The sequence below is a fragment of the Cupressus sempervirens genome, unplaced genomic scaffold (assembly GCF_028749045.1).
Source record: "Cupressus sempervirens isolate cs-2001-9-10 unplaced genomic scaffold, ASM2874904v1 CseChr00s100001_01, whole genome shotgun sequence".
In the NCBI taxonomy this organism is placed as follows: Eukaryota; Viridiplantae; Streptophyta; class Pinopsida; order Cupressales; family Cupressaceae; genus Cupressus; species Cupressus sempervirens.
This window is the reverse complement of record NW_028322205.1, coordinates 1,395,842-1,467,930: the sequence shown is the minus strand read 5'-3', so window position 1 is coordinate 1,467,930 and position 72,089 is coordinate 1,395,842. Positions and strand designations below refer to the sequence as shown.

The following is a 72,089-nucleotide window of genomic DNA, read 5'->3' as shown; positions in this document are numbered from 1 at the left end:
CGTATGATATGACATTTTGCATGCATCCTGCACTCTCTCTCATTCGGCTAATGATGGATTATGCAGAGTGATCTTAAACCATGATGCTAAAAAACACACAATCAAATCCAAAATGAACTTACACTACAAATGGATTGTGGAAATTTGATATTGGTAAAATTGCATGCATGTCTACCAGGACAATCACAACTTAAAGACATATTTGTCCTGGTAAACATGCATGCAAAATTAACAATGTCAATTTTTCACAATCCATTTTTAGTGCAAGTTCATTTTGGATTTGATTATGTGTGTTTTTTAGAATCATGGTTTTAGATCACTCTGCGTAATCCATCATCAACCAGATGAGAGAGTGTAGGATGCATGTAAAATGTCATATCATAGGTAAGACATGTGAACTATTTTATAGAATGCCTGGAAAAAATTTACACCTAGTTGTTGGTGGAAATTTCCACCAACGCCTAAATTTTTTTCTACCTTTGTTGGTCGAAATTTCCACCTTCATTGGTCAAAATTTCCACCAATGCCTAATTTTTTTTTCTACCTTTGTTGGTCGAAATTTCCACCTTCATTGGTCAAAATTTCCACCAATGCCTAATTTTTTTTTCTACCTTTGTTGGTCGAAATTTCCACCTTCATTGGTCGAAATTTCCACCAATGCTTAAATTTTTTTCTACCTTTGTTGGTCGAAATTTCCAACAATGCACAATTTTTTTTCTACCTTTGTTGGTCAAAATTTTGACCAACCAATGAGTTGGTCAAAATTTCAACCAGAAAAATATTGACCAATGGGTTGGTTGAAGTTGGTCAAAATTTGGGTCAAAAATTTGACCAATAAAGGTAAAAAAATGAACCCAAATGTACTAGTGGCCCAATGGTTAAGGCACTGATCAGTTATAGGATCACTTGTTATACTGCTACATATTTGAGGTTTTGTTGAATCAACATCATTTATGAAACTTTTTCGCTTTCATTTTGAAAGTTATTCAAATTTTCACCTGCACTTAGCTTACCAGTGTCATGAGTGATGTTCTTAGCTATTTCATTCTTGTGATTCCTTGGTTATGTATAGAAGATTTAGGGGTTTTTATCTACATTGTCAGATTTAGGGATATATTTTGCACTGGTACCATATTGATTGAATCTGTGGTCCACCCGCCTAGGTTTTGCAGAGCCTGAAGTAGAAGAAGGGTCAAGCCTTATAGTTGGTTTGGTGTCTAAATTGATATGTTGAACATGGGAGTTAGCTACCTCTAGATGTGTCATATTCTCATCAGGGTAGTTGGAAATTGGTAATGTTTTCAAACACCAACAAAATGGAAACTTTGTTGGGGACTGTATTGAATCTAAGTGATAGAAAAACCTTGAGAATTTAAAAGGAGTTTCAATACGACAGAAGGAGTGTGTGATAAAATTATAGCAGCAATTTAATTGATGTTTTTTCCAATTTTCTTACTCAACTATCATGCACCCCATTGATGCTTTCTTCAGGACAATAGTATCTTTTAAGGTTGAACGTAGATTGTATTGCTAGTAAGTTTCATTTTCAATCAATTCAACCAAATGTTGTTTTCATAGTACTGCTATAAATTTAGAGTTAGAATTATGTAAAGGTGTTTCCTCTCTTCTAAGTGTTTAAAGATTTGCAAAGTGCTACAAATTGAAAATCCAGTTCAGATTTGTCAATGCATGAATCATGTTTTAAAATCTTTCTCACAATTGTGAGTGGCGACTCTCTAAAGGATCTCTATACCAGTGTAGATTGGTTAATATATAAATGTTTTCAAAGAGTTTTCAGATTGGTAATGTAGATCTGAAAGTTAAGTTTTAGACAAGAAGAGAGATATATGAATTTCTAACCAATGAGTTTTAAAGTGTTGATTAATTTGCTGTCATAAGAAATTTGAATTGTTAAAGTGAATCACAACAGTGATTTCATTTTGTTCTCCTCAAGGAGATGGTGGCTCTACAAAGTTTGAATAGTGGTGTGAAGGAATTTCAGTCTTGCACCTATGCCAAAACTGTAGATTGAAGTTCAGCATCAACACTTTAGGTATTTTGGTTTTCACATTTCTTTTTCATGGAAATCAAGTGTTTAAAAAGATTGCCTCTATTTAGTGATTTTAGCACTAGAAGAAAGAGGTAGAAGTTTTATTTTAAAATAGAATTAGATCTTAGATTTGAAATTAGTTTACCAAGATATGAGGATGTGTTGGAATATATGATAGAAATTGAGAAAGCTCTTCGCAATCAGATTGTCAAATTTATAAGAAATGTGGTAAGAAATGTTCCAGGTCTAGAAGATGATTAGATCTATGAAAGGTTTAAATCAACACTTATGGAGTTGCACATGTCTTTAAGATCCAAGGAATCTTCATGGCCTATTGCTTTCTTAGATGTCTTTATGCCTGATTCAGTTGACTGGCCATCACATTTAAGGCTACAAAAGATTTTTCATATTGATAGTCTTTTCAAGAAATTTGAGAATGATTTAAAAAGCCAGTGTGAATGTGTTGAAAGTGGTAGTGAATCTAGTAAATCCATATATAATGAAAATGTTTCTTGTGATTATGAAGACTTGGATTTTAGATCTATTGAATTAGATGATTTAGGTTAGCAGGATGAAGATGGTTATGTGACTAAAAATGAATCGTGTGACAATATGCATGAGAGCGTGGAAAGTTTTAATAGTAGTATGGATAATTCTTCATTTGGTAAAGATGAGAATGAAACGCCTAGAAAAGAGGTATTGTGTGAAAAAGATGTAATATGTTGTAGTATGGATTCTAGTTTTTCAAATTTTCATGTTAATGGTACTGCTTCTATAAGTTTTTCAGATCAACTAGTTTATGATTAGAACCTAGGAGAAGAGACTTGTGATGAAGTCTTGTTGAGTGTTGATGAAATCTCAGAATTGCTAGCTCATGATCTTGAAAGATATGCAAATTTTTCTCTGGATGCTCATGTTGTCCCTTGTGGTATTTTTTCTCAAGGTGAGGTCATTTCCCAAAGGTTTGAAGTTGAATTTGATATAGAATCAGAATATCTGTTGTCAAGTTTTGGAGGTGTATTTGATAATAGATCATGTATCAATACACATGATGAATTTTCTAATAAGGAGAGTACCAATAGGGAGAAGTTTCATTTTTCTTTAGATTCATATCATGCTGATTATATTGAGATTGGTTTCGAATATAACAAAGAAGCAAAGGCTAGAAGTGATAAATCTGATTTTGAGTTTTCACTATATGCTGATGATAAGTTCAAAGTTAATTCTAATGAATTATTTGATAAAGATCACAATCAACATGATTTATATCAGCACTTTCATGATAGTTTTTCAGAATTGGTAACTAATCAGTTGTTTGAGTGTAAAGAGGTTTTAGTGAAAGATAAATCTGATGTAGTGAATGACATGATTGCAAGTAGGAAACAATCAAATTTCACATACTTTTTGCAACCAGAGACACAAGGTGAGTTGTAAGTTTTTTGTACATGCAACTTGGTGAATGATGTAGAATATGAATTCTTTGTGTTTTCGATCAGCATGCATGAATCATTGTTAGATTTTGATTCTCAATTCAGTTTGTGTAATTATGACCATGCTAATGTTTTATCTCATAATGAGCATGAATACAAAGTTAGTGCTGATGTATATATGCACTATGAGAATGATGGTAGTTATTTTGTTTTGCCTCATGAGCTAAGTGAAGGTATTGTTAAAAATGACAAAACAAATGAAAGTGAAATTTGGAGCTTACCTCAACAAAATGCAAATGAAAATCAGGTATTTGACAGGAGTAAGAATTTTGACTAAGTTTTGGTAGCCTCGAGTTGCCCTTGTATAATAGAGGTAGTTGTTGTTTTCTTTTAATAAAGCTATTTGAGAGAAGTTTTAAAGTTTTGGGAATGGTCTACTTCTACTAGAGATCTGAATCCTTGCCATGCCACAAGGGACATGCATCCCTAGATAGAGCCACTGTTGGTACTCAAAATTGAAGGCCCAATTTTGAACACTGTTGAAGAAATTGAGTCCTATAAAAGATTTTAAATGCACATGTACCTGACTGTACCTTTCAGCCCCATGAGGTGTTTAATGTTTCTAACACCTTTCATTTAGTGCATCTATGTGTTCCATGAAGTTAAATTGCCATTTTGAGTCATTCTGTGAAGTCCCACTTTGACCAAATTCCAAATCTGCATTTTCACGTAAGTGTCAAACAACGACAGGAGGATGTGTTTGTCATTGAATATCTCATGCCCAAAAATGTTTCATGACTTGCCACTTTGGGAGTATCTAGTGCCCATACTTGAGCCTATGTTTTAGATTTTGAGTCCTTTTGAGTCTGTTTGATTAGGTTTTGAATCCCTCAAAGTTGGTCATTTAATGTTGTCATGCTAATATAAATTGCACATAATTCTAGGAAGCCCTGTTTGACGACTTATAATTTTGACCCAATTGACCAAAATGTGAAATTTCCTTTTTCTTTGTATTTTAGAGGTTAGAGACTTGCTATGTTTCAAGTTTGAGTTTATGATGAATCCATTTGATCAGTTTTCAAACGCAATTCCAAATGCAATTTTTACCTTTTTACTGGTGTCACCATTTGCAGATTTGTCGGAACCCTTGTTCGTGACATCATAACTTGAAATCAATGATTGGTAAGATCAAATGGATTGTACCACTATGTTTTCTCTAAAAATACTCTAAGTGTTCCAATTTTCAAGTCATGATGAATCCATTTGCACACTTTTCCAGGTTAATTCCATTTGCAAAAAATTGCTTTTCTGCCATTGTTTTAAGTTGTCAAATTCTGAGTAGCCCACTTTGACCGATTGCCATTTGCGCCCAGTTATTCATCATGAGCCCAAATCAAAAACTTAAAATTTCCTCATGATAGAGAACTAATGCCCCAGTTTTTGTCTTCCCAAGTGTCAGTTTACGCAAATTTTGAAGCCGATTCCGAATGCAATTTGTTGTTTATTGACATGTTTTCTGGTAGGCAGTTTTGAAAGGTCAACTTTGACAGTGAATATCTTTTGACCTCAAATTTTTCATGAGATGAGATTTGACATGGTACAAGTATGCAGAGCAGAAAGCTAGTGTGTCAGTTTTTAGAGCTCGATCAGGTATTTTGATTAGTTTTTAAGGCTCATCAACAGACCTCCTGACACAATTTTGATAGGTGATAGAAAGTGATGAAATGAGTTTTTAATGGTCAGTCAGTGATCAAATTTGATTCAAATCAGTTTGAGATGATTAGTGGGTTAGTTAGATGGTTTAGATGTTTGAAAATAATTTTTTTTAAATAGCTGGACCCACTTTGGGGCCTGACTGATTCCATTAAATTAGTGAAGTGTCATGGTGATTGAATTATTATGATTATGCTATTGAAGTTAAAATGTTATGTAACCAGAACTGTGGATAAAAGCAATACTCGAGATGGAAAATGGAAGGGAAGTATACTTATGTTCTTCTTGAGTCTAGGGAAACAGATAATGTGAAACCTAAAATGAAACTTCAACGAAAGTGGTAAGATGAATTAGGAAAATTTGACAAATATGGGAGACTAATGAGAAGAGACAATAGTGATAGTGAATTAGATGATATACCTCCTACTACAAAATTTTAGAGGGATTCTAGTTGGAGTTCTTGAAATTTGTCTAGAGAATGAAGAGCTACTTTTTGAGAATTAAACTGCTAGACTTCTTTAAGGTCAAGATTATAAGTGATGACTTGGGCATTATTAAGCAAGTTTATTGTCTGAAGATGAAGGGTAGGAAACAACTCGAGAACCATATGAGGTCAAAGCCTAGACAACAACAAGAATAATGGATGATTAAGAAAGATTATCTTTCAAAGAAGGCAAACCTTTACACTTTACATTCGGGGAGAATGACCAACCAGTTAAAGTATAAGTTTTAAATTTTCAAACTCCAAGAAATTAAGAATCCAAAAATAGAAGGCTAACAATGAATACAGGCTTGTGGTAGGAGGTCGAGTATGAAAAAAATTTTAATTGTGATCATTCATTTTTTTACACATGGATTAAAACCCCAAGTTTCAAGGATTGTTTTATGCTCCCAACTATGGAATAAAGGGCAGTGTAAAAAAAAGACTCCACACATAAAAAAAGAAGTAGCCACTTGTGGAAAAATGAGAGTTGTAGATCCAAAGCAAAGTTTCCAATCATTAAAAAATGTAGTCAAAGCCATTCACAAAAGAAGTCTGTGCATTGGAATCAAAGCTACACACATGCATGAAGAAGATAAAGGTCAATTCAAAGGAGGAACCTCCCATGGTTGAGTAAGAAAAAACACTCCACACCCAAGAAGAAATTAACAACGAGGAAGAAGTACACAAATTTATAAAAGATGCTTTGAAAATCATAGAGAAATTGATATAGGGAATCAACCCCATGTTGAATGGGCAGAAGGTGAATGCCAAGAGGAAAGAACACATCAAGAATAACTCATGTAGAGGAGCTATGGAAACTTGTAGGTGGAAACAACATGAAGAGTGGTTCCCATGATTAAATAGAAGGCAATCCAGTCTAAAATATTGAGAAAATGAGAAGAAAGCACCTGACAAAAGGAAAAGCCACCAGTTCAAGAGATCTAAACATTCAAAATAGACAGGAAGCTGATTGAAGAGGCTCCCATCCCCATGCTTTGAACATGATGTAGCTGTCGTGGCTAATAGTGAGCCCACGTAGCATGAAATATCTAGTAAGTAGCAAAAGAAAATATGCATGAAGAGGAGCCATAACCACACATGCCATAAAAAGAAAAAAGAAAGGGTGTGGATCAGAGGAGAAGAAAAAATGGGCCTCCTCATCTTTCACACCCATAATAGATAAAAAACCATCAAAGATGCAATAGGAAAGGGAATGCCAGTATATGAAAAAATTCACAGTCAAAGTATGGAGGCCGTCTTGAAGCAGTAAAGCGGCATGTGAATTGAGGAAAGCCCATGCAAAGGTGGTAGCAGAACGAGGATCCTCACAAGTATGAGAAAAGGCATCTCCAGTTCATTAAAGCCACATAGTAAAAATGGAGTTACAGTTAAGTTATGTAATCCCACATTAGCTAGGGAATGGGAGTTTTGAGTATTTAAATACAACTTCTTACAAAGAATACAATGTCTTATGACATGCGCCTTTTGTGAAGGCCATGTTGTGTTGTGTGGGACTCAGAGCCAACCTGGATGTGATAGCTAGAGGTGATGACATCAAAAATTTTAGATGAAGATGCATGTGAGCTAACATGGCACCAAGAATGTAAATGCATCCAAATTTTGCCACATGTCTGCATCATGTGGTGGGCGCAAGCTCGCAAGATGAAGGTGCCAGGAGATAAATATTGTAGAAATGTGGAATGTCGCCACATGGTAGTAGGTCCTAGCTAGTCATGAGGTGGCACCAAAGGAGTAGTTTAAGATGGATTCACCTAATGCTACCACATGTCAGATCCGACAGATGGTGCAAACCCATTTGACGAAGATGCACGCCAGTGAAATAGTGTGAGATTGCGGGAGGTTGACATGAGGTATCCTAGCCAGAATAGATGGTGACATGGTAAATGATGTAGATCAAGTAGCCAATCAGACATCACCATGTGGGACATGGTCAAACTTGAGTTGACCCCAAAATTGAAGGGGATGAGGGAAAAAATAAATGATTTTAAAGTCTCATTTTAAAATTGGTTTGCACATCAAATTTAAAAAAAAATAAAATCAAAAGGGCATTTAATCTAAAGTTCTAACTTTAGATTATTTTAAATTTTTCAAATTTTAATTATTTTGAAGTTGTAGACCTGAGCTTTGTAATAGGGGGCATTTTCAAATTGGCTTTCAGGGGGTTTTTGGTAAGCTAAATATGCAATGTCATATATCGTCGAAATCATGAGAAGATGAAATTTTTGATTATGGAATTGATTTTTGCATAGGAATTCATTTGTTCAAGATATAGCTAGAAATGTAAAATTTGGGCCTTCTTAGTAAAATGAATGAAAATTGGAAATGAAGTTATAGGTTTGGTAAGAACACTTGGTAAAAGACTTGTTGGATCAATTTTGAGGATATTATACCATTTTGCTATAATTTGGCTCCAATTTTCAGTTAGAGAGCAAAAAACGATCAAGGATTTGATTGATCAGTTATAGAGAGAGATAAGAGAGATTCTTTTCACTACAAAGAAAGGGGATTTCAAGTGGACACATGTCAGATGCAGAGCAGATCCAGGAGTTCTTTCTTTCCTATATCATTCTCGTTCTCTCATTGTACAAGTTCCAATTTTTCACTATGAGACCATTGTTGGTTGGAAATCGTTAGTCCTTCTGTAAGACCACTTTGTTGGATCTAGATCTATGATTCCACCTTCATTCTTCAACATTTTCTCTTGTATGAACAATAGTTGTAGAGATTATACAAATAGTTTAGATTTGCTAGGTTTTTCATGTTTTTGATTTCATGTATTTGATTATATTGTTTTAAGGAAATGAATAAAAGTGAGCAAGAATTCCATTAGTTTCATTTTGATTCTCATCTCATGTATCAATAATTTGAAATCTTATGTGGTCTAGGAACAAAGATCTAAGATCCATTTGCATCCCTTTGAAGTTGTATGTCAAATAGGTTTTTCTGTTGGGACAAAGAACCAAGTAAATGCTTGATGTGTTTGACAAGATTGTTGGTTATGTTGAGAAGGATATTTCGTTAGAATGAGGTCTAAATGAACACTGTTGTCTGAATCACAAGGTGACTAGATAGATATGATGTTTGGGTATATGAAATATGTCTTGACATCACAGATATATGGATTGAATCCATAAAATTGCCTAATGGTTAAGGCACTAATTAGTTATAGGATCACTTGTTATATTGCTGCATATTTGAGGTTTTTTTGAATCAACATCATTTATCAAATGTTTTCCCTTTCATGTTGAAAGTTATTCAAAGTTTAACCTGCACTTAGCTTACTAGTGTCATGAGTCATGTTCTTAGCTATTTCATGCTTGTGATTCCTTGGTTAAGTATAGAAGATTTAGGGATTTTTATCTACTTTGTGAGATTTAGGGATATCTTTTGGATTGGTACCATATTGATTGAATCTATGGTCCACCCGCCTAGGTTTTGCAGAGCCTAAAGTAGAAGAAGGGTCAACCCTTATAGTTGGCCCAACGTCTGAATTGATATGTTGAAGATGGAAGTTAGCTGCCCCTAGATGTGTCATATTCTCATTGGGGTAATTGGAAACCAGTATCATTTTCAAACACCCACACAACTCATGATCCTTGAGTTTTCAAGACTCCTAGGCAATCAGACGTCCATCCTAGATTAGAACTGCTCCAATCCCTTTTAGAGAAGCATCAATACACACCATAAAATCACCTGCTAGATTGGTACTACTAGAATCAGTGCACTAGTCAAAGCTCCTCAAGCTTCTAGAATGCTTCCTCACATTTCTTTGTCCAAATAAGTTTCTTCCCCTTTCCCTAGAGAGAGTGATGGGGTATGCAACTCTAGAGAAGTTTTGAACAAATCTATAGTAATATCTAGCCAAACCCAAAAGGTTATGAACATTAGATACAATAGTGGGTGTAGGCCAATCTACCATCCCTTGGATCTTTGCAAGATCCATTAAGATACCATCTCCTAAGATGATGTGTACCTTAGACTAAAATAAGTCACACTTCGCCAAATTGGCATACAAATGATTGCCTCTAAGGTATTGAAGGACTAACCATAGGTGCTCCTCATGTTCTTCCTAAGATATGGAATATATCAATATGTCATCCAAGAAAACAAGTACAAAATGGTCTAGGTAAGAACAAAATACTCCATTCATCAAGCACATGAATACTAATGGAGCATTCATCAAACCAAATGGAACCACTATAAACTCATAGTGTCCATAATGAGTGTGGAAGGTTGTCTTAGGTATATCAACATCTTGAATGTGTAGTTGGTAGTATCTTGACTTTAAATCTATCTTAGGTAAAACTTTTGATCCCTTGATTTGGTTAAACAAGTCATTGATCCTCAGTAAAGGGTACTTATTCTTAATCATTACCTTGTTCAACTGCCTATAGTCAATGCACAAGCATAATGATCCATCCATCTTCTTTAGAAAGAGAACATGTACTCCCCATGGAGAAACACTCAATCTAATACAACCTTTAGAAAAAAGGTCTTCTAGTTGTAGATGCAATTCAATCAACTCTTGAGTGGTCATCCAATAAGGAGCTCTAGATAGGGGCTCTACTCCTGGGATGAGGTCGATGCAAAAGTCAATGTCCCTCGTAGGTGGCATACTTGGGATTTCACTGGGAAAACAATCAATATACTCCTATATGATAGGGTGATCTAGGGTCTTCCTCCTCAAGTTTACTCATAGTAATGGTGAACATCTAGAAACCCTTTTGGATTTTGTACTTTAGCTGCATAGTGAAGATCATATGAAGGGAAATGGGACTCTAGATGCTTATAATCTCAAAGTCCTGACACTAGTCATCCTTACACCAAATAGTCTTTCTCTTCCATTAAATGGTAGCTTTATGTGATCCTAGCCAATCCATGCCCAAAATTATGTCATACAAACCAAGGGGAATGACTTGAAGGTCTACTAAAGTAATGAATCGTCCTAGGTCCAATTGGCATTGTTGCACTAGAGAGTTTGTGGCTATTGTAGCTCCTAAATCTAGTTCCACCTACCAACCTATTCCTTGTTTAACTTCCTCAAGATCACACTTTATAACTATAGAGGGTAGTATGAAGGAATTTTTAGCACTTGAATCAAAATAAAATAGAAATGGGTGTACCTTAGATTTCTCCTATAGTCTCAACTATGGTAACTTGGTGATCTACCTGGCAATGATCTGCCACTGTAAAAACTCTATGTGATCCTTAAACATTACCAATTGTAGGGTCAAACATTGCTAGCCTTAGTCTTGAATACTAAGAAGTACATTGTGGGTAGTTGGTTGTAATATGACCAAACTATCCACATGAGAAACATCCTGTACCTCTACTAGAATCTCTCCCTACTAGATGTGCACTAGACTACTAATGATTGTCTCTGTTTGCAAAGGAGTGGTTACTTTGCCAAGGTTGATTATATTGATTACACCTATTGCATTGAGAGTTCCTAAATTTCCAAGCATTGGAACCACCACCACCACTTTATGTTGGAGGATAAGATCCCTTCTACTTCTATTCTTGCTACTGATAATTGCCTTTGGAGTAATGAGGCTTCCTATTACTGCATATGCCCTAGTTTTGTGAGCCCTTGGACCTTGATGGTGCATGTCCACTAGTAGGTGGACCCACAAAATAACCATGCCTTGAAGCGATGTTCTTCTCAACAAGTATAGCCCGGTGAACCACTTCCTTAAGGGTCTTAGGCTATAATACCTTCACACCCCAATGTAATAATTATTTAGTCCCCATATTAAGTGTTGTACCACAAGTGGAAAATTATCACTAATCCCCACATAGGGAATGAGCTCAAAGAACTTTTTCTCATACTCTACCATAGTTAGATTATACTATCTTAGATTATGAAAATCATCTACTCTTTACTGACTCCAATCTTTAGGTAAAAACCACTCATGGAAGTGCTCCAAAAATAACTCCCATGTGATGTTCTTCATGTCTAGACCCAACTTCTTCTCCTTAATTTTTCACCAAGTTACTACAAAGATCTCCAAGTGGCTAATGACATACCTTGATTTAACATTTGTGTCAAAGTCTTACATCACAAAACTTATATCCAATGCAATCAACCAATTCTTTGCATCGTACCCAATACCATCTCCTATAAAAAACTTAAGCTTTACTCTTAGGAGGTCCTTCATTTGATTGGCTTTGATAGGCTCTAGCCCTTCCCCTATATGAACTCTCCTAGGACTCCTGGATCTTTGTCTCTTATCATTCCTTGAATGATGTGAGTCTCCTCGCTCAACCCTCTCCTAGTTAGGTAGGCACTCTAAAATAATCTTCAATAGTTTCCTAGTACCAAGTTCCTCGAAGTCCACATGTTGCTCTCCATTTTTCTCTTCCTTGTTCTCTTCCTAAACAAGATTCTCATGACTAGTTAGATGTAGGATGATATGTCTGCCTCACCCATGACCTCTACCTCAGCTCAAGCTACAACCTCTCATATTTGATCTAGTTCTAGACACCATCCTCCTATAATAAAAAAGAAAGAACAACAACATGGAAATAAAATCAACAAAGGCATACTACTTTTAAAGCATAATCATAAGAAAACATCTTTTGAAATCCAAATCAAGAGTTAATCAAGTTTATTTTTTTCTATGTTTAAGAATTCAAGAATGAAGTTCAAGTTGTTCAAGTTGTAATAGATAAATATAGTTGTTTAAGTTTTGTTTAAGTTGACTAGTTATCATCTAGTAACATTCGAATATACCCAGAGCTCCCAGTGTAGAAACTCAAGCTCTGATACCAGATGTAACGCCCCACCAGGGAATCCTAAAGAAATTAACCTATTATGTCACTAATTTTGCTAAACTTTTTTTTTAAAGATTAAAAAAAACAAGAGATAACATAGTTAAAGCAATAAATCATATACATACATAATCAATACAATAAAAATTACATCTCTCAGGGGTTCCTTAATGTTGAATCATGCTCATAAGTTTTATTAAGATTAAATCTGATAAGTAAAAAAAGTTCACGTCATAGAATAATCATAAGAACAAAATCACATGAAATACTATACAAGTGCATAAGATGCCACATGACATAACCAAAATGAATAATCATCTTTTGTACAAGTCATAGGGTATAAAATGCTAAAATAATATGCATCATGATAAGATACAACATCTCATAGGATCTCAATAATCAAAGTACAATAAACCAAAATATGACAATAGAACATAATCACAAGATCAAAAGAATAGAACAACTACACAAGGTACACCCAACATCAACATCCATCTATAGGATCTCAATGGTATAAGAAACACTGCCACCCAATGTCATGGAACCTAAATGGCCCACTCCCATCATGCTAAGGAGATAATCTCAAGTCTCAAATAGATAACAAGCCAACGTCATAAAAAGAATCTAGGTCAAGGAATCATGATAGAAATCTTTCTCAAAGGTACCAAGTACAGACATAACATCTAATCCCAGAGGTAACAAAGAATCATAGTAAACCTAATATGCATGTGGGCAAGTGTCATCACATGAGCCAACTCTAAGGGTTACCCTATTAGTCTCTTTGGATTTTGGCCCCCTAGTGAATCTATGCAACATCAATATCCTTTCTTATAGACAAGGCATACTAACAAGGCAAGGTTGTAACCAAGCATCTTCTCTACTCCCATCCTAGCAGGTACTAGCACTTGAGGCATGGGAGAGGTAATACACTAACTCTTGTTAATTCATTTAAACCCCATTAATGAAATGTTATCACTTATTAATACAAGTTACTATGGGTTACCTCGAAAACCTCTTTAGGGCTCTGACCTCCATTGCAAGCCACTTCCTAGCTTACACAAAGATAACCTACCCTAATCTCACAAAAAATTATCTCATAAAATCACAGTAACCACATGATACCTATGGAAGAAACTAGAAAGCACAAATAGGTAAATGATCAACCCTCAAAGGTTATATAACAAAAATCACAACAAGAGTACATAACAGAACTGGTTCTTACCAAAAAAACCCATGAATGCATCAAAATAGTTGGGAATGAAACAATTGTGACTAAACAACATTACTTAACAAAATAATAATTCAATCTCTTCCCAAGCATCTAGTAGACATACCTAACTAGTCAAAATGCTATGTTTTCCCAAATCCATCACAAGAATAAAGTATGACATTTTGACATGCATTTACAATAGGTTTAGTTATTTAGTCATTTTAATTTTCCATAATAATTCTCTAAAGTTTGATTTGAATAACAATTGGGGTTTTAGTTTGCCAAAGTTCTTAGTTGATAAATTTTCAAATCTTAGTTTGATCAAACCAAATTCCATTTTTAGTTTAAGCATTCATATTTTCCTAATAACTATGTATTATCCTCTCAGTTCAATGATCAAATATCTAAAATAGAAAATATCCCTTTTTAAAATAAAAAATCAACTATACAAAATAAATTATTTTAATACTATTTAATATTCAATTATAATTATATTAAATAATAATTACATTTAATTAATTAAAGTAATTAGCATTAATAATAATTAAAATATAAATATGATTAAATTTTAAATTAAATAATACTAAAGTAAACTAAATTATTATTATAAGCTATAATTAACTAATTAAAAATAATAATAAACTACAATTAACTAACTGAAAGTAATAATAAACTAAATTTAATTTAATATTTTGATAATAAATAATAATTAAAAAATATACCCCTTGTGGGGGTGGGGCATGCATTCATGGTCCATAGGGCTCATGCAACCCCTTTCCCAAAAGGGAGGTGGCTGCCCAAGCAGCTGTGCACTGCTTGTAAGTAGTCACAGGCCATCTTATCAGTCATGACTTACAATAGTCGCACATTGCTTAGCAGACACATCAGCTAGAGGTAAGGGAGGAGTAGGGGATCATGGCTCGAGTCCCCAAGATAATATTTTTTTCTAATATATTTTTTATAAGATATATATTTAATAAATTTTTATTCATATCAAATATTGAGATTTGTGTAGATACATGCCCAGAAGACAACTTTTTAGCAACCCTCTTATTCATTTTTTAAATAGATAAAATGAGACTTAAAAAACTTGTAATTTCAATCTAAGTTAATTTTCAATTAAACCCTAGCTTCACGAATTCATTTTCTCCCCAAATTTTCTTCTATAAATAATTAATTAAGAATCAAATTTCATTCATACAAATATGAAAGAAATAACCAGAATGAAAAAAATGATTCAAACACCCAATAAAAGATGAAGCAAGTAGTTCTTTTCCAATGAAATATTAAATCATAGGTATTCAAACCTTACCTTATGTTGATGCTAAAAAAAAATTTGATAGCCATTGAAATTCCTGTAGCAACAAAATTCTTCAAGCCACAAAGATTCTCTTCTTTTCCAAACCCCAGAGTTGCTCTCCAAAACTTGTGTATGGAGAAATGAGCTCTAATATTTTAATAAAGAGTTTAACTCCTCCTAGGATTTTGGGTTTGTGAACATGCAAAGGCCTCTTCTTTTATTATTTTAATTTATTTAATTCCTTTGTGCACACTTTTTGCCTTTAACTAAAAAATATTTTTTTTTTTGATAGATAACATATTAATTTATTAATATAAGTAAACCACCATGTACATAATCAGACATTATTATCACTCTGCCTCCATGAGTTCATCACAAAAATTGGCACTATGCTAGACCAACACTATACCGCTTAGGAACATTGACCAAATTTTCTTTTCAATAAAAATAAAAAAGGCTTGAACGACATACCCAAGAGACAACCACTACTCCTCTTGGGACTACCGACATTACTATCCAATTTAAAATTATATGCATCTTGAAACAAGACACATAACTAAGTGGAATTGTAAACAAAAAACATCTTAACTAGATAGGCTTAAACACCCAGTGTCCAAACCATTTGGTTGCATCCTTGCAAGTGAATTTGGGAATCCTACCATCTTGCCATTCTCAAGCCCCACCAGAGTTCCTCTTTCTTTTATTTCTCTTAGAGGCCACCCCTAATCCTTCCCCAACACTGTCCATTACCCATGCTCCCCTAGCATAGTCTTCCTCCTTAACCTTTCTCAGTACCTATTGAATGAAAGCTTCCCCTAGTGTATGAATAGATTTTCAAGGAGTGGCCAACATGAAACCCTTGGCATCTCCCCACTTAACCCACACATTCTCCTTCAGAAACACCACAATTTTCTACTGACCTTTTGCAACTTTGGGCATGTGTTCACTTCGTGGTTTTTTCGAAGACCATATTACTAAAGGCTAAATAGTTGATTCACCATTGCCTATAAGCCTCCATGGCTCTTTCCCCATTAAATAGTCCACCCCCAAAATCACCCTATCAATGATATCTACACAAGCCTCCACACCCTTTCTACTACCTCCTTGGACTCTTCAACCATGAGAGAAAGAACCACAAAAAGTGAAGAAATAGCCAAATTTGAATGTTGACACCAATACCCATCCAAGTACTTTGGCCTAGTTAACTAACAGACTCCTTTCATGAATTTTTTTAATCTTAAAAAGGAATACATTCTTAAGAAGGCAAACATAAATCCCTTCCTTATAGCTCTGTGTTTTCTCCTTAGACTCCAAAACAAAGTTTTCTTCCATCTCTCCTTCTACACACCTCTGATCATCACTCCACTTACTCTTCCCTACTAATGCATCCACTTTCTTCCTTTATCCTTAGCTGAAAAATATAGAAACTTAGAATGCATTCATTATTGAGAGAGCTTGTGCTTTCCACTCACACAAATGAAGACCAAAATCCATGCACCCTATACTTCTCCATTATCGAAGGGACATCCTCAAAAAGGGAGAAATCCTCAAATTTAAGTTGTCTAGTCCCAATATTTCTTTCCTACTACCATATGTTCCTAAGGTCTTCATATAGTTCAAACTTCCCTTCCAAAGAGCCTTCCACTCCCACATTAGCTAACGTGTCTTCTATACCATTCATCTCTCTATACATGCAAGTGATACAAAACTCATCAAACTTTCCCAAGTGATCCTTTATCTAACTTATGTACTTATCCAATCTCCAACTATCCATTTTTCCATTTATGATGCCATTAATAACCATATGGGAATCTTCTTCTAGGTGGATCCTAGGCACCCCCATTTTCTATCCTAGAGCAATAATCTCAATTATAGCTTAGTGTTCAACAAAATTATTGGTACCATCCTTGAGCCTTTTTGCTCCAAATGCAACTATTTTACTGTCATGATCCCTAGCTACATATCTACATCCTAAAGCTTTATGATTACCACACAAAAGCTCCATCGAAGTTTACTTTAATCCATCCAACCTCTAGTGGAATCCAAGTACATCCCTCCCATTGAAGCCGAGGATCAACCCTACTTAGTCCATTTATGGGCCATACAACTTATTAAAATTATTTCCATTACATTTTTTATTAAATAAGAAGACATTTTTGAAAACATATTTATTAATTTAGCTAATAACAATAATTAAAGTTCATTATTTAAATAGAACTTCTAAATTTATTATTATTAAATTAAATAAATATAACTATGCCAAATTTGGTCTTTTAATTAAATCTTTAAATTTATTTCTCTAATTTTATAAATTTCTCAATTAATTAAATATAATTAAATTTTTTTTTCTTTATAATTTTTTTGTTTAATTAAATCATTTAATAATCTCTTTGGTTGATTTAGTTATATCTTAAAATAATAACAGACCCACAAACTTAATAAGAAAACTCGTCTAAACAACAAAGTATGAGCCAAACTCAAAGGTCAAAAATCTTGAACTCACGTCACTTTGACAAATTTAGAAAGGTAAGTAACTTAGATAATTGTCCTATATTTTAGGAAAATTGTCTTAGGTTTAGGATTTGCACTTGAGAACTATCTCCCCTCTTTTATCATTGGGATATTGCGAGAGGGTATGCTCATCCTGGAAATTCAAGGAAGTTGGTGTTCAATACCTGCAATATGTATAAAAGTCAAATATGTACATATGCATATGTATCTAAACTAAATAGACAATGGCAGGGAGTGGTACATCATTTAGATCTTGACTAGAAGATGACTACGAGTCCCTCCCTCAACCACATTAGAAATGTCAAGCATAAAGTAAAATATATATGTACACCATACACATGTAAGTATGGAGTAAGTAACTAAAAAAACATATAAATCATCCATATAAATGTTATTATGAGAACAACTGAGATCACTATATGAAGTATACAAAGCATCATCATTCAAAGAATAACCATGAACACATGAAATATTCAAGTATAAAGTAGGTCATCAAATATATAGTCTAAGTATGAAAATAACATCAACCAAATTTGGTAACCAAGTACCACTAAATCACATCACATAACCATGAAAGCTGGCCTAAAAGAATTCAACAATATAATATAAAAGTAAACTAGGGGTAGGTAATACACTTAGAGCTTGACATACTTTGGTTTAGGATAAACAAATTAAGGAAGGCCAACAAGTTCTTTATGTCCTTCCTGACATTCTTCAAGCCTTTGTCTATCATTATGAAAAGGTTTTCACTACCCAAGATTAATCATTAGAGTGAGTATAAGCTTTGAAGGAATGCATCATTATTGCTCCTAACTGCCTTGTAGTTGAGAAATATGCTTTTTGTGAACAATTTATTACTCTTAGTCACCTCAAGGAGGCTAGCTTTTTCATGATGGATGACAAGGCTCTTGTGTGCGATGGTTTCCCTTGTAAATTTTACAAAGCCTTTTGGGATTCCATTGGGCCCGATTTTCACAAAGTTTACCTAGAAGATTTTAACTCTAAATTTTTAGGTAACCTTATCAATAAAGAAAATATAAAATTCATACCTAAAGTTGGTGATCCCAAAGATATCTACAATAGGAGGCCTATCACTTTGTTGAATATCTCCTATAAGACCATAACCAAAGCCCTGGTGCTTAAAATCCAAAATCTCTTACCCATGGTTGGCTGACTAGAAAAGACATACTTTATCAATTGTTACTATATCCTAGACAACATCATTTTTGTTTGGGAAGACATGGAATGGGGTTGTAGGTCTAAGAAATAAGCTCTCTTTCTCAAAATTAATTTTACCAAAGCTTATGATCACATTGAATGGCCCTTTATTCTTGCTATGCTAAAAGCTTTAGGATTTGGACTTGTCTTTCTTCAGCCTATATAGATTATTCTGCTTGCATCACTATTAATGGAAGAAAATATAAGGACTTTGGCCTTTTTAGATCCATTCACCAAGGCTGTCCTTTGGCTCCTACTTTGTACATCCTAGTTGCTGAATGTTTTAGTTACCTTCTGGTCCTCTCCATCTCCTTTGGTCATGTTTGAGGCATTTATCTTCTTGAGTGTCCCACTCAACTTGTCAATGGACACTTCACTGATGACTCCTTACTTACCCTCATTGAGAATAAGGACAATATTTCCAATGTGCTCCAATGCCTGGATATTTTCTATTTGGTTTCTAGGTCAGCCATCTAGTGGCACAACATGCTATGTTATAGATAATCCTTCCTTCCCGCTCCACCTTGGCTAGCTCAATACCATTGGAAATGGATCCAACATGGTGAAATATTTCATTTTTTGGGTATCCCTTTTTCTTTTCAAGCTTTTGCAATGAACGTTTGGAATTTCGTGCTCAATAAAATCTCCAAAAAGTTGAACTATTGGATTACAAAGCCTCTCCCTTTGGCTAGTAAATAATTTTTTTCTGCAAGGTCTTGGCTTCTACCCATGTGTATTATTAATCCTATTTGGCTCCTTCTAAAGCCTCTTATTCCAAATTGGAGAAGCTTCTTAGAGACTTCCTTCGGGCTTTAGATTTTGAATATCATGGCTTTCAAAGAGTCACTTGGGGAATATTGTTGCTTGGCCAAGGAATTTGGTGGCCTTCGCCTTATTTCCACTCACAAACAAGGTATTTCCTTGTCTATAAAGTGATTTATCAAATCTCTTTTTGGGGATGAGGCTTGGAAGATTCTTCTCAAGCATTGCATTTCCTCTAGTTTTCCTGGCAATAGTCCAACATGGAAGGGGATCAAGTTTCAAACCCTTCTCATAACCTCTAAACTTGTGCAAATCCAAGGCTCCTCAATTGTTAAGAGAATTTGGAGAGCATGAGAGGTTGTAAAATCATGGATTTGATGGGTTGGTAATGGTTTTAGAGATGGAATTTCCTTGACTCAAAACTATTTGTGGTAGTCACCCTTATTTTATATTGAGGGTGTGCCACTTGCCAAGATTTTGGATGCCAGTGTCACATTTTTTCAAATGTGGCCTATGAACACAAAAATATATGTTTTATAGAGTCTCCATGAATTTAAGATCATGGGAAGAGATACGGGCTCAATATCACCTGACTCATCTAGATCAACAGACTTTTGACCTTTTGGTCTCTGCTCTGTGTCCTCACTTGCATCACAAGCTAGGAATTCAACCAACAAAACCTTGGTGAAAGGACTAGAAGTGGTATCCATGTACTCCTCTTGTCAATTACAAGCTAAAAATGGGATACCTACAGTTAGTGTCTCATTTTCTTATGGTTAAGTCTCTCAATCGATGTTGGCACCTCTAGCCTACTCAACAAAATTGGAGATATAGGTTTAACACTTTCTCAAAAGCCATTATAGAGCCAAAGATTGGACACTTTTCTTGATGCATTCTCTTCCACGGTTTGCCTCTAGGTTCTTGGCTCAACCATTTGGGTATTCTTAACCCACAATGTCCTTTTTGTGGGCAACCTGAGAATTTCTTGTACATCTTTTAGTTCTATTGCAGAGCTCAATAGTACTAGCTTTGGACCCCTAATTTTTCAAGCCTTTTAGGCCAGAACCATTTTCTTGGCATTTGGTTTTTCTCAAGGACTCTATCAAAATCCCATTTGAATTCTCCCATATTTTGCATGCTTTGAGGTTGGAGAATATTTTCACTCTTTAGAAAGATAGAAATGCTGTGCTTTTTACAAACAATTTTCTAGACATAAATTATGGCTATGTATACTAAGGCTTTCATATGTAATAATGTAATGTTGTAGATTCAAGTAAAAACAAACAAAGTAGCTCTAAAGGTGGCCTACCTATAGGAGCTTCTCAATCATTAAGGGAATGCATTCTTTTAGTTACCTAGGTGTTGTTAGATTCCACTTCGATGGATAAAACTCTACCAGATGGTCTCTTTTGAGCACATAGCTCCTTGGCTCATTGCTCCTATACACTGCATCCCTATGCCTCTCACCGCTCTCCTAGTGGCTTAGATGTTCACCACCACCACTTTTCTTCTCTGTGACATGGCTCAGGATGGTCACTGAGTGCTCCTCCTATTGTTCCTAGTTGGCTTACGCCTATTTTTAACCACAAATAGTCATTCCCCCACCTAGACCTAAAAATTTTGCCACCTAGGGTAGAGGGAGAGGAAAAATAACATATTTTCATTACTGCTGATAACAAGTGGGCTCCTTTAGAGCCACCCCCCAACTCCATAGATGCATGGGGTTTTCATGATCGACAAGATCCTCCTCCCTCGACATACACTACTTTAGCCACTTGAGGGATTCTTATATACTTTTTTATGAATAACTATTAGTGTTTCTAGCTCTTTCATTTGAACTCTCATGGGGTGATCTTTTATCCCTCGACCCCTTTTTACGAATATATAACTTTAACATTTAATTAATTAAGAAAGGACCATTCATAAAATAGTGAGTTAACTATGCATGAAAGGATTAATAATATAAAATAATTATATTTTAGGGATTTTAGAGACATAAACCCTAAAGGGGATTAGGGCTCCATATTAGAGGTTTTCAGATCATTATTACACATAGGTTTTTTTGGAGAGGAAATTTTTTGGATATTGCGCAAAGAAATTTTGGAAGCTTTAAAGGGTTTTGGTTTAGTAAGGGTTTCACCAGCTTGATAGATTGTTAACATTAGTGTGAGGCAGAGTTTGAAACCAGTAATAGTATATTTAATTTGAAAAGATTTATATGCTTTGTGTCTTCCTGGGTGCTTGCATAATGCTTATTCATTTATTGTATTGATTTTTGGATAAATAATTATTTTATAGATTTTGAAAAGGAAAACTTGTTGATCAAGAAAACTTGACTGAGGAAAAAATGAAGAAAAATATAGAAATGTATTATGACAATGTTCTTTTAAAACCCTTTATAATATAGGAAAAATTCAATAATAGAAAATTGGAAGAAAATAACAAATTGAATAGCTAGAGTTTCACCTTTAAATTTTTCATTATAAACATGTGATTATCATGAATTTTCTAACTAAAGATAGATATCCTTCTTATATCTAAAAAAATTTAGTAGCAAAATTTATTGAAAAAAAGGATTAATTGAGAGGAAAGCATGTTGGAACTAAACTTTTACATGCATATGAAAACAAACACACTAAAGATGGAAAACTAAGTATATTATGCTTGCATGATTTGAAAGATCAAAGGCATGTCAAACTATTGATTGCATGTTTATTTTTTATTTTATAAAAATATAGTGTACATGGGGGAAATATGTATTCACGAGACCTTGGTATAGAATGCAATCAGAATAATAGTGAACTAAACTAGACCCAAGGAACAACTACTAAATAATGCATCTACGAACATCTCAGATTTTCCAAACTACAACTATTAAAATTCTCTTAGACCATCATCTTAGTGATAGTTCTAGAATCAGATTATTCTATTAGTGCAGATCTAGGAATTTCTATATGAAATCTATATGCAGTACAAGATATTTCAAGATATGAATATACAAATGCTAAAGATATGTCTATACATGTGACTAAATAATATTAAATAATGCTAAATAATGCTTAAATGATGCTAAAATGATACTAAAAATCTCTATAACAATGATGCTAAATAGATGATCATAATGCTAGCTCTAATATGCCTATAGTAAGGATGCATAAAACTTGGGTCCTTTTGCTCTTGATTTTCCCTTTTGTTTATAGGATTTGAAAAGGAGGGTTGGGGTAAAGATTTGGGATTTACCTTTACGGGGGGTAAGGGTGATATTGAAAATATCTCATAAAACCCCAAGAGGAATAGTCTAATAGACTTGGTTTGTGAGGATAAATAGGGATGTTTAATTCTTTTAAATTTCAAAAAGGGTGGATTTCACTTTTGAGAGGATAATGATTTTAATTGATTTATTAAATGTTGCATTTATTTTCACCTTTTTGTCTTTATATTTTCCCTTTTTCCTTTTTTTTTTTTTTTTAAAATTTTATAAATTTAATTTCCTCATTAAAAGTGATTTTGGTTTCTCTGAGTTTGATTAAGGGTTTAGGTAATTAATTAATTAACCACTCAAACCACTTGACATTGTAATCAATTTGAAAGTTCATTATTTTCCTCATGTCTTTGATTTTGTCTTTAGTTTCTATTATTGGATTGAAAATCATGTTGTTTAGGTCTTTTCCAATTTTAGAGTGTCTACAAATGCCCCTCTTTGAACTAATATGTGAAGCATATTAGTTGAGAGAATGTCTCATTTTTTTTTTTGGCCCTTTTTTAATGATTGAGTGTTTGATTGTTGGTGTTCTACTGATTTGAAGTTGATATGATCTCTGGTTATTGATAATTTGATGTCTGATCCTAATATTGTGATGTTTAAAACCCTTCATTTAGAAAATTTTGTTTGAATGCCCCAGTTAATCTGATTGATGTTGAAATTTTGTTGGGGTAGAACATTTTTGAGAAATTTTGATGCCCTAGCTTGATATAGGTATGTTGCCCCCTCAAAAATAAAATTGGAAAAGTTGATTTGCAAGAGATGGGGAATCCAATTTTAATTTTGAAAAATGTCTATGATAAAGTTCAAAGATGAGTTGGATAGTAGGTATATCATTGAATTTGATGGAACAATACCCAGATCAAGAAAATGGGTCTAAAGGCATTAAATAGGATGAAGGATGTTCAACAAATGTCATAAAAAGCCCCTAATGAGGGTTAAATAGGTAAAATGACCTTTTAATTTTTCCATTTTTACATGCCCCTTTTACCCTCTTCTATTTTGATCTATGATCTAGTGAAGATGGTGGTCCCATTATAAGAGCATAGATTCAAGAGGGGTCGCAGATATAATCGTCCAACTAATTATGGAACTCCAGTAAGACATCAAGAACCTCTTTGATTCTGAATTTTTTTGATTTTGTAGGCATTTTTGAGTTTTTGCATGATTGGAATTGTTAAATGCATGTGTGGAACATTTTAGTACATTTAGAGTATTCTGTAGTGCATGTAATATGTTGTAGCACATATGTGGCATAGAATACTGCATCCAAACTATATAATAGTATTTTTAGAAAAGCCCTAGTTTGAAAAAATAATACATAGTGTAAAACTATAGTGCATATGTGAATAATTAGAGAACTTTAAATTATTTTTGAAAATAAGAAATTGTATTCTTAGATAAAAAGTAAATCACTGTATAATATGATATGTAAAAGATATGAAATTACAATAGGAGACCCCAAATATAAAGGTCTCTAGGAATCTTGTAGAACAAGATAGAAAGTGCTAGGAGATAAGGTTGACAACTAAGCATATGTTCACAAAAGGTGCACTAGTAAATTTGAGCTCAATTTTCAATCAATTTTGGTCAAAATTTCCACCAAGATGTTCGTTGAAGTTTTTCTCATCAAAATTTTGACCAATACATTCATCAAAAATTTTGAATTTTTGGTGGTGCTTATTTGTCAATGTTGGTCAAAATTTTGATCAATCCATTCATCAAATTTTTTCTGGTTGGTCGAGATTTTGACCAATCCATTCGTCGAATGTTTTTTGATTGGTGGAAATTTTGACCAATGCCTAGTAGAAAACTAATAGACATTGGTTGAAATTTCCACCAATGTTTGGTTGAAATTTTTTAGCATTGGTGGAAATTTCCACCAATGGTTGGTGAAATTTTTTTTTAGTTAGTGGAAATTTCAACCAATGCTTGGTAGAAAACTAACAAGCATTGGTCAAAATTTCCACCAATGTTTGGTCATTTAAAAAAAAAATGTTGTATCAAGCAATTGCTTCTTATCCAAGCCATTTAATTTGCAACCCTTTAAATCTCTACAAAGATAAAGTTGGAGCAGAATTTTTTTTCTTTTCAAAGGTGTCTTCTAATTGTAAAGCGTCTATTCCATTATCTGTTCAACAAACAAGACATATCTAGTTCAATAGATAATGGAATGGATGCTTTACAATTAGAGGACACCTTTGAGAAGAAAAATTCTCCTACTCCAACTTTACCTTTGTAGAGATTTAAAAGGTTGCAAATTAAATGGCTTGGATAAGAAAAAATTTCTTGATACAACATGGAACAAATGGACATTTATGCATAGGGCACAATCAACTATGTGAGTGATTCCTACAATTGAAACTTTCCCTTATAAAACCCCATTCTAATAGATCATTAACTTTTTTGTTAACCTTGAAATTCATGCTAGTATTTGCCTTATGTGGTGCCTTGTTTGGCAAACTAGAATCTAGAGTAAGATCCTTATAATGCAAGATTTGGTATATTGTAGATATTTGTTTGGCATTCCTTTGCCAATCACATAAGTGAATTTCTTAAGTAGTCAATGACTTTGGTCTATCAGGGTTATGCAATTTTGTATCACTTGTGTTTAATTATTGGTGCCATTGTTAGTCCTTCAAGTCTTCCACCTCTTTGACAAATTTCTTTTGCACGGACTATAATTTCATGGGAAGTAGTTTGATTTTACTTTCATCCTTCTTGATGGTGCAGATGCTTTTGTAGCCATTCAAATAGTGCATTAGTTATATTGCTACAACCTTTTTAGCTACATGTGATAGGCACCTATTAGGATTAGGATCACATTCCACCATACCTTATCCGCATATCCTCTGATGCAAAGTGCAACTTGATACTTCTTTTCCATCGTGAGTACTTTCTTTGCAACAAAGCATGCCAGTCTTTGACACCGACCTTTGCACTACCTTCATGGGTGCTAAGTTGTTGATGTTACGTCTGCTAATGATCAACATACATTATATCCTTTCTCAACTTGTATGTGTTTGGAATAAATTGATATTCAATTACAACCTATCATCTTCACATGTAGTTCTCAGCATAATGTTACATCATTAGATTCTCTCTAGCCTTTGGGCTAGACCTTTTTTCTCCACTACTTGCCAAATGCACACTCTTCTTTACACAACCTTTCTTTTGGGCAATGTTTGGACCTAAAACTTGTGGTGACTCACTTGCTTACATCTAAAGCAAGTTCCATTTAAGCCTACATGGCTTTGTCTTCTTTACAACTTTGTCAAAGGTCTGTTCGCTTTTCACACTTGACACATGCCATCAATTTCCACACTTTCTTTGTGTGACGAGGTATGTCTTCCTATGCACTATTTTCTCTTCTTTTCCTTACCACAACTACATGGTCTTTGTTGTTTATGAGACAACTACATCTTTAGAGTGAACCAGTAGGCCTTTTTGATGGACCCAATGACTAAAAAGCACATGTCTTGCTAAGAGGAGATGCACAATCCATTTACATACCTTGATAGTTTCTTAGTGTCATCTTCCACATGACCAAATTGTATCCAACTTTTTTGTTACATACTTGATTCTCATAGTCCTCGATATCTTTGAACTCTTAAGTCTCATTTTATCTAAGTGATCTAGTCCATTCACCATTTTTGGGTTTAATATTCCTATGTAGAATAGGAGATCAATCCTCGACTTGTTGCCAAACTTAGCTAGGCAATAGTGAATTCCCTCCCCTATGATGTTGTCATTAACATTATTTGTATTTGTGTCATCTGCCTGTGTCACAACCTCATCATTATTGATACCCTCCATTGCCATGGGACCTCTTCTTCTTGTAGTCTTGATAGCATGGATCTGAGCATGAAAGGCTTCTAATGCATCAAAGAGGTCTGCAATGTGAGGCAATGTCTGGTTCCTTGCATCTCTTCATCTAACTTTGTAAGCTATCTCCTCTGGTTGCTTGCAATGCAACAAGACTTCACACAATATTTGTAAGTGGAACTTTCTTGAGATCCCCTTTACAAATTAAAACACTAATTTATAATAGTAGGTTGCTACAACAATGTGTCTCCTGATCAACTATCCAATGAATGTGAATAGAGCATACACTAAATTTAAAAGGAAGAAAATAAACAAAAAAATGAAGCCAAAAAAAATTCCAAAGAAAAAGAAAAAGAATACAAAAGGGCCGCCAATTTTTGAAACCTAATGTTATGTTACCCAACACTAAGAGATGCCTGCAGAGACTCTACAACTACAATAAAGCTCAAAAATTCTATTCAAATCCCAGATTCTCAAACTACTATCCTTTTATCACCTTCAAAATATGAGGGCTCTACTTCATATATCGTATGCTACTTCTGCTGTCTTAGTTACCTTGTTGTATTCTATTGTATTCTAGTGTATCACCACTAGCCTTTTTCATTTCCACAACAAAAAGAGAGGGAGAAACTTTGAAAACCTACATATGTTTTGATAAAATCTTAGCCAAGGAATAGATTGCTACTAGGAGAGAAAAAGCAATAGGATTTGTGTGCACATTCAGTTTGTTACAAGCTTAAAAAATTGATATTTCAAATATTTCAGCATTGACTTCAATATTTCTAAATCAAAGAAAATTTTAGGAAACTGAAGAATCTTGAACAAGAAAATAAAATTAACTCACCTCTTTGGCTATAGAGAGATGCCCCTTACGACCTGTTTCAGGTCCCTAGAGCCTCATCTGTGCAAATAGATTAGGAATATCAGATGGATATAGATGCATAATGATTTATGTAAACTGATAAATATTTAAAAAATTATGATATTGCTATTAACTATATAGTTTTTGAGTTAAACTCATTGACCATGTTGCAGGAGTTGTGGTTCACAAGAATCCATCTTGCACAAGAATAAATGGAACACTTAACAATCATTGCATCTAAGTGATGCTCGTAGAAGCATTGGGCCTTCCTAACTAAATTCTGATAGCAATATCCCAATTTGACTTACTAATCAATTTATTAATTATTGAAAATAATTTTAGAAAAGAGTACTTTCAGAAAGCTCATATGTAACAATCCATCTCTCATCCATGAGAAGGTGACTATAGATATCTCAAGGCAAGGACCTATAGGTAATTGTACCTTATGTGATAGAAATTTTGAGAGAAAATTGTTTAGGATCTGCTTAATGTCTACTATATGTACTGTAGTTCTGTATTGATTACAGGTAGGTTGCTCTTCCACATTATTTACAAGAGGCATTATTGGACATCTATTCTACTATTTTGTTTTGAAGTCTCGAGAAAAGAGAAAATCGTGGAGATTTTTGTTCAAGGCCTCTTTCATGGGGCATCATGTTTGCGAGAGTCGGCTCAGGAATAATTGTAAACCAATATTTGATTTTTTCTCTAGTTAAATGCATAGTCAGTGTCTTAGAAGAAGTATTTATATAGCTGCAGCATGGCTATGAGATTTTCCTAGAATGGTAGCATTATGTTTACAAAATCAAGAAAAAAAAACATTTTGTTAAATTTAAGGGACATATTTTTTTGCCCGAATATCTTTACTGGTGGTATGCAGTCGCAACATGACTATGAATCATGGAATCATTGATAAATGCATATGTTCTTATGGGTACTATAGATTCTAATTTCTTAGACTATGACCTCTAATCTCTTTCAACCATTGCCACAAGTTAGAGGATTTTTGATGAAGATCAATATTCAAAGTTTATAGGCCCCACAGTCTCTCAGTAACTCATCTGGCCATGGCATTGCCTTTCCCTGTGTAGTTTGTTAACAGATAAGGATCTACAAGACTAGGTAGATTCAGTTCAATCTCAACTTTTTTCTTAAAAACAAGAATATCATTTCAAAAAAATGCTACTAGATCTCAATGCATTAAATTTTTGGGGAGCTATGACCTGTGCCTATGCTTGGATCCTTAAAGAGTTCAAAATAGTCGAAGAAACCATTTCCAATGAATATAAATATTCAAGTTTGTAAGCACAAGGGTCTTTTGATAAACCATGCAGACACTTTATCCTTCACCACATGCTATTGATAGAGTCAAAAACTGACAAATACAACCATTCTCATACTGATCCCACCAATTTTTTGCTAGAAGACTATCATTTCAACCAAAGTTTCCTGTCAAGCTCACCACATCAAAAACTCATCCTTCACAAGGAAATGTGAGCATGACATTGGTACTACAAAATGTTTGTTAAAAGAAAAATATTTGACCTGGATGGATAAGACAAGTTGGTTAATATGGCCAAGATCAGACATCACCAAATCAACTAATAAGACTAAACTAAAACTAAGAATCTTAGGGGAAAAACATAACCTTGTAATCTCTTCTTTTAACATTGAAACCAAGAGGCTTTGCATGCTCCTCCATTTATGTGATAATCTCAGTAGCTAGATACTTGGACATGAAGTGTACCTCCTATTTAACACTCTGCACAATACACATCAAAATCACTCTAGTGTTTGAGCCCTGAAAGACTCAGTAGCTTAAAATATTCAAGAAAGAAAGAACAGTTCTATGTGAGTATGGTACACATTATATTTCTTAATAGATTTTTCTCTCAACAGTGATTTTTAGCATTTACTTCAATAATAAACGCCAAAAGCAAAATGACTAGACCTTAAATAAAAAATTAAATTAACATTTTTCAAAATAGAGAAATTTTAAATACTTAAAAATTAACATGCCTTGTTTTTCTCAAACAGACCAGATAGATTGAGCCCTTTTGATAAGGAAATAAGGCCAAATGCATTCATAAGAGAGGGCTTTGTCCCTTTTGGTTCCTTCTATTCTACAACAAGGTTTTCTTGTGTTTGATAAAGTTAACATCTTGTTACAATTCTGACAAGACATTTATCAACACTCACTATAGTAGTTCTTAAAGTACACTTGCTAGACCCAATCTACTCCATACAAAAAAATAAAAAAATGCAAAGAAGACACAACTTACAGATAATGTACTGGAACAATGAAACTATGATTTCTTATTTACAGATGTATTTTTAAGCCCAAGTAATTCTTCACAATAATTGCCTATTAGTGCACAAGTGACTTTTGCACAAGTATAAAAAATTGCATTCAAGTCCCCTTGCAGTCTAAAAAATGTAGCTATTGTGTTCACGTTCATCAAAGCTTCTAGAGATAGGAAAGCTATAACTACCCCAATGAATTTTTGATTTCCATAAATTTGTAATAAAGAAGTTACAGTCATTATCATTGGAACTAACTAACAAGCTAATTTCCATATACAGGTCTTCCATATGATTTTGGGCATCCTACCTTCACATAATTGATCATTGTGACTTCAAGAAGATGACAATATACGAGTAAGGGACTAGAATGGTTAGAATGTTGTTTCCCATTGACCTTGTTAGTGATCACATTCGGTTATTCCTGCTATCTGACCTCAAGAGTGGAGGGATGAATATGAGGTCCAATTTGTAGGCATTTTGCATAGAGATTAAGTACTCTGTGACGATTGAAGATCAATTTGAGCAAAAAAATATTTTTTAAAACTAATCAATGCATAGTATTTTATCTGGGAAAAATTATATAATTATATAAATGTTTCATATCACGAGTGCAAACAAAGGGGATGGATTTAAACTTCCAAAGTAATAATTTAAAGTGCTCTGGGATTTTGACACTTAACCTTATCTAACTTTGATCTCATATTGGTAAACAAGCAATGTGAAATAAAGAGGATTTGGAGAAATAGTAGAAAAAGTAATATTGTAAGACTACTGCAATATCCAATACAAGTTCTTCTATTTAGCTAGGTATGAAATCATTAATGAAGATGTAGGAGGAAGTGGATGTTGTAAACAAGAAATAGAAAAGAGAAGAGGATGTTAGAATGGAGAAATTTAAAATATACCAATGTAATTTGAACCCACTACTTACATAACATCTGTGTATGCTAACAAAAAATGAAGAGAGATGTGGCTTCAATAGAGAATTTTCATGAGCATGGAGGAAGATCATGGTCAAGCTATAAACACACATGATGCTGGTGAAATGATTTTCACTTGGTTGAGCATGGATGTGCTGAGATGGAAGGGCCTTGTATAATGAAAATTCTAATATGGTTTTTTTCACACATACTTGTTGCTCTACACGTATGAAAGTCCAAAAGCACAAATCTAAAAAAAGAATATGCATTAAAATGAAATGTGCTGAAATCTACCAAACTACTTTCCTTTTATCCCTTTCAAAAGACCAGGGCTCTACTTCATCTATTGTATGCTACTTTTACTATCTTGTGGGGTGGGAGTTGGAAGCTGAAATAAATATGTTCTCAGGAGTTAGTTGAGCTAGCGAGGTGCAATTTGATAGAGAACAATCCAACCATTCCTTAAAAAATTTGAATTGACATTCTTTTGGCCTTTCAAGCTTAGCATGCTATCAAAAAACTTGCACAACATCTTAGTATGGAGTCTTAATAGCTTTTCAGCACCTGAAAGAAGACCTATTTGTTAATGCTCATTTCTTGCATCATTTATTTTGAGTACAAAGCTAGCAAAAATGGACTGGAGATGACATCTCAACTGCAAGATATACATAAAAACCAAAAGGTATTATAGTTAACTCATATATACATACATATCAAAAGATAGCTCAAGACTGTTGCAATATCTCATAAGCCAAAATGTTGCCATTGGACTACTTCATTAAGTTAATTTGGATAATATGTATAGGAGAAACTTGAGACATCAAGGACACAAGAATTTAAGATCACCCAAAAAAATTGTAGCTTTGAATTTGTAGTGCTTAAATTTTTAATTCAAAGACCTGGGATACCAGATCTCTCTTGAATCTGGGTAGGATAATTCAGTAGGATCCAGAAGAATCTGGACTTTTGGACAAAAGAAATTAGGGAGAACCCATTTTGAGATTTTTGTTAGGTAGACATATGATATAATCATATATTGACAATTCTAGACTTATCATTTTATGAAAATCAGGCTTCTAACTTATTATTATTATCATTATATGCTTGAAAGTTTGAAGTTTTGAACTAATGATGATTGAGTGCATTGACATGTTATCTGCATGGAAACTATGAATATACATAAATATATACTTTTTCCAAAATAGTCTATATATATATACCCATAGAATCAGGATTGGACCAAAATAATTGCCATAGCCTTGAGACTAAATCCCAATCTGAACTAGAATAAGGATTGGCTTCTTAGTCAAAGACTATAAAATTCTATATATATGATAGAATTTTGAATGGAATCTAACATAGAAATCAAGCCAAAATAGATGTGAATGTCAGGGTTGATAAAATAATAGATGTTGAGTTAGAAATAGGTAATGTTCTTTGTAGCATATATCCAGTTCTCCTAAATGCATTCATGCTCAACACTCATCAAAAAATTGATCTTGGAAAGTAAGTAATAAAATAGACTCCAAAACAAGGAACAAATGCAACTTTTAATTAACATCCATAATATATTTGGCTTGTGGAGACATATAAGCTATCTATGCTGCATGGCCTCAATCTCCATTACTCCTAGAAAGCAGTTGCACACAAAATTTATCTATGATATCCTCTAAAATTGAACTCAAAGATGTTATGAACCCGTAATCTCTAGAGAAATAAAGGAAATTCTGGTTTCAATTGTAAAAACATGGACTAAACCCATCATAAAAAAACTTTCCCCTTCCTCGAACTCATCGAAAAACTACTAATGTTGTTTATGTTTGGAAAGCAATTGTAAAATTTCTTATATAGAAACCTTGGTCAACTTTTTTATCATTCTGTGATTGCTATTTCCATCTTTGACTTATTGAATACAAACTATACGAGCTACACATAAATAGTATCATATTGCAAGTGATGTTTACCTATAGCTTAAGTGGATGTAGTTAAAAGTATTGTACTCTTCAACAGTGAAAAATAAATTATTAGCACCTAAAATGTGATAAACAATATGACAATCATTTCACCTCAAATTCCAAGATTGTAGACACATAAAATTAGTACTAGGAAATTCTTCAGCATCCCAAAAAATCACATGTTTTATACATCACTCCACATTCAATCCAAGTTATTAATGTCTTGTAATCCATTAGGTTTGAATATTGTCCCCTAATCTATTATATTTCAGCTCAGACATACATCATATTTCTAATTACATGGTGATCACATTTTGGATTTTAATGAAGTAAAAATAAGCAACATTCCTAATGGTAGGACTGGGAATATCAATGACACCTTTGAGCACTCTCACTGAGCTAGCTTACTCATAACAATGATGCAAGAATCAATGTGGAAGTGCACTATTCACATGCTCAGTTTCCACCCAAATCTTATGTCTTCTCAAAGTCTGAATGTTGGCCCATATCATAGCAAATATTGTAGATCCTATGAGAGATGCTTCAAATATAATACCAAATATATATGCTACCAGAAACAATATGTTTACCTCCATCTCCATACTATTAGGAGGCAAGAAGGCTATTCTTGTTTATTTCATGAGAATACAAATCAAAATGGACATGAGAAACAATTCACAATAAGAATATAGGGGAAACCCTAAATACCAATACATGGAATACAATTGCTAAGGTATAATGCATATTCTTCTCATGCTTAATCAAAGAGCTCCCACTTTGGAGTGGTAGATGATGTTTAATTAGGAGGTGTGGACTCAAATGTTTCCCACTTTTTTGTCACTACAAGGTGATCCAACACTGATTTTGGCATTGAAGTGCCAACTTTCATAGCATCCAAAGTCTCGATGCACTTCTGTACTCTTCTAACCTACATACATTCTCCCATATTTTAAAAATACTCTAAGAGATGATTAATTTAAAATAAACTTCCTACAACAAGAATCAAAAAGGGAGACTCTCACATAGATTTCACCCATTTACACTACTTGCATCAATAACTCAATTGATAAAAACTATCATAAGCATGAATGACTTTTAAAGGAATAAAATAAAATTTAATGAGAAATAAGGTATTCTAAAGATTTTTTGAGGAATAAAATGTAAAAGACATTATGCATTTCAAAGGGAACACAAAGAAGAAAAATATACTCCTTATGACAAGGAGATGCTAGTTTGGTAGGAAAGTGAAAAATTAAAACTAGTTGAGTGCTTGAAGAAGCATGCAAACCACTTGCAAAGGAGTGGTTACTGCCTTTATAGTTTAAATAATCATGGTGCAAACTTACAGAAAGAAAAGGTCAATGAACAATATAATATATTTGGAAACACAAGTCAAATTTTGATATTGCTATCATGAGTCAATGAGTTTGACTCAAAAACTACAAGGTTAAATCCTGATAGCAATATCACAATTTGACTTGCTATGGAAAATATCTCGTACTTATCAAAATAGAAATATATGAGGTCATTCTTTAATGGACAATAGGGCATGGTAATTGATCATCTCACAACCCTTATGAATATTGTCATTAGTAGCCTAAACATATGCATTATTTTCTAATCTACACAAACTTTAGGAAAATTAATAGAGAATGTGGTAAAATTTTCAAGCAAAGCAAACTGCAAGTTTGTAGATGTTTTATAAAACTTATTTCCATAACCTAACTAATAGTGTCATCTATTAATAGTGAACTCATTGTAGAATATGAATCTGAACAGTCTGTAAGTATCTCAAGTAACAAATCATGCCAACAAAATCTCATTAACCTAAGCATTGAACTAAAATAATAGCAATACTTGCTCATGTTCAGGAGTACAAACTCCATATACCATCAATACTTATTCCAACAACATTCATGAGTATTCTTTGGCTTAGAGATAACAGAATTCCATGACAATGTTGAGCCGCTTCTGGTAATGATTGTGTGCCAATTTTTAACCATCAATGTTTTGGATCATATTCCATGATCCATCATTAGGATGAAAGAGTGTACAAGGATTCAAAAGATCATGGATCATGATGATCCATCTACACTCTTTTGCTTTGCTTGGAAAATTTACCATGTTTTCTATTAGTTTTCCTGAAGTTTGTGTACATTAGGAAATAATGCACAATCTTAGGCTGCTAATGACAATACTCATGGGGCGGTGGGGTTCATGATCAATTACCATGCCCTTTTGTCCATGAAATATTGGTCTCATAGATTTCTCTATTTTTCCAAATATTGTTGATTCTCCTTTTCTTTCTATATGTTTCAACTATGATTACTTAAACTTTAAGGTAGTGACCACTCCTTTGCAGATGGTTTGCATGGTTCTCGACAAACTACCTAGATAGTGTCATCTTTTTATAGTTACCTCACTTAAAAATATGAATCTGAATAGTCCATAAGTATCTCAAGTAACAAATCATGCCAAACATAATTCTATTAACCTAAGCATTGACCTAAAAGAATAGCAATACTTCCTCACCTTCAGGAGCACAAACTCCAAATACCCATTAGGTAGTTTGTCAAAAAACATTAATGATTTTACATTTTCTTAATATTCATGAGTACCCTTTGGCTTAGAGATAGTAGATTCCACAACCCATGACAATGTAGAGAACTTTATTTCTCATTATATGGAATACCTAGTAAAAAATGAGATTTGCACTAGAAATTACCTTTACTCTTCTTTTCACTTTGGCATCCCCATTAGCTGTAATTCCATCTACCTTTACTAGTTGTCTCATGAGGAGCTCAATAAGTCCTGTTATATCATTTTCTACTACTTTCTTCCCATTGTTCACTAATCCTTGAAGGACAGACACCAAAAAATCTCCTCAACAAAAAGTATCATAAGTTGCTAAATATAGGTTGTTTGAACTTACTACTTTGCAAACACCATGTACATGTATATTCATGTAAATAGGTAAGAAAATCAAACAAGAAATTGTGAGGGATTAAGGAAAATGAATTAAAATTTTTAATCTTAGCAATCTAGGTATATGTAACACAGAAAATGATAATAACTAATGCATCAAGCCTTCAACCAACAATAATTAGTATAGCTATATTTACACTATTTGATACTCATGAAAAATCAGTTTTTAAATCCCATCTTGCACATAAATGGGTCTATTTCCTTCAAATGTGATCTCCTATTGTTATAATAATTAACAATGAATTTGGAAAATAGGGCAACATTTGTTTGATACTGACAAAGAATGGAAGACCACCAAAGTCTTGGGCCATGGCATACATGATAATCATTAGGAAAAACTAAACATAAAGGGGCAAACATGCAAAAAAATGGGGTTTTGAATGAAAACAAGGGCCAACCATCTAGCAAATAACTCAACAAGCAAAAGACAACAACAAGACTGCTGCAAAGGACTAACAAGATGCTTCAACCAAATCAAAATCAATTGAGACTTCAATTTATTTCCATGCCATGTAGGGTCATGTGTTCTGCCATCAAGTTATTTTTATTAAAAAAAATTACAATCTGCATGAGCTACTAAGAACCATTTTTGGTGATCAGCTTACCAGTAACATTTTGTAGTTCAGCAAAAGTTACTATCCTCAATCTGCTTAGAAAATTATTTTAGCTCACTAGTACCATCTTTTCCTTCAATAGCAGCATAGCTAATGCTATTACCCAATATTCAGGCCACAATGTTGTCTCTTTGGGAATTTTTTTTATTGTAATTATTATATAAAATTTATGCATATTGACAATGGAAGCATTTTTTGTTGATTTGATTGTCAATTCTCATGTGAAATCTCAATTCAAGTCTAATGTTATGAATAAAGCTTTCATTATGTTTAATGATGAATGATTTATCAATGTCATGATGTGAATAATTGAAAATTTTCTATACTTCTATCAATTTCCTTATTTTAATTGTTATCCCTTGTTATCCTCCCCATCTCAAAAACTTGGGGGATAAAAGGAACTATTGGATCAAGGTTTGTGTGAGATCAAAGATGCAATTTTTTTTTTTACAATGGCAACAACCCAAGGAGTTATTTCTTTTTCTTGTAAACATATTACTCCAAAAAATACAAATCCTTTATCTGATAAATGATTTCACCCCATGCCAAAATGATGCATTCGAGATGAGAACAAATAGACAATTGGGTAGAAACAAAGAAAGAATGATGTGAAAACACTAGAAGCAAATTGGAAAATAGAATGGTAAACAATCAATAGAAAACTAAAAAAAGTCCCAGTGAGAATGTAAATACAAGATGAAGAATCCAGTGATCTATTTATATAAGAAGTTAAAGGAAGTTGGACCAGATTATAAGTATATTAGTATTCACGCCAGAAGTGAAAGTAAAGAAGATTCATAGAAGCTGAATGTGACTAGGCATGTATTAGAAGTGCCACTAAAAATAGCTGCAAGCTATATTGCAACTATCAGATAAAGAGGTGAGCACACCAAGAGAGCACAATCATTCAAATGTAAGGCACAACATCATAGAAAGGTTTAAAATGGGTACTTTTGATCCTCATAAATGAAATTTACATCATTCAAAGTATTGAATAAACATTATATTTGGTTGTAATATACAAGTTATGAATATGCTTTGGGATATTACACGATACATATTTTCCACTTGAGTTTATGAATAAAGCTTTCATTATGTTTAATGATGAATGATTTATCAATCTTATGATGTGAATAATTGAAAATTTTCTATACTTATATCAATTTCCTTATTTTAATTGTTGTCTCTTGCCATCCTCCCCATCTCAAAAACTTGGGGGATAAAAGGAACTATTGGATCAAGGTTTGTGTGAGATCAAAGATGCAATTATTTTTTACAATGGCAACAACCCAAGGAGTTATTTCTTGTTCTTGTAAACATATTACTCCACAAAATATAGATCCTTTGTCTGAAAAATGATTTCACCCCATGCCAAAAGGATGCATTCGAGATGAGAACAAATAGATAGTTGGGTAGAAACAAAGAAGAATGATGTGAAAAGATTGGAAGCAAATTGGAAAATAGAATAGTGAACAATCAATAGAAAACTAAAAAAGTCCCAGTGAGAATGTAAATACAAGATGAAGAATCCAGTGATCTATTTATATTAGAAGTTAATAGAAGTTGGACTAGATTATAAGTATATTAGTATTCACACCAGAAGTGAAAGTAAAGAAGATTCATAGAAGCTAAAATGTGACTAGGCATGACTTAGAAGTGCCACTAAAAATAGCTACAAGCTATATTGCAACTATCAGACAAGGAGGTGAGCACACCAAGAGAGCACAATCATTCAAATGTAAGGCATAACATCATAGAAAGGTTTAAAATGGGTATTTTTGACCCTCGTAAATGAAATTTACATCATTAAAAGTATTGAATAAACATTATATTTGGTTGTAATATACAAGTTATGAATATGCTTTGGGATATTACATGATACAGATTTTCCACTTGGGTTTATTAAGTCTCCTAATCAAATGAAAAAGGAGAGAGAATGTCATAAATTTGGGGCATAGGAATAAGAAGCTAGCAAATCATATTAATTCAATCATTACTTAGGTTTCTTGTATCTACCTTTTAAATCTCTGGCATTGTGATTTTTAACAATTTTATGCATTTATAAAATTAAAATTGAATTCAGAATTGTGATATAGATCTCTTCTAAGAATTGTATGAATCTGGGTAGCAAAATATTTCAACTCTAAGCCTCTTTCCTCTCTTTAAAATTTCTATTTCAATAATTCTATTAGTACATCTAAACTTTTATTTAGTTCCCAAAAGTATGCTAGTGGAGTTAAACACAAATATAGGATAAATGCCATGATGAATTGTGACAAAAGCCCTCTACTTATCCTCCTACAATAGTAAGGCAATATTCTTCAAAATGCCCTGGGGACATTCAATGAGAGCTGAATATTTAAAATTGGCATTTGGCTATTGATATAATATATTGAAACAAAAATAGCTTGTTTTCAAAGTGACAAAGAATATTTGCCCCTTGGAGTGAAGGTGTAGATAGACCTTTATAGCATGGAGTTTTCCAATGTTATTAGGATATATGCTAATATGAAATCATTTATTTAGCAATTTATTCAAACAGTCTACATTATAAATTCTAACATCTTTTTGGGAGCCCTTGTATCTCCCACATATAGGGAAGAGGACTTAGTAGTTAAGCACCCTAATTTTAGACTAAGTATTCTAGAGTAGAAATTTCAAATCACTCTCAATTTTCCACAGTAGCTTACTTGGAAAATATGATGTAATGTCAGCATTGCCAGGTTTATAAATTCTAGAGTAGAAATTTCAAATCACTCTCAATTTTTTGAAATAGCTTACTTGGTAACATCAGCATTGCCAGGTCTATAGAATAGAAAAAAAAATTAGACCAATGGTTGTGCAAACAGGACACTCACGCTGATGTAGCTGATGTGGCATCATGTGATTAGCGATTTTTTACAAATAAATACATTTCATTTAATTATAGGTAATCATAGTAGCAATACCAATTTTAAAATCACAACTCTTAGTACAATGTTTGTAATGTCCCTTTACTGATTTTTTTATGATATTTCCAGCCTCAAATCAGAACTTTAAAATCAAACAACCAATATTACAAAGATCTGCCAATTTCCCAATAAAACCCAAATCGGGTATGTCCAAATTAGTGCCAAAAACTTCACAACTTCACAAATTATTAATAAATCTGAAAATGGACATTTTTATAGAAATTTCAGAAGCATAACAGCCTCCAAAATGAAATTTATAGATTTGTATAGCCTTTACACAACAGATCACAAATGTAGGGCAAAACTATGCTCAATCGGGCTCCCGAAATTAGCACAAAAATGCCCGGAAACACCACAAAACACTCATAAACTATCTCAGAAGTTTAATCAAAACCCAATACATATATTCAGCTCTATTTTAACATCATAAAGTCTAAAATACAGTAGCAAACCAAACTGATATGAAACACTCAACTGAAAACTCAAACTCAAACCAAAAACAACCCCGAAAACACCCAAATCGGCACTATTCAACACAAAGGCAAACTCTGTATGAGCATGCACATGGAATGGCTTCAAAATCCCATCCTTAGCCTTCCTAGAAACCTACAAACTCCTGTTCTTGGGTCTCCTTCTCCACAAGTTTGGCAGCCTCTGAAGAACAACAAGAAAATTAGCAAGAATCAAGATGTAGAATGAGCCCAAAATGCCTCCAAACCCCTTTTAAAGAGGGCATAACCCTAACTCACATCCAAGAGGGGTTAATAAAATATAATTTAATAATAATTTTTATTTATTAGTCCATTGGTTTCCAAAGATTAGCCTCTTTTTCCAAAATTTCACCTTTTTGGAGCCTGCCTGCCTTAACAAAGTTTTTTTTTTTAATTATTTGAATAGGGGACATGACAAGTCCTCCCCTCCCAAATATTGCTTGTCCTCAAGAAATGAAGGTTGGAATTCTCAAGAATATGTGCTCCTTCCCAAGTTGCATCCTCTAGTGGTAATCCTTTCCATTTGACCAAATGCTCTATGATGCTCCTATTTCTCAACCTTTTCTCTCTTGTATCCAAAATCTCTTCTGGTATCAAAACTAATTTCCCTTCATCATCAAGAGGTGGTAATTCTGTAGATACTATGGTTTTCTGGCCTAGAACCTTCTTTAAGCAAGATACATGAAAAATATTATGTATTTTGCTATTTGGTGGGAGCTCCAATTCATAAGCTACCTCTCCTACCTTCTTGATGATTTTATAAGGCCCATAGAACCTTGGCTTGAGTTTCTCTGCCCCACTTCTCTTCAAGGTGCTTTGCTTATATGGCTGCAACCTAAAAAATACCAAATCTCCCACCTCAAAATATCTTTCAATCCTTTTCCTGTCAGCATATATCTTTTGTTGGTTTTGTGCATGTTGTAGATTATCCTTGAGGGACCTTATTATGTCTTGGCTTTGCTTGATGAAATCACTTGCTGCGGGTACTCTACTATTGGAAAGTATTAGATCAACAAAAGAAAGGGCATCATAACCATAAAGAGCATGAAAAGGAGGCATACCAATAGACATGTGATGAGATGTATTGTAACAATACTCCCCTAGGTGTAACCATTTCACCCAAGCATGTTGTTGATTTGAAACATAGTTCCTCAAATATCCTTCTATCCATTTATTAACTATCTCTGTTTGTCCATCTATTTGAGGGTGATAGCTAGTACTAGGAGTGAGTTCAGTTCCTACCAAATGAAAGAGCTCCTTCCAAAAAGAGCTGAGGAATCTACTGTCCCGGTCACTAACAATGTTTCTAGGCAAACCATGTAATCTAAAAATTTCCTTGAAGAACAATTCGACCACTTGTGATGCCTTGAAATTAGATGTGATAGGAAAGAAATGTGCATACTTAGTTAGTCTATCTACCACCACATATATGCAATCCTTACCTTGAACCTTGGGCAACCCAGTGATGAAATCCATGGAAATACTTTCCCATTTTTGTTCGGGAATAGGAAGTGGCTGCAACAACCCTGCAGGAAAATTTTGCTCACTCTTGCTTTGTTGGCATACCATACATTCCTTAATGTGTTTAAGGAAATCCTCCTTCATACCCTTCCATGAAAACCGCTCTCTTTAATTTTCCTGTATGTCTTGAAGTATCCCTGGTGACCAGCCAAAGGTGTGTCATGAAAGGCCCTCAATATCCTCTCCTTAGTTTTTGACCCTGGCACTAAGAAGATCCTGTTCTTGTAATAAATCAATTCATCAACAACCTTGTACTTGTTATCATCCACTAACTTATCCAAAATCTTGGTGGCAAATGAATCTTTAGCATACTCTAAAATTATGGAGACTTTCCAATCAATAGAGATAGATGATAAGGAACACAAAGTGGGCTTTCTTGAGAGAGCATCAACAACCACATTATTCTTTCCTTTCATGTATTCAATATCAAAATTATAAGATTGCAATTTGCTTACCCATTTTTGTTGATGATCATTAAAATCCCTTTGGTTCAAGAAGAACTTGAGGCTATTATGGTCTGTCTTTACAATGAATCTCCCACATACCAAATATTGTCTAAACTTATGAAGTACATGCATGATTGCCAACATTTTCTTATCATAGATGGAGTACCCTTTCTCTAATTGATTTAATTTTCGACTCTCAAATGCTATTGGATGTCCCCTTTGAGTTAGGACATCCCCTATACCTTCTCCAGAAGCATCACATTCAACAACAAAAGGTAAAGAGAAATCTAGAATTGCAAGCACAGGGCATGAACTCATTACCTCCTTAAGCTTATCAAATGTTTTTTGTGCCTCTTCTATCCAAACAAAAGCTCCTTTCTTTGTCAAATCAGTCAAGGGGGAAGCAATTTGAGAAAATCCCTTGGCAAATCTCCTATAGTAGCTACACAACCCGAAGAAACCTCTCAACTGTGTAAGATTAGTGGGTGGAGGCCAATCCAAAATTGCTTGGATTTTTTGTTGATCAACCTGTACTCCTTTAGAGCTTATAATATGTCCCAAATATAGGATCTCTGTCAAACTAAACTCACATTTAGATAGCTTAGCATAGAAGGATTGCTGCTCCAAGATTCCCAAAACAGTGTCTATGTGCTTTAGATGCTCTTCCCATGTTTTACTGTATATCAAGATATCATCAAAAAATACCAAAACAAATTTTCGAAGATGCTGACTGAATACCTTATTCATACAAGATTGGAATGTTGCAAGTGCATTAGTGAGTCCAAATGGCATAACAAGAAATTCAAAGTGCCCATAGTGACATTTGAAAGCAGTCTTTTCCACATCTTCACTCCTCATTCGGATTTGATGGTAGCCTGATCTTAAGTCAATTTTTGAGAAGTATACAGCACCATGTAACTCATCAATGAGTTCATCTATGTGTGGTATGGGATACCTATTTTTTATGGTCTTCTTTTTTAGAGCCCTGTAGTCTATACACATTCTCATTGTACCATCCTTTTTCTTGAAAAGTACCACAGATGATGCAAATGGACTAGAGCTAGGCCTTATGAATCCCATGTCCAGGAGTTCTTTAATAGTTTTTTCAATTTCTTCCTTATAACCTCTTGGATGGCGGTATGGGGTTGTTATAACTGGTTTGGCACCCTGTTCTAACTCTATAACATGCTCAAAACCTCTATCTGGTGGTAATCCTGGAGGCAAGAAAATAGATTTGGTTGATTTAGATGGTGTGGATCTCCCATTTCTTGGCTCCTCTGAAGTGCTCCCTTTCTCATTAATAGATGCAATTCCTTGTAATTTTTCTGTCAATATTCGCAAAGCCTCTCTAGTTTCCGCCAACCCATCCACTGTTTGCTTCTGAGTATTTTGAATGTCTTGGAAGAATTTCTTTGCCATCTCATCTGGATCAGCCATACTTTTTTCTTCCTTGGATTTTGTACTTTTGCTTTCAACTGGGGGTTTGATCAAAATTTCTTTATTCTTTTCTTGCTCCAAATATCTTTTTTCTCTTTCACTTAGTTGCATGCAATCATAAAATATGACATGCAAGATCTGGGTAGTTATCAAAACTTGACATGCAAGATCTGGGTAGTTGTTAAAATTGACATGCAACTTCTACAAACCCTCAGGCTGGCAAGATCATGGCTCTGATACCATTGTAATGTCCCTTTACTAATTTTTTATGATATTTCCAGCCTTAAATTAGAACTTTAAAATCAAACAACCAATATTACAAAGATCTGCCAATTTCCCAATAAAACCCAAATCGGGTATGTCCAAATTAGTGCCAAAAACTTCACAACTTCACAAATTATTAATAAATCTGAAAATGGAAATTTTTACAGAAATTTCAGCAGTATACCATCCTACAAAATGACATTTCTAGATTTTTATAGCCTTTACACAACAGATCACAAATGTAGGGCAAAACTATGCTCAATCGGGCTCCCGAAATTAGCACAAAAATGCCCGGAAACACCACAAAACACTCATAAACTATCTCAAAAGTTTAATCACGACCAAATACATATATTCAGCTCTATTTTAACATCATAAAGTCTGAAATAAAGCAGAAAACCAAACTGATATGAAACACTCAACTGAAAACCCAAACTCAAACCAAAAACAACCCCGAAAACACCCAAATCGACACTATTCAGCACAAAGGCAAACTCTGTATGAGCATGCACATGGAATGGCTTCAAACTCCCATCCTTAGCCTTCCTAGAAACCTGCAAACTCCCATTCTTGGGTCTCCTTCTCCACAGGTTTGGCAGCCTCTGAAGAACAACAAGAAAATTAGCAAGAATCAAGATGTAGAATGAGCCCAAAATGCCTCCAAACCCCTTTTAAAGAGGGCATAACCCTAACTCACGTCCAAGAGGGGTTAATAAAATATAATTTAATAATAATTTTTATTTATTAGTGCATTGGTTTCCAAAGATTAGCCTCTTTTTCTGAAATTTCACCTTTTTGGAGCCTGCCTGCCTTAACAAAGTTTATTTTTTTTTAATTATTTGAATAGGGGACATGACAATGTTGGAAATTTTTTTTTAATTTAATCAAGAGGTATGGTTATTAAATCAAAAATCAATAGTTGATATCACAACCAAAGGTGCACAGGCACTGGATCCTTTCATAATCAAATACTCACTTTAAATCGTGAACCCAAAATGAGCATTTAGCATATGATTACTATGTATAGGGCCAATTGAAAAGTGTTTCTATTTTATCATAAATGGTAAGATCTCTAATCTTTCAAATAATTGGTACCACAACAAAATAGAGCAAAAATCAATACTCTAAAACCAACTCAAGTGTGTTTGCATAGATATCTCTATGAATGTCGTACGTAGAGCTTTAACATTTAAAATGGTAAAAGCAAAACTTACCTACAAAATAATTCATGTTGACAACCCGAGAGAAACTCGACATGTCCATTGGGAAGCTTTAATTTGGAAAAAGAACTCCAAACATCTTTACCTTATTGGATGACTTAGTATTGACTCAACTCTATGACAATTTTTAATCACTTTGACCTCCTTGCATTTGCATAATAACTGGAAATCTGCACTGATATATACCCTCTTTTAATCTACAGATATCCAGTGATGAGTAATCTTTCACCCCTAATATATCTAAGAAATTGTTACTATCCCTTTCTTTTCCTTTGAATATAAGCCATAAGCAAGCTAGGGTAGAACTAGGGCATCAGGTTTTGTGACTGGTGATGGTGCATCAAGTTTCCAACTCCAACAAAATGCAAATGATCCCATGCACATGAAAAACAACCAATTTTTTTTTTTGTTTTTTACATTAAAGCCCTGTGTTGGTCAAAATTTTGACCAACACATTTTTCCCTACATGGTCAAAATTTCGACCAACATAGGGCTTAGATGTAAAAAAAAGAAAATTTTTCCTTCTACATTCCAACCAACCTAAGCCTTTTTAGTTGATGGTCAAAAATTTTGGTACAAAAATGAGTTCAAATGTAGTAGTGGTGGGATATCCTCAATCAAGGTGAGAAAATAAGTATGACTTAGATAGGAACAAACTCCTGTGTTGTCAACAACTCCTAAACTACAACTATTAAATAAATGCATTAACCTAAGTAAAATTAAGTAAAAACATAAATAATAATAATTTACTCTAACACCCCCCTTAAGTACAACTTAGGGGAATGCACTTAAGCTTACAATAGCTAAGATGAAATGCAGAATGGGTCTTGGCAATGAGGCCATGTTATGTACCCATGTACAATGCAATGAAATGCAACCTTTGAAAACAAGGAAAGATGAAAAATCTCATGGGAAAAACCCTCCCCCAAAAAGAGGTAAGAACAAACATGCTAAAATAAACAAGGAAGGAAGGCCTCAACAAGAAACCCCAATGACAACTTTTGTAATGGATCAAGAGACTCTCTCAAAACCATAAGTACAACTAGCCCCCCATGAGGAGAGACACCAAAGCCTCCCCAGAATGATGGAGTCCTTGTAAAAATAATCAAACCAATGAACCTCCAATGTGGAAGAAACAAAGGCACAGAACAAGGAAACCTTGAAAGGAGAGGTGAAACTAGAAGGCCTAACTAATACTCAAAGGAGAGAATATGAGATCTTGAAAGGGAATCCCTAGGGTAGGTGTGATGACACTGTCATGAATGTCCTTTGTAGAATCAACAACAAGTGCACCAAGAGGCTTGATGAATGGAGCTAAAGGATTAGGTAGAGCAGAAGAAGAATCCTGCTGAAGAGAAAAGCCCTCAACTGGATGTGGTGTGGAAGTCAAAACAAGGATCTTAGGAACAATACAAAGGTTCAAGTATCCTAACTGCACCACATGAGGCTCCTATGAAAGAGAAGAGCCATGCTCTAATAATGTAGATGGTGGGAAAAGGTGTGAGAAGGTATAGAGATGGGTGGAAGAATCAACTGTCCCTATAGAAATAAGGCCTCATGTGGCATGATCTTGAATGAAGATTGAATCAATAGTGAACTCAAGTGTCTTCTCTGATCCACTATGTGTAATATGAGAAATTGAGAGAAGGTTTGCAGACAGAGATGGAACATACAATACATCATTGAATATACCATCCTGGATGTGAACTGAACCTTTCTTGTAGATTAGTAGGGCAGTGTTATTCCCCATGAGAATATGAGGAATAGGAGAAGCCTCAAGAGTAGAGAAGATACCTTGAGAAGATGTCATATGGTGAGAAGCACCTAAATCTAGTATCCAAGGGACCTATGAAGGGGATGCAATGGATGCCTGTAATGCATGACCTTGTCCAAAATCTAATGTAGATGGTGAGGATGTGGAAGAAGACAAAAAGGTAGACCCCTGTGAGGTAGAAGAGGATGGAGAAGAAATAGTACTCTTTTGAAAAAGAGCTTGCAAATCTGAAAATTGTTTCTCATAGCTATCAAATCTCTTCTAAAAACAATGTGCCTCATCATGAGATCCTTTTTGACAATAGGAACAAGTAGGAGTCTTAGTATTCTTTTTCTCCTTCTTAGAAGAAGATGAAGGACCAGTAGAGGAATCTAATATCTGCTTTGGCTTCTGCTCCTATGTATCCTTGGCACCCAATACCTATGACTGTGAACCTATAAGTGAATCCATGTGAATGATTTTGGACTATTCTCATGTCAAATGATCACAAAATATCTTAAAAGATTGCATCTGATGTCTGTTACCCAAGGCATCCATAGTGGAGTAGAAAGTGGAATTGAAGATTTGATATTGTCCTTGCAACTCTGAGAGTATAAAAAAATACACTCAGTATCTATTTTTTTTTCCCACATCCCTACAAAATTGTATGCAGAGATTTGAACTTCATCAAGAAGTCCTCAATGGTGGAGAAGTTGATAGGTGTCAAAGAAGTCAACACTGCATCAAGTTGTAGTGCCCAAAACTCATTCATTGTACCAAATAAGGTTTGGAATTTGGTCCAAATAGCTCATGGAGTGGTCAAACCATCCAAGTGAAATAGTAGATTATCGAAGATGTTCAATGCAATCAATTGCATATCTTCATCCATTTTGTTTCTCTGCTGAAGAACCTCAAAAGGGCACTATAGAAAATGTTGGTTCTCATCTATACATGATCATAAACCTCATGAAATGAGAAACCTAGTAATTTGTGCTTTCTAGGTGTGATATTTGTATGGTGTTAGTCAAGTCATAGAAGGATCTGACATTGAGAGAAGAGGATGGAAGTAGAAGGGTCTATTCTAAAGTAAAATATAGAAAATAAAATGCTTCCCCCACAATGTATAAAGATATCCCTCAAATACCAAAGAAAAAACTCTGGAAAGTGCAAAAATTGAGAAAAGAACCTAGATTCTAGATGCAAAGAGAGAGAGGAAACTAAAGCCTCTACTTCAACACCAAAAATAGGAGCTCAATATTACTCCAAACTAATTCTAGATCTGAAAAGTAGACAATAAATCATGCACTTTTAAAAAAATAGCATTGAAATATGTGTCCATATGAGCCCAAATGAAGCGTTTGAAGGTGCAAAAAATGGGATTTTCAAGTTGCATAAAAATTTAGGAACGAATATGTCAAAGTTCCTACACCAATGTGTAGATCACAAAATTCTACCCCAAAACAAAAAAAATTGCTTAAAAAATTGAGTCTGTATGAGGGAAATATCATTGTTTGAAAATCACCTCTGTAGTTATTTTTTCTAAATCACTGCCATTGCACCTCCAAAAAATAAACAAAAAAGCCCAAAAAATGTCAAATATGTTATGTCAAACCCTCCTCCTTTTTCTCCAAATATTGAACAAGCTACAATAGATCTGGCTCTGATACCATGTTGGATTTGAGCAAATACACAAATAAAATCCACAAGCTCTCGAAGCACTTGGACATAGAAAACTTGTCACAGAGAAGAAAAAGACAAGAAGAGGCAAGGGTTTGATCTAAAAATAAGAAAATTGTATTCTCAAATAAAAACTAAATTGTTGCACAATATGATATGCAAAAGATATAAAATTACAATAGGAGAGCCCGAATATAAAGCCTCTAGTAAGCTTGTAGAATAAGCTAGAAAGTGCTAGGAGATAAGGTTGACAACTAAGAATACATCCACAAAAGGTGGGATATCCTCAATCAATGTGAGAGGATAAGTATGAATTATATAGGAACAAACTCCCATGTTGTCAACAACTCCTAGACTACAACTATTAAATAAATGCATTAACCTAAGTAAACTTAAGTAAAAGCATAAAAAATAATTATTTACTCTAATAGAGTTTGGAAGAGAAAATGGAGGTTGCAATGGATGATGTAGGGTTTGTTAGATATTAAAGGGCCCAAATAGGTGAATGGAAAAATGATTACTATTTGATCATAGTTTGATATAAAATTTTGAGGTCCATTCAGTAGTGAGAATGTTTTTGATTTGGAAAATAGGTTTTACAGGGATCCTGAAACCCAAAGTTTTACAGCAATAAACAACTTAAAGCATAAAAGTTTAAAAAAAAAAAAAAAGCCTCAAAAGGCCAGAAACAAAAAGGCCTGAAGCTTGGGAAACAAAGGCCAGGAACAAAGCCTAGCGGATTTTTGCAGCGTCACTTTCCTTCTAGATGGCCTCTTCCTCCTAGATTGTGGAGGGGAAATGCATCTGGTCCCCCTGGCTTTCCTGGATTCTAGTCTCTTTCTGAGGATCCTCCTAGCTGGTTTCGTGCTCTGTACTCTGCTCCATGTTCCCCACAAGACTGGCATTGGTCAGATAGTCCCCCAGATTGACAATGTTTTCATTCAAGGTATGGAGGGTATCCACAATCTGTTTAGTCACAACTTGGTGGACAAAATCCAGTCTTTGGACCTTCTGCTCGAGCTAGGTGATTCTATCCTCCTGATTGTCACTGGGGTCCTTGCTTCTATCTTTTTCCTAGCTGCCCACCTGGTCTTTACTGCCTCTAGCCTCATGATCCTTGACTTCCCCCCTGTTGTTGGTCTAGTTGGACCTATCCTTCAGAGTCTCAATTTCCTAAAAAAGCCACTTAATGGACCAAAAATTATCAATTAGGCTGTTCTTTGCATTGTTGAGGAAGTTGAAACCTATTTCACGGGCATTGTTAGAGAGAACCAGAAGAGTCGGGTCAAGGAGCTTGTCATAGTGGGTGCTACTGTCGAGATCCCCCAACACCTAGATTTTAGCAGGTTCTCTAACAATGCCCATACTAACACTATCCATATTGAAATTTTGCCAGGCTCTTCTCTTATTTTTCCTGATGGCCTCCCCCCCTTTTCAACCATAATTTCTATCATCTCTTCTAGGAGCGAAATGGGGATCTCCAGGGGGGAGGTGGGTGCAGTGGGGCTGGGGGGAAAATTAGTGTTATCGCTGAGATGATCATGGGTTGGGATTTGGTCCAATTTTCTTTTCTTGGGGTTATCCTGGGTTACCAAGGGGGTCACCTCCTTCTTGTCATTATCTTTTTCCTTGTCGTCTTCCAACTCACTTTCCTTCTCTGCCACCAAATCTGCCTCCTCTGACTCTGTATCTGACTCCTCACTAGACTCCTGAGGATGAGGGGTAGGGGGGTTAGGGGGAGGGCACCTAGGGCTCTTCCTGCTAGGGAAGCTAGCAGTGTCCTCCGAGGAGCCACCCGAAGCCCCAATGGACTTGACTCTTGTTTGGGTTTTCAAAAACTCAAAAATGAGGAGCAAAGCACCTTCATGAAGGGCGAGATTCTTGACAAGACATTTTTTGTAACTCTCTATATTCTTAGTCATAGAAGTATAAATATAGAAAGGAAAGGATATTTTCACTTTATGTCTAAAATGATTAAGCAGAACAAAATGATTGGTTTTGACTCTATCAAACTTGGGCTCCAAAGTGACATACTCTATGATGATCCTTAGAACAAGCCCCCAGAACTTCTTGATGGACTCTATGTCATAGAAGGTGTCAATCTTTACCAGTTTTCCTTTCTCCTTTTCATTCTTGATGAAAGCATTGACAGCATTGGCAGACATCTTCTTATCCCTGAAGAAGCTAATGCCTTCTTGGGAGAAGCTTGTCACCTCCGCAATGAGACCCTCTATGATTTGGTGGGAGACACCATCAATTATGACCTTTTCATTTTGCTAGGTTTCAACCATAATCTTGGTTACCCCCGCGCTGAAACCATGGAGCCTCTCCATGAAGCTGGTTATGCCGCCCTTCTAGAGTTTTTTCCAAACCTTCCCTTTTTCTTTCCAACTCTTCGTCTCTCCCCATGGCTCTCTTCTAATCCTTTCTCCCACCATTGTGATTTTATGCCACTTTAACCCTAAACCCTAAATAGAATTGTAGAGCTCAAAGATGGAAAAATCGCTAAGGATGAGAGCTTTAATGTGTGTGTTTTTGGGTTTAACTTTGGCTTTCTTTTGCTCAAGTAATCTATACACATTATTATGAAATGGTGGGGGTTTTGCATAACTCCAATTGATTCCCTTTTTAAAACATGATTTAGCATGTGTCATCATCATAAAAAGATTTTGAGTTGGTACCTTGAATTTGCTCCTTTCGAATGAGCTCAATAGCCATCGCCAAAAAATGATTATTGTTTCCTCACATCATCACCAAATTGAATGTGACCACTACATTTGTGAACCAATCAGCAACCACGTTAGCTTCGCGGTAGACATGGCTGATGTGGTAATTTTTAAATTTTCTCAAGTCCATTTTTAGGTCCTCAATTATGCTTTCAATGGTCCATGATGGTTTGGTTACTCCTAAAATACAATTAATTATATTTAGGGAGTCACCTTCAAGCCATAATTGTTCGATCCCTGAGTCCAGGGCTAGCTTAATAGTGAGTTTGGCTACACTGGCTTCAGCCAAATGGTTGGTTTGGTGACCAATAGGGGAGGAGATAGCAGCAATGCCCCCTCCCAAGCTATTTCTTATGATTCCACTGCATCTGGCAAGACCAAGGTTCCCCTTAGCCGCTCCATCGAAATTGGCTTTATGCTAGTTTTCAGGGGGGAACGACCAAGAAGCCTGCTATCTTCTTTTGACCCTGTCTTCTTTCCTAGTCTTAATTTTCCCTCCATCCTTTATGTTTCCATCTCTAGTTGTGGAATAGTTCTCTTTCATGAGGCTATCAATTTTCTCTGCTATAATACCCTTAGGAGCTTCTCTTTCTCTGAGTATCCTATTGTTGTGCTCCTTCCAGATTCCCTAGCAAAAGTGTGGGATAATCCAAGAACTCAAAATTTAGGATTCTAGGCCTTTGTGGTTGCTTCTCCACTGAATGAAGAAATTTTGGATACTGGCTGGTGGGCACCAGTAGTGAGAATGTTGATGCCAACTCTTTAAATTATTCATTTAATAATTGAAGCAAGATATAAGTTTCATCACTAAGTGATATGTAGGATCAATCAAGTACATTGGGTAGATAGAAAAGGTGCTCCCCTTAGGATATAGAGCAAGGAAAACCAACATATCTATCTCAAGATATAGAAGAGGGAAAATCACAAGTTCAGGATCAAATCATTATCAAGATAGCTAGGAGTTGACTTAGATTGATGTATGATAATTATTTGTAATAAAAAATTGATGCCATTATTCTATTGTTTTGTTAAACATGTACATGGGTTTAAGCTCATGGTTCAAGGATTATATCCATGTCCACTAGAGTCGATCGGTATATTATTAGGAGCTGATCAATGGATCATTGATAGATGTGGATTCACATATCTTCTCCAAATGCCTTAGTTTTAGATGGACTTAGGATTATTGATAGTTGTGGCTGAGTGGTAGCACTTGTACTACAAATCCTTTCATATACCACTTGGGGAGATAATGATTACCCTAGAAGATGTGTACAGGATTCTTTGGACCCTGATAGTAGGGAATCTAGTATACTATATTCAGACATATGATGGTACAACCTACAAAGTTTTGTTCATAAATGATGAGATTAGGGATGATAGTGTGCTATGGTTCTAGATGCTACAGTATGATCCCCTACTAGCTATGCTAGTAGGGTTGATAAGGGGATTTCTCCTACTAGATAGGTGAGGGTGCAAATGTCTACTTGGATGGCATGGATGGGGTCATATTATTCAGGATATGATTGACCAACCACAAAGATTTTTGTGGGGGATTTTCATTCTAGCCCACTTGTATCATGATTTGCATTAGGTGGTGTATTTGAGGGCTAAATCACTTTTTGTGGGTGTGGCATTGTTATAGATATGGACATGGGAGAATCTTCCCATTACTTGGCCTATATGTGCATGTCAATGACTATAGGACATGCCTTTCATATATGTGTATTCAGGTATTATTGTCCAACCCCATTTGGGAAAGATAGAGTAGTGGAGACACATGTTGGATGATATTGATGAGGTGGTAAGGAGGTCCTATAGGTATATAGATTTGTAGATGAAGGGTGATGATGAGATGGTGTACTTCTTTTGTCTATGTTATTTTTTTAGCTAGATACTATCAATGATTGAGAGGTTTTGTTTCATGAGGGTAGTCAGACAATTTGGCCATCGATAGGGGATGCCACATGGATTAGCTCACTATGCTTCTGTGTAGGTAGAGAGGCTAGTATGGGGTCAAACATTATAGCATGAGGCATGCCTAGAGGCTTTCATTCAAATGATAGGGACTCCACACAGATGGTCATTGAGAGATGATGAGGTTGATGCTAGGATGGAGGGGGATTATGCTTAGTAGTTCAGAGCATCCCTTTTTGAGATACACAGATTTAGCTAAGATGATACTTGAAATTGAGGAGAAGTTGAGCATAGGGGTGGAGGATGATGATGGTGATGGTGGGTGGGAGAGATACAAGGCTAGAGGCAAAGGAAAGGGGATGTGGGAAGTGGTAGACCTAGAGAGGTTAGTGGCCGAGGTGTGCTTGTGATAAGATCAGGTATGAGAGCTAGTATGGGTAGAGCAATAGTTGGTGGGATCAGCTAGAGACTTTTGGACAATGGTACATGGCCTAGTATGAGGGTGGATGATATGGGGTAGGAAAGTCCAACATATGGCCATACTACTAGATGATGTGTAGTTTGTGAGGAGACAAAGACATTGATTACATGATCCCTTGATAGGGGTGTAGAGCTCATAGTAGTAGGTACAACCACAAGTGTTCGTAGCTTTGATACCATTGATAGTTATACTAGGTGGGTCATCTAACTTGGGTTCCCATATGAGTGTCATAGAGGCATAGTTTAGAGTGACTGGAGTGTAGATCAGTCAATTGGTGAGTATAGTGCAAGCATTTATAGCAACTATGCCACCAAGGCCTCCACCTCCACCTCCACCTTCACCACTAAGCACAAATAGAGAACCACTAGTTAGGTAACTCCTACCATACTAGAGACATAGGTTATAGGTGCATCAGATTAGGTCCAAAGAGATGGGATGAGTATCTCCAGTGATTAGGTACTTCTTGATCAAACACAGATAGATGGGGCAGGTGGCCCAAGTGATGAGACATAGGGGTGATTTTTTGTATAATTTTTAGTGTATTTTTTGGCTATTAGATGTATCACAAATTTATTGATGATGATCTTTTGATATATGAACATTTAGATTGAGCATTTCTTATTTGTTTTATGATAGAATTTTGTGTTTTTGTATCATAGACTTTATATATTTTATGGTGGTATGCAGCAATGTGATGGATGTTTTTATGTGATATGCATATGTTATTTTATTTTTATGATGCTCTTATATGTGGATAAATTATAGATGTTTAATGTAGTTGATGTATAGATGGATAAATGCTTAGTGTAGCGAAATAATATGTAGTAGAAAAATAGATAATGGATAAGTGAAATGGATGAATGAAATGAAATGTAATAGAAAACATTGGATAATGAAAATAGGATAATGGAATAGATGGTAATGTATGGAAAGAAATTTGTTTGATAAAATGATGAAGTGAAAATAAGACAATGAGTGAAATTTTTTAATATGATGATATGAAATTTTGAAGAAAATGGAAATGGATTAAGAAAACATGAATGAATTAACAAAACATTTTGAGAAAGTGATGTGATGAAATGATCACAATGTGAAATGAATAAATGAAGATGATTTGATTAAGTAAAAATGAATATAATGAAATATGATAAAATGAAAATAAGATGAAAATGATTTAAAGAAATGGAATGAAAATGATTGAATTAAATGATTAATATGATGAAAAAGAAAAAGAATTAATGAAATGAACATGAAATGAGTGGACTATGATGAAATGAGAATGATATGAAAATGAGAAAGTGAAATGACAATGAAAGATGTAAGGAAATGAAATGACATGGGTATAGAAAAATAAAATCAAATGAATAAAATGATGAAATAAAATTGAGATGAAAATGAGTTAATGAAGATGAATATGAAATTATTTAAGTAAATGAAATGAATAAAATGATGAAATAAGATTGAGAGGAAAATGGGTTAATGAAGATGAATATGAAATTATTTAAGTAAATGGAATGAAATGAGATGGGTTAATGAAAATAAAATGAAATAATTAAAATGATGGAAAGAGAATGAGATAATGAGTGAATGAGATGTAATGAAATGACATGACGAAAGAAATGATGTAAGCTATAATTAAAATGAGTGTAATGAGATAAAAGTGTAACTCCAATGTTTGAGATTTGAAGGCCACAAAGAATTCTTAGGGTATTGATGATGAAACTAATGATTAGGGTGAAGTAATGAATGAATGGAACATAAAAAATGATGAAAAATGATGTCGATGAGAGGAAATTGTGACTCAAGTTTTTGAGATTCAAATTCCACAAGATGGTGTTTGGAATAACATAATGCAATTGATGGGATCGATATTGTGAAATAATGAGGCAATGAAGTGTGACTAAATGGGATGATGTGTCGATGAAAAACAAAGTCCACAATACTTAAGAAATTAAAGCTTGTTGTGATGGTGATATTTTTGTTAGTCATTTTCTGCAATGTCTAAGTTTTGTTATCAATCTATTTGATGATGTTGCATAATATTTCTTGTTTATTCCCTATTTGTGTGCCAACAGTTTGTTTTAAGTGACCCCATACGAAATGCAATCTACATGGATCCAACTAACTACCACATTTTTAAAAGAGATTCATATTTAAATATCATCATTGAGCGTCTAAAAATAAAAGGGATATAGTACAATCACCACTAGCTCATCTATGGTAATATGAATACTCTATTATTCTAAGCATTTCCAAAGAGATCAAGTTATAATGTACATGGAGAATATGGTAACCATTAACAAAAGTCTACCACGGCAAAAAGTAAATATAGAGATAAGCTTAGTACACACATAGATAGACACATGTTAGATAAAAAACATCAGTGGAGATGTCATGTAAAATTGGTCGAGGTATACATGACCTTCCAATTAGGAGGAGGCACTTATAAGAAGACACCAATAAAACACAAAAATCAAAGGATTACCAGATCAAAATAGTAAAAGAAGGAAAAAGAAAATCTAATGTTTTCATCTCAACCCTTCTAGTCAAATACATCATTGAGGTACTAGAAACGTGATAGTGAAAAACCAATATTTGTAGACCATTATGCCAATGGTTGTGTGCAATAGTGTTAAGTTTGTTTAGTCTCTATGGAAAGAAGAAGCCGTGGAGTGTTACAGTGGAAATTTTGTAGTGGGATGTGTGTCAGTGGTGGATGAGTAGGCACACCATGACACAGTAATGTTAGAGTGTAGTGACAAGTTTACTTAGTACTAAATGACAGGTTACAAAGAGTGAATATGTGGCAAGACCAAAAAAGTGTGATTCTCATTAGGTGGTGGCCATAAATAGATGAGTATTAAGATATGAATGAATCATGGTGAAGGGATAATTATCACATGTAGGTATAATTGTTGGAGAGGCAAAGTGAGTGTAAACTTGTTAGCATGGCAGACTCACTATACCAGTCACAATAGGAGCTATGGATGGGGGATGTTAGTCATGGAAGATTGGTGAGGTAAGGGCAAAGGAAAAAGTGTGCTCATCAAACATCGAGTGAATTGGTGTATCAACCTAAGCTCTAGGAACTAGTTCATGAGCATGGAAAGTTGAGTCAAATGGAACCAACACAAGCACATCTTGGGGGTTCAAAAGTGAGAGTGGAAGAATCTCCCTTGTCAGATTTGTTAATGTTATCAAGGAAAGTAGTGTAACAAGCATTGCAGGAGGAGTTGGGTGTTGATCCCATGATGCAAGTGGAAGCTAGCTCACTAGGGGTGACAAAAGGCACTTCAAAATTATCCATGGGTGTAGGGGAGATGGACTCTCCTAGGAAGAGTGCAAGAAAAGTGTAGAAGAAAATTGAGGATGTCAATATGGGTGAGGTGACAAGTGCAATGAGTTAGTTGATTAGCCTTAGAATCTTGATACAAGGGTTGATGAGTAAGGAGATAATATTAGTGGGTGAAACTAAGTTGAAGCCCGAGGGAGCGACACAATTAGAAAATTAAGTGGAGGAACTGTGGAAAGCGTTGGCTATAAAGAGAGTTCGAGTGGAGAATGCACAACAAGAAGTCACATTTTTTAGGTTTGATAGATAAAGACTATGAGGATGGAGCACAAATAGAAGCCAAAAAATTCCATGTGGTGGTGAATGAAGAATGGGCTAGGGTGGGAGAATTGGAAGCTGAGCTATGAGTGGACAGATCATGAGAAGAGGGAAATGAGGAAGGAGTTTGGGCCAAGTGATCATAGGCACAAATATTGTAAGATTCTTTGAGGATGGATCAAGTAGGTTTGGAGAGCATATAGAATGAGATGATGACACTACAAGTGTAGTCTGAGTCTTTTAAAGGCATGGTGTAAAAAATGAACACCATGTCATTGCAGCTACAAGAGTGTTTGGTAGCTAGTGAGGACAAGGTGAGGCAATTTTAGCAGTGGCTTGGCAAGACTAAAGTTGATGTGGAGCACTAGAAGATGGCAGCCAAAAAGATGTAATAGCAGCATGATGTGGCTCAATGGGTGATCATCGTACTAGGTATCAATAAACTAGTGGGAAATGTGTTCATAGATATGCAAAGGACTACAAAAGTGCACTAGGAAGCCACATATTATATGGGGCTATATTACCAGTTAGTCTCATTAGAGTGGCAACATGAGTCCTAGTTTTTAGATAGGAAATTTGTGTAGTTTTTGATGTTGGAAATGTAATGACAAGAAAGTGACTAAGAGGGGGAGGGGGGTGAATCAAGAACCAATAAATTTTTTCCCACTTATATTGCTTTAGCTTTATCTCTTTAGATTATCTAATCTACTTCCATGCTTGAACATAAAGAAATAAACAAATCAACACCATCAAAATTTGACACAAGATATCGTAACCCTAGAAGTAGAAGATAAAACTGGGGTGGAGATGACACCCACAAGCTTCACTAGTATAGTAATAAAGTTGGCTTGTTAGGGCTTAAAATTGATCACTTCATGCGATATAATATGTTAGGAGTATGAAGGACTACTAGGTCCACCTTGCAAAAGGATTTTACAATACAATGAAGTATTTTCTCTATTAGGAGACTTAGAATAAGACTATTAGGTCCACCTAGTTAGAATATTTGATTAATGCACCTCTTAGGATGAATCAACAAGATGATCTTTGCAATGTAACTTGATTTTCTAAATAAGATCATTTGAATAATCTGATCACTTGACTGTGATGGATAAGTCTCTACTTTCCTCTTTATATTTCCTTGTATCTTGATTACATATTCTGCTCCATATTCGCCTTTTATCTCCAAAATAAACATATATCTTTCTCTCTTACAATTACACACTTTGACGAATGAATTTTTCTTTCTTATATAGTCTTCAAATAATAAATCTATATCAAGTTGGATCCCATAATAGAGATCTCCACAAAAACCAAATATATCTTTAGGTTGACTAAAGTATTGATGCTCAGGAAATACAAATCATTTGATCTTCTTTTTTCACTCAGGCAATACAAAGAGCTCGGGTGATATTGAACCTTAGTTAGTACTAGATGCTAGGGTAGTATTGTAGAGCTTGGGTGATATAGCTAGCTCAGTTTACATAAAGATCTCAGTTAACTCTATGAATTTGGTTCACACACGAAGTCTTCTTCTTCTTCTTAGCATGAGAGGGCCACCTTTCATTTTCTTCTTCAGGGACTCCATCCTCTTCTTTCCTCTTTTCAAGACTTGAGGAGTCTCTATCATTAGAGATATCCTAGTCTTGGCTTCATCATAGGTGCCAAAATATGTTTCCTTGGGGTTAGAAAGCTTACTAAGAAGAGCCTCTATGATATCCCTTGTATCATCAAAGTTGACCTCATATCCCAGGTGTTTCACCCATACAGTCCTAGGAATGACTATATGAATGCAAGTGTTGTCACAGTCAACCAAGGAACAAATATCTTGAGCATATTTCTCAAGAAACTACTAGGTATCCTATATTTTCTCTATATTTTATGCTTGAAATTATCAAAATAGGCTTCCATTATGCTATCAAAGTTTTCTCACAATTCTAGAATGTAGTCAGTGATTTGGTAAACCACACTACCTTTGAATGAAAATAACTTTCAAACATAAAATAATATACACATGAGTGGGGATCAAAAATTGCATATGTTTTTCTTTGAAGTTTAGTGCTCACAATGTTCTTGCTAAGATGGTTGAGTTACAACTTGGAAAGGTCAAATGATAAGTTATTATTCACCACCTTGTAATCCAAATCAATAACTTCACATGGCACACTATTCAGTCTACTCAATATGTAGATCTTATGTACAATAACATGGATCCTAAATTTGATCTCCATGCTGATGAAATTATTGAGCTTCATTCCCTTGTCATCTCATTCTAATAGGGTCTTCTTTATCAATTCACCATGAGCTAGGGTTTTCATTTTTTTAGGTTTATCCAGCATAGGGTAGCCTGTTACTCAGTGAACCATCTTCCTTGTTATCTTCACAGGTTGTTCAAGCCAAAATGACATGTACTCTTCCTAAAATGAACCTAATCCACTTTATCTTGAAATCCATTGGCATGTATAGGGCATGTGTCAAACCCTTGATATCTAAGTGTCTATGTTCAATTTTGAGTACTCCATTGTCACACATGACATTGTATGCTTCATTTATCTAAAATGTGCCTAATTATTGAATGGTGCAACGATAGAATGACTTGATATCATTGAGTAAAAGTACCTTTGGTGGAATGGATAAGTGTGCTCCCATTGGATCCTTTTTCTTGACAATTGCTAGATGTAGTTTGAAATTTGGTGCTTTACATGCTATATTCTTCAGTAACATTTCTGTACCCTTTTTCACCTTCGTTCTAGAGCTAGATGCCATTGTACTTGATGAATGCTGAAATTTTTAATTAATGAAAATTTCACTACAAATTATCTCTCCAACATTAATTTACCTATAGATCACTCTGGTGCTCAAAATTGCTCTAAAAACTAAATGCAAGGTAACAATAAAACCCTTGATTTCACCTTTTTATCATTTTTTTTCAAAATTTAGGGCCTCTTAAATGCACTGTAAAGTGGTAGGTGAGACAACTCAATTAATCATTCAAATTCAGCATGAACTTATCCTTTCATAACTCAGTTAGAACTAGGTTCTGACATGCCTTTTTCGGTGATAACAAGTAACTCGGTTAGAACATAATTTAATTACTTTTCCTTATGTATCCTTCTATGCAGATTTGAATTACTTCCTTCTTGTGCATCTATAACAGATGTAAGACATTCATGATTTCTCAATTCTAGCCATCTCCTTGATTGACTAGTTGGATGTGGATGGTTCACCCAACTCATTGGATTGGATGATGATAGCTTCTTTCCTTGGGCTTTCCTTTGTTTTCCTTACCCATTTCTGATTCCCATGATTTTTTATTTCTCCAATTTTTGACTTAGCTTTGTTTCCTTCATCATTATTTGTTGTATCTCTATTCATGTAGTGTTTTTCCAAGTGACCTATCTTCTTGCATACATAGAATCATATATTGATATTTATTTTTCTAATGTGAGTTTGTACACAATTTATACCAATATTCCCATATTCTCTACAATAATGACATCTTCCCCATGTATTGTAGTCCTAACAAACAAATGCCCTTTGTCTAGTTCCATTGTACTAAGTGTTTGGATTTGATCTACACTCTAAATATTTGTGACCTTGTTTGTGATATGTGAAATAATTCCCTTTAAACTTTGATTTGGTTCTACATTCATTTTCCTTGTGACCATATTTTTTGTAATTGTAGCACTAACCTTTGAACTTAGATTGCATGGTATTGCTCCAACAAACATTTGATGTATGACCTATTTTTTAGAAGTGTTTCATGTAGGCCTTTTGTTCTTTTGTGCTCCTTGCTTTGATGAATCTCCTTGATTGGTATACCCTAAGCCAATAGTACCTTTGGGTCTATTCAGAGATTGCTCATATAATTCATTCACACTTTCTTGTGATCTCAATCTTCTATAATTTAGTTCCTTTTCAGCTCTTAGTTCATTCTAGAGTATCTAATTTTCTATTCTCAGATTGGTGATTCCTTGATTTGTTGAATAAGATCCTTTGAATAATCTAATCATGACCTGACTATGGTGGATGAGTCTTTTCTTTTCTATTTATAATACCTTGCAGCCTAATTACATATTCTATTCCATATTCACCTTTTATATCCAAAATACACATATATCTTCTTCTCTTACAATTACACACTTATACTAATGAATTTGTATTTCTTATATATTCTTCAAACAATAATTCTATATCAAGTTAGCTTCCATAATAGATATCTCCACAAAACCCAAATATATCTTTAGGTTAGCTCAAGTACTGATGCTTGAGCAATATAGTGCATTTGATCTTCTACAATCAGTTGGGCAATACAAAGAGCTTGGGTGATATTGAACCTTGGTTAGCATTGGATGCTCACAAAACACTATGGAGCTCAGGTGGTATAGCTAGCTCAGTTTACATAGAGAGCTCAGTTAACTTTGTGAACTTGGTTCACACATTAAGTCTATTTCCCATTGATAATATTGAACAACTAGGTTTATACTATGAGCTCAGTTAGAATAGTGAACCTTCATTTTGTCGGGCTACACTATAATCTGTTCCCTAATAAAAAGCTTAGATTCAATTTAACTAACCTTCCTCGATAGCTTAAGTGGTTTTGTGACTAACTGATGACATGTCTTGCCATAGGGTCAATAGTTGAGTGCTCAACTGTGTAGTGAGAAATTTTCGATACCAATGGGTGTTGTTTGGGTGCAATGGTGATCAATGCCAGGAGCTTCATCTTCTGGGATGATTCTTGGGGAAATACCCTGAGCCAAAAATCTCACCATGCCACCTCCACGAGGAAGGTTAGAATGATTTTTTTGCTAGATTTTGCATTAGTTGTAATTGTATCTTTGCCTCTATGATAGATAAAAAGTGTGTTTCATTGCAAGCAAAAGGGTAATTTGCATGCTTTGCACATCTATGTATAATGTTTGTAATCCAACAAGAATAGGATTGTAGATAGCTTTTCTGGATATGTTGTTGAAAGCATATGATTTTTTTTATTTTGGTATTTTTGGTGGTAGTTTCAGATGCTTTTTTGACATTTTTGATGGATTTTTTTTGGCATTTTTAGTGTTTGGTTTGGATGGTTTTGGTATTTTTGATATTTTTGATATTTTTAGCATTTGTTTAGGATGTTTTTGGTATTTTTGAGGTTATTTTTGATATGTTTGGTATTTTTAGGGGTTGTTTTGGATGTTTTTGATATTTTTGATAATTTTAGCATTTTTTTTGGATTTGTTTTGTATTTTTGATTTTTTTGATATTTTAAGGGATTGTTTAGGATGATTTTGATATTTTTGAGGCTATTTTTTATTTTGATATTTTTGCAAGAATGAAAAGTTCATTGAAATTAATAAAAAAAGTGTAAATGAGGGACATTTAGAGGAAGGCTGACATTCACTTGTGTTATAATTGAATGTTAAAAAAAAAATCTAAGGTGGGCTCTTAATGAAAGATGTGTACAGACTTGTGCAATATTTTGAAGGTGGGAGTGTACTAGGTGGAAAAAGAAGGAAGTGCTAACTTATGATTTGTAGGCAAAATTTGACTTGAGAAATTCTATGCATATTGATAGCCTTCTCAAACAAGTTAGAACCAAAATAGTGATTGTTCTCTAGGTATGGGCCTAGACAAATAGTTTGGGGCTAGTAAAGGGCATGTGGGCCTAAGAGGGATTATGGCCTTGAAAAAGGTGCTTAGGGGGCCTAAAAAGGCATTAGGAGCCCCGAAAAGGTGCCATGGGCTTGAAAAAGACATTGAAGGGCCTAAAAAGATACTAGGGGCCCGAAAAGGGCACTTGGGCCTTGAAAAGGCATTTGGTAGCCTAAAAAGGTGCTGGAGGCTGATGCAACCTCTTAAATGCTTACTTATTATGAGGCACTACTAGTTCTAAGGGTCAAGGGTTTAACTCACGTAACATTCAACTTCTTTCTTTACTTCTTATGATTGGGAAGTAGGCCAACCTGGTATGGTACTAACAACATTATTGTTGTGTATGAAAAATGGCTACCTATCTAGATGATGATGAAAGAGTACGATGGACCTCTATGACAATCCAAGTGATGTCCAATTTTCCTAGCCTATAAGTGTGTTCCAAAGCTATGGGGTCATGAGGTCTATTAGGATAACATTGATATATTTACAAATTTTTTTGGATTTGGTTGTGTATGTTTTTTTTACCATCAACGTTTCAGATCATACTACAAGATCCATCATCGATGTGAAAGAGCAGGATAATAGAGATATGCATATCTCTATTATCCTGCTCTTTCACATCTTGATGATGGATCCTGTAGTATGATCCGAAACGTTGATGGTAAAAAAAACATACACAATCAAATCCAAAATTTTTTGTATTTACAAATGGATTGTAGAAATCTGGTGATGTTAATTGATATATTTATCGAAGGGTATTGATCAATCATGGCCTCTGCAACATAAATAACTTTGGAAATCCTTCTTAATTTTCATTGACGAATATAAGCGTGTGAAGAGGGATATAAGCAACCCCTTTCCACTATCTATTTTGTGCCATATTTTCCTAAGCTCAGAGATATGTTTTAAGACATAATAACATTGCTTCTTAAATTCTTGTAACAAAATGGATTGGTATTGACATCCCCTTTGTAAGAGCTAATAGGACATGTATTCTATCATAAAATATTTAAATATTTTTCAATATGGGGCCCTCACCATTGATTTCATATAAAATCAATCAAGGTATGTAGACATGTCTCGAAGGAGCCAAAATTATAGATAGACACTAGCTTGACATTAAATCAATGGATCATTAGATTGAAATATATAAAACTAATTTATGCAAAATTAACAACATTTTTGTGATTTTTTTGATTGTTTGTTTGATTTTTTTAATTGTTTTTGGTGTTTTTGACTATTTTTGATTTTTTTGAGCTAATAATAGTGGAAAGGGGAAGGATGCGAGGTTTGTTGGAATGTTGGGACCACATGGGATAGGCATGAAGGCTAAAAAGGGAATTTTGGGACCACATAGATATTTATGGAGGCTAAAAGTGAATTTTTGGGACCACATACATATTTATGGGGGCCAAAATGGATTTTTGGAGCCACATGTGTATGTGTGGCAGCTAAAATGGAGTTTTGGGACTACATGGTATGTATGGGGGCTAAAATAGATTTTTGGGACCACATGTGTATTTATGGGGGATAAAATGGATATTTTGGGCCACATCTATATGTATGGGGGCTAAAATGAATTTTTTGGACCACATGTGTATGTATGGCGGATAAAATGAATTTTTGGGACCACATGTGTATTTATGAGGTCTAAAATGGATTTTTGGGACCACATGTTGAGGCATAATATGTCTAAAAAGTTTGGGAAGTGTAGTGATTTTCCTGTAATTCGTGCCTGTGGTATCTTGAAACATAATTAGACTCCATGTTTCCTTTCATCCACTCCCTTATTTCTTGTTGTTTGTCCCTATTGTAAGCTATTTCTAGTGCCAAAAAATCACTGATCTAGAATCCACAAGTGATTCTCAATTGGGTACGTGTATTATTTATTCTCGTTCAAAACCCCTTGCCCTCTTTTCTTATCTTCTATTAATTACACTAGGTGGCACTAAAGCCAGCAATGGAAAGGCCACAAAGAAGAGAAATTGGCATGAATAGTTTATCGTAACCTCTGTTATTTTATTGTTCACATTGAAGGACTTGTGTTATTTGGAGGAAGCTCAAAGGTTCTATCTTTGACTTCTTTGATACTAATTTTCCTTTTCCTTTTGAATATTTTCTAGTTGTTTTTGATATTTTCAAATATGAGGCATTTGGTCAATACTTTAGACATATAACTTTTTGAGATGGATGTTGTTAAGGAGTTCTACTAGATCTTCCCCATCACAATTGACAAGTTTGTAGGTACCTTCTCCAAAAGACTCTGTGATATGAAAGGGAAAATCTAACTGGCTTCCCACTTTCCTTTCTTTTCTTGATCTGCCTAATTTTTAGGGTAATCTCCAATTTGAAAGACACGCGGTTTTACTTTCTTGTTATAGTGTCTAGACAACCTATTCTGATACACTTTAGGGTGGTCATGGGTGGTGCATTGATGTTCTTCATAGAATTCCAATTGTTCTAAATGAGAAAATCTACAGTCTTCATTTGACATGAAATCATGTAGGGTGACTCTTAAGAATGAGATCTCAACCTCCAAAGGGAGAATTTATTCAATTCCATAGACCAGAGAAAAGGGGGTTTCCCTAGTAGGCATTTGAATGCTTGTCCTATAGGCTCAAAGTGCAAGATTTAACTATATATTCCAGTCAAGACCAGTGTCATTGATGGTTCTCTTAATGATTTTGATGATATTTTTGTTGATGGCCTCTACTTGGCCATTGCCTTGGGGTTAATCAATTGAAGAGGAATGGTGAATGATATGAAACTTTTCAAATAACTCATTAATTATTTGGTTTTTAAATTAAAAAGCATTATCCATAATGATGGCATGAGGTATGTTGAACCAAAAAATAATGTGGTAAAGGATGAACAAGGAAATCTATTTTTTTATGGAATCTATGAGGACAACTTCAACCCATTTGGTGAACTATTTTATTTCCATAAGAATCCACTTATGAACACTAGAGGAGTGTGGATGGATCATGCCTATTAAGTCAAAACCCCACTAATAGAAAGGCCATGGTGTGGCCAATGGGTTGAGTTCCTGAGCTGGTGCATGAATAATTAATAGAATTATTTTCCATGGTGGGCCAGAGATAGCCCATTCTAAGGTTTTTTTTAGCTAGAGTGAACTCACTAGAATGTGACCCACAAATACCTACATGGACCTCTTGTAGAGCACCTCTAGACTTATCATTTTCTAGACATCTAAACAAATTTCCATCTAAATATTTTCAATACAATCTGTCAGCCACTAACATGTAACATGAGGCTTGTCGAATAAAATTTCATTTTTGGTTTTTGGATAGATCAGTAGGCATAAGGTTATCTTACAAGTAGGGGGAAATGGAATCATACCAAGGGGAGTTTGGAGTATCTAGGAAAAGAACTATGTGGGATTCAAGTTGAGTAAATGCAGGTTGAACCACCTCCTCTACTAAGAATTCATAGTGTTCATGTTGGTTAGATAATTGGAGCAAAGAGGCCAAGGTAGCCATAGCATCAGTCACCCTATTCTTATCTCTAGGAATCTACTCAAAGGTAATTTGAACAAAGTATTATTTAAGTGTGTCGACCAAATGTTTGTAAGGAAATAATTGTTTGATCTTTAGTCTAATATGTGTTATTAGCTTGATTGATGACTAGCTAAGAGTCTCCATAGACCTCTATTGTTGTTCATTTCTATTCCAATGCCAATTTAAGTTGAAGAACTAGTGCTTCATAGTCTGCCATGTTATTGGTACATGGGAACAATAGTTTGAAGGACCTTGGTATGGTGACACCTAAAGATATGATGAATAGAATAGCTAGGCTTGAGCTATGATGTGTATAAGAAACATAAAAATAAATTATCCATGTGACTAACTCTATATGGAGAATGTGTGCATCTAGAAAATATGCTAAGATAGGATTCAAGCTTTCTAAGGGTGCATCTGCTAACTGATTTGCAATGACTTGTCCTTTGATGGCCTTCCTCTCAACTTAATATATGTTGAACTCACTCAATATCACTACCCACTTGGCTATCCTTCTTGGTAATGTTATTTTACTTAGAAGGTAATATAGAGGGTCTATATATTCGATGAAATTTACTTTATTTGTTAAGAGGTAATGACATATTTTTTTGGAAGCAAAAAATACTACCAAACATGCCTTCTCAATGAAAGTATAATTGAGCTCATTATTGACCAAAGTTGAAGTAATGTAGAAGATGGATCATTCCTTTCCTTGGTCATTTTATTGTTCCAATTGGGATCCTATTAAATTTTTTGTGAGTGAGATATACAACAAAAAAGCTTTGTGTTGAGTAGGAGGCACCAAGACAGGTGGATTCATTAGATTGTTCTTCAGGAGGTCAAAAGATATTTGACATTAACTGTTCCATTTGAAAACTACATCTTTGTTGAGAAGGTGAGTAAATGTACACATTTCTCAACCAACTAAGATATAAATCTTTGAGAGAATGTAGTTGGCTCAAGTTCTTAGGAGGCTTCATGTCCAAAATAGCTTGTACCTTTTTTGGATCTACCTCTATCCCTTTGGCAGAGACAATATAGCCAAGAAGTTTTTGAGATTACACCCCAAAAGAACACTTCTTATGATTCATCCTAACTTTGAAAGCTTCTAGATAGGTGAATATTTTGTCTATAATTGGAAGATGGTCTTGATAGGTATGAGATTTTGATAGAATGTCATCTACATAATCTTCCATAAATGTATGCATCATGTCATGAAATATTGTGGTCATAGCTTGTTGATATGTGACACTTGTATTCTTCAGATCAAAGGGCATGATGTACCAAAATAATATTTTTCATACACAAGTGTATTTTTTTTCTCTCTTGGTCTTCAAGTGCTATCTATATTTGGTTTTAACCAGAGAAATCATCCTCAAGGGAGAACATATAATGGGCTACTATTAGGTTAAAAATGACATCAATGCTTGGTAAAGGAAAGTCATCTTTGGGGCATGCCTTATTGAAATCATGGAAGTCAATGTATATCCATAGGTTACCATCCTTCCATTTAATAGGTACAATGTTTGAGATCAATAAAGCATAGGCCGATGACCTTATAAAGTGAGTGTGGAGTAATTTGTTCAACTCTGATTGGACTAATAGTGTTATATGTGGATGCATTTTTCTGAGCTTTTGTTTGACTAGCTTAGCCTCTAGGAAAATATTAAGATGTGGAGAATCAAATTAATATCTAAACTTGGCATGTTTGAATAGGACAATGCAAAATTGATTTTCCTTTCCTTGAAGAAGTGAATAAATTTGTTTGTTTTGTCTGATGTTAGTGACTGAGCTAGGTGAATAATCTTGGGTTCTATCTCTATCCTAAGGTTGAATTTATCTATTGGCTTGATTAAAATAAATGACCTCTCTTTTGAATATTTAGGTAAAGTATCAATTATCTCATTGTTGGGTGCCATAGTTGGGTTTTCAACCTTAGATACACCACTTCTATTTTATTTTATTTTTTCATTGAGATCCACCACAATGTGGTTTGGGTTGCTAGATCTTTGATATGCTTGAGGTTTTTTTGTGTGATTGAGATAATTGATACTTGACATCAACACTTTAGTTGGTTCTAGTCTTAGATATGGTTCAACCACATTAAGGTATATAAAGATGTGTTGGTTGGTGTCAAAGTTATGGATGTCATGAGGCTTGGTCATGTCCCACTTGATAAGCTCAAGATTGGTCAAGGGTAATAACCAAAGGTATGGATATGGTTTGGCTAGATTCAAAGACATAAACTTATTTGATGGATAGTACATTGTATTAGGTAAGTATATGACATGTACTTCTAAAGTATCTAGGAAACTAGGATCTTCAAGCTGCTCACTATCCTCATTTTCAATTTTTGCCTAAAAGAAATCCCAAAATAGGGTTTGGAATTGGAACACATCATTAGGTTCATTATCTTCATGTGATGAAAGATTAGGTGGTTGTTCTACACTTGTTCCTAAACTATTTGGGTCTAAAGTGATTCTTTGTAGTGAAGTAGAGTCTGAGCTAGAAGCATATTCTTGTTCATTGGTAGTGCTCTATGTGGAATATGAATCAAATCACATTCTTTGTCATGGGTAGATTCCTAAAATAAGGAATTAAGTTCCCACTTGGTGGAGTCATCACCATCTTCATTATCAATGACATCCATGAATGATTCTTCTACAAGGTGGCGATCAAGGAAAGATAGGTTTACATTCTTTGGATTGGATGCCCTTTGATCTATGGAATCTTTTTCTTTGGGTACCCAAATCAAAGTGGAGGAGGGACCTCCATATTTAGGGTGTGACTTATCAAGAAGTGGTAGCCTAGGATAGGGCAATAAACCTTCATTTTCTTGTTCTAAATATCCTAACCCTATTTTAAGTTTTTTCGGCCTGAAATATGCTTCCAATGGTTCAAAAATACTTGTGCCTCTTCCCAAAGGACCTTCACTCAGGTAACCCATTTTTTTCATTAAGTCATAACTTTTTCCAAAATGGTAGGGGGAATATTAATGTTTTGTATCCTCTTTGTTTCCTCTTCCTTGATGCTCAGAGATATATCTCTACCTTTGAAAAATTATTCATTGTAGGGTCTAGGAGGAGCATTTGAAGTTGGTCTACCATGAGACTTAGGAGATTTTTGTGGGCCAAACAAAGAGACTGAATATTCTCCTACCCCTTTGCATTGAAATTTTTAGTTTCATTCAAACTCCTTCATTAAACAACTCATCTCTTCATAATATCTTTGTTGGGAGTCTTTTGGTGGGAGAGGTGACGGGATGGAAGAACTAGGAAAAACCACTGTATCTTTTCCCTTAGTCATTATGGAAGAGTGGTTGTTGCCATGACTTATGGAGGTTTAAGCCTTTACTAGTATAGAGTGGTTGGTGGTTCTTGTAGTGATTGGGATCTCTTACCTGCTATGAAGAACAAGGGAGTTGCAATATTGTGTGTAGTTCTAGTCCTCAAGTATGGTTACCTATTGACCACAATATGGACATTTCAAACATTGATGGTAAGTAGAAGGAATAGCTTGCATGTTATGGATCCATGGTATTCCTAATAGGATGTTGTAGATTAACTTCAAGTCTAGAACTTGACAAATAGTTTCCTTCACAACTAGGCCAATCCTTGATTAATAAGCTGACCATGCCCTTAGAGGATCTTTCCTCATCACTATAAGCCTTAATTGTAATTATTTTTCTTAGGGTCAACAATATCTTCCTTGTATCTTAGTGTTCTTACCAAGTTTAGGGTGTAGATGTTTAAACCGGCCCCACCATCAACCAATGCTCTCTTTACTCTATTTCTATGAACAAAGACTTCAATATGTAATAGGAAATTTTAGGGATGGGCAAAGGACATATAATATTATTTTGAGGAGGATACACAATGGGGTACAATGAGGTTGCTTACCATATTTTTTAACCCGGTGACATCTAGATCATTTGGTACTAAGATCTTAATTAGGATCTCTTTGTGCTCTAGAGATATTTGTAACAACTAAAAAATAGAGATATGGGCAAGGGTTTTCAATAGCTAATTAACCAAACTATATTTGGAGATGGTAGGGCTTGTGGTTGCTTGATATGAGCTAGTGGTTGCCCCTAGAAAGACCACTTTATAGGACTAACCTTGGGCGATGTCATTAAAGGGTTGTTTCTTGTGATTATCTTTGGCAACAGTAATAGTGATGGTGTCATTTAATCTAGATATCATGCTGATTGTATTATCGTAATTGTGGGTATAATTGACCTTTTCATTAGAAGGTTTATTTTGGTTATTCTTGGAAGAGTCTCCCTTTTCATGGCTCATGAATGGATTATTGAATGCAGTATGATCTTCATTGGTACAAAGAGTGTGGAATTCAATAGTCTCATTATCAATAAGTTTTTTAATGGCTCCCTTAAGGGCATAGAAATTATTAGTGAGATGCCCTCAATTTCAAAGATAGGCACAAAAATGTTTTTCATTCCACCATGAAGGTTTGACTTGTGGTTAATAGGAATTAGCTTTTGGTAATATGATAATTTTGTTGGAAATATAAGAGGAGTAACTGAGAGGGGAGGGGTCAATTAGTTACCACAAAAATAAATCCCAGATCCCTTAGATGTTAATAAAAATCAAAATTAAACTTTGTTGAAAGTGAAAATATTGTTGTAACTAGGTTAGCACTGAGTCACTCAGAAAATGTTAAGAATTACTTTTACTAGATGATCACTAAAGTAAAAGCTTCTTAAGATGTTTAATGTGATTAACCTTAATTAAATTAGTTTTATAATCATAAATAAAATAACATGAACACATATGGTACCGGGATTTAATGTGGAAACCCAATGTGGGAGAAACCACCAATTGCAACTAGTTACTATTTTTCACTCTTTTGGAGTAAGCCTTGTTAGGAGCCAACCCTATTGAAGGTTACAAAACACACTATTAGGTGTGACCCTATTAAATGGTTTAATAAAAATTTTAGGAGTGGCCTTGTTAGAGGTCTTTAGACACTTCAATCTAGAAATGCACCTTGTTAGAGGATTTGGCAAATAGTTGTTAAGCTAACTCTATTAAGAGATTTGACATTGCTACAATTATTAGAGAGTAATAATGATACAAACTGATTACTGATGCAATTGAATTGTTGATTTTGGATCTCTATTTTGGCTTGAATACCTGATACTCCTAGATTGGATAAAACTTTGCAACTCAATCAACTCAAGATAATCTTCTATTCTTCCAATTCACTTCCTTGGTTTATCTTTTCAATCCTCTATTTTTTTCATTCAATCCCACTACTTGACCTTATATCTTTTTCCTTGTCAAGTCAGTTTGAATACACTTATAAATATTCAATATTCATCCCTTAAGTAGGATAGACCTAGCAAATAAAATCATCAAACTAGATATGCTGATTCAAGAAAATCCTTCGTTAGTTGACCTAGCTCAATCAACACTAACTCAGAAAAGACTTTCTTTAGACTTCCTTTGTTTACCAAGAGAAATTAGTTAATACTACATCTTGAACTAAATTCCTTTGGTAATTGAGTGAGCTCAGTTAGGATTGGTTCCATGCCAACTTCTCTTTGGTCCTCGAGTGAACTCAGTAGACACTATCTTCCTACAAAATTCCTTTTGTGCTTGAGTTAACTTGACAGATTTTGTCTTCGAACTTGATTATCTCTAGAATGCTTTATAGAGAATGGAAACTACCTTCATTGCCCAAGTGAGTTTGGAAAACACTAATTGGTAAAGACTTGACATTTTGTGTAACATCAAAGACAATATACAATTGAACAATTGTTTAAAAAAATTTCCCTCTTTGGAATTGATGGCAACACAACTTGTCATAATACAATAAAACTTTAGATAAAAAATAAAAGGAAAATATCAATAGTTTCATTATGATTCTCATCCATCAAATTCTAGAGTGATTCTATGATTATATTTTCTCTTTCTATTAGTAAACTCTCCATTTTTATTCTTAATTTGACTTGACAACAAACTCTGTAATAAAAAAAATTCTTGATATTGACAGAAAAATATCCCTCTTTGACATCTCATGCCAAAGACAACATAATCAATAAAATTTCCATGTACCTGATGTACTGATTCATATGCAATCTTCCCTTTATAATACCACATCAACTTGACTGATCTTCAACATACCCTATTGATGTATCACTAAAATTTGATCAGTGAGCTTCAGATAGGGGAATGACCCCTAGCTTACCTCTTAGATACAAAAATGTAT

General features: G+C 34.5%; 1 protein-coding gene across 1 annotated transcript; it reads right to left on the bottom strand.

Moving 5' to 3' along the window:
- Positions 1 to 24,851: 24,851 nt before the first annotated feature.
- On the bottom strand, positions 24,852 to 50,675 carry LOC149527862 (BAG family molecular chaperone regulator 3-like). The gene is made up of 4 exons (XM_089812055.1): positions 50,639 to 50,675; positions 44,714 to 44,821; positions 35,324 to 35,478; positions 24,852 to 24,863 (listed from the first exon to the last, which is right to left on the bottom strand). The coding sequence occupies exons 1-4, from the start codon at positions 50,673 to 50,675 to the stop codon at positions 24,852 to 24,854; spliced, it is 312 nt and encodes a 103-aa protein (XP_089668181.1).
- Between the last annotated feature and the right edge of the window lie 21,414 nt (positions 50,676 to 72,089).

Excerpts from the sequence above, each read along its gene's own strand:
- LOC149527862 (XM_089812055.1), bottom strand. The coding sequence starts at position 50,675 with ATGGCTATTGAGCTCATTCGAAAGGAGCAAATTCAAG. Across the intron at positions 44,822-50,638 it reads TCGAAAGGAGCAAATTCAAG|CTTGCTTATGGCTTATATTC; the intron begins GTACCAACTCAA and ends GTTCTACCCTAG. Across the intron at positions 35,479-44,713 it reads TATCTGTAGATTAAAAGAGG|ATTTTTTGGTGTCTGTCCTT; the intron begins GTATATATCAGT and ends TTTGTTGAGGAG.